At 39.3% G+C, this 72,089-nt stretch overlaps 1 protein-coding gene across 1 annotated transcript; it reads right to left on the reverse strand.

Annotated features, from left to right (window-relative positions):
* Positions 1 to 35,532: 35,532 nt before the first annotated feature.
* Positions 35,533 to 39,266, reverse strand: LOC148017249 (uncharacterized). Its single transcript, XM_087663125.1, has 2 exons — positions 38,189 to 39,266; positions 35,533 to 38,116 (listed from the first exon to the last, which is right to left on the reverse strand). Exons 1-2 carry the CDS (start codon positions 39,164 to 39,166, stop codon positions 35,717 to 35,719), a joined length of 3,378 nt encoding a protein of 1,125 aa, XP_087519251.1. The 5' UTR covers positions 39,167 to 39,266; the 3' UTR covers positions 35,533 to 35,716.
* Between the last annotated feature and the right edge of the window lie 32,823 nt (positions 39,267 to 72,089).

Here is a 72,089-nt window from a genome sequence, read left to right on the forward strand (position 1 = left end):
TTGTCTTTAATGAAAGGGATCTTTTGAATGATCATGTTCATTGGTTAGTGGGCGAGCAAGTTCCTTTGTGTATAGTCCAAGATGAATATTTTGAGGTCTTTCTCATTGGCCATGAGACCACAGATTTGGCACTCAATGTGGCATGATTGTGTTGAGTTCTTGGCACTTATTAGTTCACTCTCTAACACAAACCTTGTTTGTTGCAGTAATGTGTTAAAGAAAAAATGTTTAGTTTGGTGGCCTCCTCGATGAAAATTAGTGAATCGTACCAGTCTAGTATGCTACTCCACGATATTGCCATATGCATCGCGAAGAGTGGGTTTGAGATCAAATGCAATGGTGGTTTTGGTGATGTTGTAGTTTTTGTGGTAGTGATAGAATCTTACATGCTCTAAGCTCAATGTCCAAGCACAATAAAGGTCTACAAGGTGCATGATGATACACCCTATCCTTGTGAGCATCTACTGTTGTATTTGTGTAGGGGAACTATCAATATACTCGACAAACTTGCTACGTGTGACTATTAGGATTTTCATGCAATTTAACGTCATTTCAGGCTTGCACAATATTATGATGGAAATTACTTTTTGCATGTTTGAGTCCAATCCTTATAGTCCCAGTCTCTTGGAATATTCTGTCTAGATGTTTAAATTTTTGATCGGCTCCGCCTTCATTACATACTTGAGCACATAGTGAGAGATGGAAGAGTTTATTACTTGTTGAATGTTCATGTGTGCTCCCTAGAGGAGCAGTAGCATTGGGTGATATGGCACAACATTTTGGTGCTCATCTCCAGGATGGTAGTAGATATATCTTTGAGTTTTAGGATCTATTGCTAATTCTGGATTATCACGTGAGGAGGAATACAAAAATATGTACTTGCATTTACCGTGGCCCTCGTTACTTTGCTTATGTAGTAGGCACAATGACACCTACTATGAATTTTCTTTACCATGACAAGGACTCTTAGTTTTCTTATCAGATTGCACCGATCATCATTAGATGGAATGCACATGCATATCTCGTTTGTAGTATTTGCAACGTCTGCCCTCATGTAACCATAGGATCACATGTGCATGCAAGAAGCCCCTATGCTAGATCTCATACCTAATGATATGGTGTTGGACATGCCCAATGCAAGTAGCTCTGCCAAGAATGTACTAGTTGAAGAAAAGGTGATACTTGGTGTGGAAGAGGATGGCACACTCGATAGAGCATTTTTGCCATGAGAATTCAAGATTGAACTCCTTTGCAATGCATTCCAACTTGTTGATCTCGGCCCACCTTGTACTGGTGACCTCATTTTCAATGAATGTAAGAAAGAAATGAGACATGCTCCATATGTCAACCATTGTAATAAGGTCCTTCAAGTTATGCAGATGCCAAGATTGGGATCCCGGTATTGAAGCAAAAATACTATAGCAGAGGATGTGCATGATGACCTCCTCATTGAAACTATTCTTGTTTATGCACCTGTAGTTGTCGATGTCCCTTTGTAGGCAAGTTGTGCTTGTGTTGTTCGTGATCAAGACATCCTATTTTAGCTGGTATAGAATCATGATGTAAGGCTTGTGTAAGGTGTACACAGAGAATAGGATTGATGCCCACATCTTGATGTATTCACTGAGATAGATGTTGCTACCATAGGCATCATAGTCAAGTGGGAATAGAAATAGAAACACTACATTTTCCAAGGTGATATCTAGGCAGGGCAAGCTTCTTATAGGCAAGCTATCTATCCTAAACATTGTTGTTCTTTCTACGATATGGTTATTATTCCGTAATATGATGCATGCACATTCGAGTTGATCAGCTCTTTGGAATGCCTGTCTTGTCATCTTGGCTTGACTATAATGTCGAGAAAACTATAACATCTTTCATTCTCATGTTCTACTCGGAGATTGGGTCAAATGGAGAGCTTTCATGATGGAGCTCTAGAATCCTTTTGATGGATTGCTTGGCTAAGGATGTAAAGCCCTGTCCTTGGATGTGGATGTTCTTCTATAGCCATGTACTTCTGGATCAGTGGATTATGTAGCATGTTGAAAGCAAACACATCAACAATATCAGATGTGGTTAAGTCAATTCTAGTAGATGGCTATGAAAGCGATACATCATTTCAAGAGACTTGAGGGTTATCAAGATTTGATTGACGGTCCAAGGTTCTGTTCTCAATCGTTGTTGTCATTTTGGATATTGAGATGGATGTATCAATGATACTCAAGAGTTGAAGCTGTATAATGGCTTTGCATTGAAAATTCGTTGTATAGTTTGGTACTAGTGAGACCACATATTTGTTTCTCTCTTTGTTTGCAAGACATGGTTTGCATTTCATTATCATTATGTTGACTCTGTATTGTTGGCATACAAGGGTGAGAATAGTGCTTTTTGACAAAGCCATTGTTACTTGTATTTTTAATGTAGATGCATTGTTCTTTTGTGAGAAGACAACATGATGTTGCATTGTGACTATACCATAGGATGCACACATTGTTAGTGTTCCAATGATGGTTTCACATTTTATTACCCAAGGTGATTTGAATTTATCTATGTCAAACCAAGTTGCAGCAAATGGTTTTAATGATGTTTTTCTACAAGCCATAGTTTTCTTTTTCCTAAAAGTCTTAAAGGATATCCTAAGACTTTGTTTTTGTGTAGTGTCCATTGATGATGATGAAAACAATATATTTTTATCATTCAACTACACTACACTTGTTCATGAAAACAACATGCTATACTTCATAATTACATATTAAGAAAAAAAACCTAGTTTATCTCTTTCACGTGCGAGAATGATGATTTTTAAATTTTTCACTTAATAGTGATTCAAATAAATAAATAAAATCAATAAACATTAAAATGAATAAATATTAACAATACTTCAAAAACTAAATGAAATGAAAAAACATGCTATATAGCATGTTGAATACATGACATAGGTCTCTTCATATTTAAATAATTATGGGAAAGGGTGCCATTCCCCTATCCATTCAAAATATATTGTTTGTTCAAAAGAAATACAATTTCATTTTTTTCATTATGTTTGAAAGATCATTACGCTTTTGCTTTTTCCATATGTTCAAAAGATCGTTTTCTTTTCCTTTCGTTTCACTATTAATTAGCTATTAAGTATTGCAAATACTACTAATACTACATAAGTCTAACTAATTAACTACTACTAATAATACTAATAAGTTTAACTACTAATACTGCAACTAATAATTAACTATTAACTACTATAAATACTACTAATACTACATCTAATAATTAACTATTAACTACTACAAATACTACACAAGTCTAACTAATTAACTAATAACACTACAACTACTAATAAGTCTAACTGATTAACTAATAATAGTACAAGTACTAATACTACTAATAGACTGATAATTCTAACTAATTAACTAATAATACTACAACTACTAATACTATTAATAAACTAATAAGTCTAACTAATTAGTTAATACTACTAATTAACAAAATTAACTAATATAAAACTATGACACGTAAAACTAACAAATGTATCTCTCTCTCTCTCTCTCTCTCTCTCTCTCTCTCTCTCTCTCTCTCTCTCTCTCTCTCTCTCTCTCTCTCTCTCTCTCTCTCTCTTATAGTAACTAAATACGCTTAAATAAATACATTAACTTATGTTAGCTAGCTGCGTTAATACGTGCATTAATATGACCTACTTGCCGATGGTTGGCTGCTACTACGTGCCACATATTCTGCTGCCCCACATGACTCTTAGTTGTGGCCTAATTGCCACAATAAGCATGCTTGTGTGATGCTACTCCAACTAGACTCGCTATTGTCGTCGTCAACGATCTTGATCTTGTCTATTGTAATGCTTCCAAACAAGATGGTGCCAATCGAGTGTGAGGCTTATAGCATGTAAGACAAGTGTAAGGCTTATAACACGAGCGCCCTAGAAGGTTTGTCAATCGCTCGTCGCGACGGAAAGCAAAGAGCGTAGCGGTTGAGCAATTTTAGCGATGAAAATTAGAGTAATGATAGTGTTTGACTGGTTTTTGTATTTTCAAGGAGAAAAAACGTTACAAAGTTGAACGTGTAATAATTTACTTAATTATAAATAATTAATTAATATATTTAATAATTAATCATTAATAAAAATAATTAATAATCAATAAGTGTAAAATATTAATCTAATTAATTATAACTATAACTATAATCATTATAAAAAATAAGCATAAAAATAACTAATTATAGCTAATTAATAAACATAATTAGTAATCAATAAACTATCGTAATAAGTAGCAATCAATAAGGATTTAAAAAATCTAAGTATAACTAATGAATAAACAGAATGTAGCCTAAGGTGGAGGTAAAGGTGGGTAATCTAATTAATTATAGCTAATTAATAAACATAATCTAGTCTAAGGTAGAGGCAAAGGTGGGGTGGGAAATGGAGTCTCTCTCTCTCTCTCTCTCTCTCTCTCTCTCTCTCTCTCTCTCTCTCTCTCTCTCTCTCTCTCTCTCTCTCTCTCTCTCTCTCTCTCTCTCTCTCTCTCTCTCTCTCTCTCTCTCTCTCTCGGAATCTCTAATTTAAAAACACTTCCAATGATTGTCTTGGTTGATGACGTGTTTTTGTCTTACTCATTTGAGATAGAGAGATCTACTTGGATAGAGATGTTTGAGGTTGTATGCTTGAGGAGGGTTTGAAATATGTTTGAGAGCACTTGGATGAGGCTTTGAGTTATCATTGGATAAATATCTACTTTTCATTGAGAGACCTTAGAATAAAGAGCAAAACCATAAGATTTTGATTGTTGAGTTAAGAGGTAGACTTGAGTTGCTCCTTTGTGATCCAATGAAGAGAGTGTTGTCCCCTTGAGACTTTTGTTCTTGTTTTTGGTCTTGTTTAGTTAAAGCTTAAATCTATCAAACCCTAGACAATAGGTAACTAAACCACCCTACTAACACTCCTTAGTATCCTTGACTGTGCATGTGTGGGATTTTTCTAGCAGCTGAGCATGTGTCATCATGTTGCTCCCGTTGAGCAATGCTATGAGTGATTTTAGTGTTAAAAAAACATATCAAACTTGATTGGATAAAATGGAAAACTTATTACCTAAGTTTCACCAAAAGAAGTGTGAGGATCCTCATAGGCTACTAGACAAGCTAGAATTAGGTTGTATCATCCACATACTTATTGAACTTAGAATCAAGCATAAAATTTTGAAGTGCTAGCTTTTAAGTGAGGGTAGAAATTGGATAGAGACCTATGAGAGACAATTGAACCTAAGAAACTCTCTAGTCTAGGTGGAGTATAAAGCAACAAAAAAAGATTTTTTAGACCCATTGTGAGAGACTCAGACCCCACAAGACCTTTAGAAAAATATTGAGTGGTGCCAAAGGAAAGAAGACTAATCCATTGAGTCATTTTCCCTAGACTTTGAAGGATTGTGGGACCATTGGAATAGTTCATTGGGGAGATGGAATGAGAGCACCAACAATGTTGAAAGCAAAACATTTTATGTATGAAATTCAAGGAGAGTAAGAATAAAACTAGAAGTTAAGGAATTGAAAACTTTTGAAGAGGCTATAAGGATAGAAATTGACAAAGAAAGGAAAATAGAAAAGCTAGAAAAGAGAGATTGGTTTGAAAGACCTAGACATGAGAGACCTAGAATTGATACTGAGGAGCCTTCCCTAGAAGTTAATGGATAGAACTATCAAGTATTGACAATACATGGAGATCATCTAGCACCTAAGATTGAGGACTAGTTGGCTGGATAAATGCAAAATATGAGGCTTATAAATTTGAGGGACAGGCAATAGGGTAGAGGAGATGAAGGGATTGTTAGTTAAGGAGTATAAGGATAACAACCTAGAGGAAATGATAGAGGTTTTTCGAAAGGACCTCTAGGTTGTTTCAATTGCGATGAGGTTGGTCACATAAGTCCAAACTGTCCACAATCTAGAAGGATAGGATGTGATATATGTCCACTCCCAAAGAACCTTCCTAACAAGTAGAATGAGTACTTGATTGAGATCCATGATCCATCCACTTCAAGAGGTCCAACCACTGAGGAGAAAGGAAAGAGTGTATAGAATTGTAGTCTAGCTACTAACAAAAGGGTTGATGTACTACATATTATCAAGATAAGGAGAGAAGTAGAGAGAAATGAACCATAGACAAGTAAGGCTAGTGAGAGATGGAGAGAAAAGGGAAAGGAAGATGCTATGGTCTAGATAGGGAAGACCAAGGAGGTTGCAAAGTAAGGAGAGGTTAAGGCTAGAGCTCCTAGAAGGCATTACCATGCAATTGACATACCTCTAGGGCAAGGAGAAGATGATTATGAAATGTAAAAGGATCTACTCAAAAGGAAAGCTTATATCTTCTTTACTCAGCTCATGGATCTTTGTCCAAAGATGAGAAGAGAGTGGAAGAGGCTAGTGAATCCTAAAGAAAAGGAAAATAAGAAAGGGATATTGAGGATACTCAATGCAAAATAATCACTTGACATCTACCCAACTATTAATGTCCAAGGACAAAGATATTGGAGATGCTTATATTGATGGAGGAGCACACATATGTTTGATTACACAAGTGCGTATTAAGAAGTTTCGAATCCAAATTATTCAATGAAGCCAACTGAGGATGATGAGAGTTTACAATCTGCAAAGCTTATGTAGAAAGTTTGATATGAAAATAAGAAAGCCAATTTGGGATGATGATAGCGAGGAAGATGAGAATGAGCAAGAGAACACAAAGTTTTGAAAATGAGGAAGAGGAAAAGGAAGAATGTAAGATGGAATCAGATTCTACCCAAGAAGTTTCCCAACTTACAATGGGAATAGGAGGAGATAAAGAGAGAGTTCAAGAAGTATTAGGTAGCCTACTTGGTAAGGATAATGTTGGAGAGTCATTGTGAAATTTCTTGTGAATCAAGGACTATGAGATGATCACTAACTCATAAATCATTGTGGGTTGATTGGTAAAGTTGACTCTCATGTTTTTAAGGTGAAAACCTCAAAGGATGAGCATGAAATTTCTATAGCTAAAGAGAAAACCCTAGAAAAGAGAAGGATTCAAAATGAGAAAGACCATGTTGAATGTGATTTTGGTTTTTACGAGATTAGGTGCCAATGTAATTTGGATGCTTTTCAAGTAACTATATAAAATGTGTCAGAAACCAAGAGAGTCTCTTTTGGAGATGTATTTGAGGTGTTACACAAGGGGTGGGCTTAGAGCATAGATTCCTAAAAAAAGAGCTAAGTGAGATGTATGAACATTGTGATCAGGAAGTTGGGTGTTTTTCCAATGGAACCCTAGGGAATTTGGATGAAAAGAAGTTTGAAAAAGTGGAGATACACTCTAAGGTACTGTCTTTTGAGAAGAATACTGATGAAGATGTGTATGGGAGGGAGTCTCTTAGTGTAGGATGGAGAGTAGAGTATGCAAATGCAAAAGGTATTTACTCTTATGATGAAGAATTGGGGGTTTCCATGTAAGTATTGATGTTGAGAAGATTGAGTTGAGTAAAGTTGAGAATCTTGAGTGTGACTCCAGAGGATGTTGTTGATTATGATGTGTCAAAGTTTGAGTTGGAAGAGAGTAAACCTTGCTCAACACACTTAGACCATTGTATGATTAGTTGTGAGAAAGTTGGTAGCAATAGTAGAGTGAAGTCCTTTTTACATGACCTTGATGGTTCATTGGGAGCACCTAAATATGAAAAGATAAGAGAAGGAGAAGACTTTGATGATGATCTTATGGATTTTTTGGATGAACTTGTAGAAGAATTTAATAAGAAGAGTTAGATAGTTGAGATCAATAAGGATGACATTCAGAATATGTGGCGTGAAGTTTCTTTTGTGAGACTGCATAGGGAAGTAATTTTGGAATTTATCTCAAGTGATCAAAGGTTGGACCACCTTACCAATAATAGAAACCTTGAGGTCTTCAAACAAGGAGTGGAACACAAATCACAACATCCTATGGATGAAGTTTCTAGGGACTTGGAACTTGAGAAGTTGAAAATGATGTTGGAAATCCTAGTTTGTTATCTAGTGAAGTTGGTTGTAATGAAAGCAAGTTGGAGGAGAGCTTCTAGATCTAGACATAGGTTGTGAGAGTGTTGAGGAAAGTGTTGCCCACTCATCGAATGTTATTGATGGTAGTGACTCATTGGAGTCTTATTTTGGTAATAAGTTGTTGAAAACTAGTTTGAATTTCAAGGGGAGTCTAGGAGAGACCCAAGGTGTTGAGATTGATTTTGATGGTGTTGGGAGCCTGGAGAGACTCGAGGCAAAGATTGTGATGTTGAAATGAGTTGGGATTGCTCAACACATATGAATTGATGAGTTTGATCTAAATGTAGACAACAAAAGCAAGGTGGAAACATCTTTTAATGACTTTGAGAACTCATTAGAAATCCTTAGACATGATCTAAGAATAACTTCTTTGCAATAAGTTTTTTTGACTGAGGAGGACTAGGATTGGAGTTTAGAAGAACCTAATATTGAAATGAAGGAGACCAAGAGAGAGAATGTGCAAAAGGCTTTGGAGAGAATTAACTATCTTATATAAGAAAAGTCAATAGACAAGGAAACAATATAAGAAACCCAACTAGATAAGGAAAGTACCTTGAGAAGAAAGTTAAAGAAGAAAGAAATCACCTATCTTTGGAAGATATTGATGAAGAATAAGGTAGCCAATATTCTTTGGAAGATATAGAGTAAACACATGGAAAAATATTGAACAATATGGAATTGATAGGATATTTGGTTCTTTTGGGTGGAAGTATGCCCTATGAGAAAATAGAAAATGCGACAAAAAAACCCATAAGAGAAACCATGTCTGTTGAGACCCAAACGTTTGAAAAATTAAAGAGAAACGACGGCTAAGTTCTTATGGGAGCAAGTAATCTCACGATTCGGTTGCCCCATCGAACTGGTCAGTGACCAAGGCACGCACTTCATCAATGAAGTGATCGGACACCTCTTGTCCACCTTCCTCATCATCCATCGCAAATCCTCACCATACAACCCTCAAGCAAACGGCCAGGCCGAATCAACAAATAAGATTCTCGTCAACGTCCTAACCAAGGTCGTCTCTGCTTCACACAGCGACTGGGACAACAAGTTGATGGCAGCTCTGTGGGCTTACTGAACCGCTTATAAAACAGATGTCGATCAAACCCCCTTTAGGCTGACGTATGGGATAGAAGTGATTCTACGAGTAGAGTTCTTCGCCCCTAGCCTGAGAATAGTGCTTCAAGAGCGATGGGAAGGGAAGGAGGCATGGATGCAGTGACTAGTTGAGCTCGAACGTCTCTCAAAGACTCGTATTCTTGCCACCCATGCACTGATCTGAGAAAAAGCCCGACGCAAGAGCTGGTTTGCACTACTCGGCAAGTGCAAGGTAGCTATTTCTATTGAGTCTGAGACTGTTCCAATGCTTTTCTACATGCTGCCAAATGCTAAAAATGCAGGCATAGAGTCACTGCTGGGGCGCACCTTCAAAAACCAAACCCACTGCAATGTCAACTACGCGTCGCAGCGCATCCACCTAGCAATAGGCAACATTCGTATTGTTACAGCTTTCAGCAAGGGCTACGCGACCTCATCCCAGGCCACCCAGCCCCCACTGATAGAAACACGTGTAGGCAATTCTAAGGGGGAGGTAGGATGTAGCCGCCACTCCCCGAGTCTCATCACCCGCAACCCATACCTGCCAAAGCTAAGGCCCCACAATCTCGCCTCCAATGGGTGCCTAAACAACCACAATAGCCACTTAGGAGTCGACGCTCCTACCCTCAGAAGACCAGAAACTCTAAACCTAGAAGGCCCAAATGTAGCCGCAGGAATAGATGTGTAATTAGTCAGAGATGGGTCCCCAAGGCTCTCTTGCGCGCACAAGGCTACTATGAGGGCAATGCTTGGCTATGGATACCTAAGGCCCACGTGGCCAGAGGCACCACTCGTACGCCAACCTCAAGCTCGATCATCCCAAAAACCATAGGACCTCGAAACCACGAGCCGCAAAGCTTCCTCGACCCACAACCATCGAGTCCATCCACGCGCGAATCTACGCGAATCACCCAAGCCTGTCAGACTAATCAACAACCGCCAGCTCGAGCATCATCACAAGCAGGAAACGATCCAGGTTTCCAACTCCATCCTAAAAGCAATAGGCCATCACTCAAGGCCGTTGCTAACCTAGCCTCCATCATAGCGACCCAATCGCAAGCTCCTGAAGTCCTACCACAACAGCTCTCCGCCGTCAAAGGCTCAAGTCCTACCAAACCCCAACCACCCACAAGCCTTAGGCCCTCTTACGAGAGGAAATCCTTTCTCTCACTGGCAGCTGATTTAGCTGAAGAAACAAGGGATGACGTGGTGGATTGTATTAAGCGACTGGACGCTACTTTTGTGTCGATAGCTCTGAGCTACAATCGCCTCGACTTAGGCCTATTGGATGAATCCTTCGCATCCAAAGTTCAAACAATGCCTTGTTCTTGGGAAACGCTTGAATTTGCATTTGCAAAAGCCCCTATCTCTGCTGCTAAGTTGCTCAACGGTGAGATCTCAAAAGAGCAGGCAATCAAACAACGCCTCATCATATCGTATGATCAGCGAACCACCTCTGCCAACCATCACTGACCAAGAAGTGGCAGAGTTGTCAAAACTTGCTGAGACGAAATCCCAGTTCTTAAGGCATTGGTACGATCTTAGACTGCAATGGAAAGTTGAAGGATGCTGAGTAATGACTAACGCCGAGTAGTGACGCGCTATCAAAATGGCAGAGTACGATCTCACATACATCACACCGATATCATATCGAGTGTTAACCACGCTGCGGGGCCGTCCTATAGAAGACCACATCAAGGGACACCCCTACCTTGACCGCCTGTTGACCAAAGAGGAGTTACACATTGCTAGCCGAGTCAACTCGGCAACTTCCTGACTGATGTTCTCACATACATCACCCAAGTGGAGATTAAACCCTCCGACTTGGACCGCGAAGCCCATTTGGGATACAACCCCAATTTCTATACTTGGCTCCTTCACAAGTAGCCATCCATGCTGAAAGACCTACACCTTCTAACCCTCATCCTAGGAAGGATTCTTCTCAAGCTAAAAGGGGAGGGGGTAAGCTGTAAGGTGAATCAGATCAGAAGTAATAAAGCAAATCAAAGTTAGTGAAGTACGTAGACATACATTGTGAAAAACGGATGGGGTAGAAAAGAGGGCACAAAAACTTTGAATTAAAAGGAAAAAAGTCAAAGTTTGAAAAGCGAGCTGCATTAGAATTTAATGAGTTCATTCAAAAGCATAAAGTTTTTTCTATTTTAGCGATTACCATGTCGTAAGCACCAATGAAAATTATGGTATTGACAAGAACAAAAAATGTCGCAGTAGGACCGAGCCCACCAACTCCCCTTCACAGAGAAAGAGAGAACGCGGTACAACATCAACCTAGAGAACCGCACCTATAATCAGCTGAAATTCCAAACTATCCACAATTTGAAAGAATTAGTGGCCAAGGAAGAGGCGGCCAGGAGCATCATGGAAAGCTACAACCTTAAAAAGTACCTGAAAAGTTTCGCACAAGAACCTGACCATACGAGCTGTGTGGAATTTCTCAGGACCTACAAACCCGACGGAGAGTGCGGCACTATCACAGTGGGGAGAGGACAAAATGCTAAGCAGGTGCTGGTCCATCTAATCCCGGCCTTGGTGGAGAAGGCATTGGGGGAGAGGACAAAATGCTAAGCAGGTGCTGGTCCATCTAACCCTAGCCTTGGTGGAGAAGGCACTGGGGCTGGAACCGAAGGTGGAAAAGAAGCAAAAGAGGGATGTGTATGCCATGCTGGGGATGAGGAAGGAGGATGTACTGACGAACGATGGCATCAGTATCCAGGACATCCCTAGTGCAGAGACCATGCTACAGGCAAAGCTCGTACATGCGCTCTTCTCCGGACAGCACTATAACGTGTTGATGCATCGACTCAGCGTACCAATCCTAGAAAATGTAGTGGCCCAGACCCTACACGAAGTTGACTGGAATGGCTACGTGCGCAAGACTATCAACCAGGCAGCCCAAGCGCTAGCCTTAGGAAGCCTGCCAGCAGGAGAAGAATCACCAATGTCGAAGGCCGTAGAAAGAAAAAGGGCTTCCTCGAAAGCCTCATTCATCGCATAGGGGGGCATTTTAACGGCGCTTATCCAGGAGGCCATAAAGGAAGCAGAAGAGGGGGAGGGAGAAACACCCGACCGATCACCGTGCCCCATCAACACCAAGACAGGTCTAACGATAGGACGGAGACAGAGGAAGTAGGGGAAGAGCAGGAGAGCAAAAAGCAGGTTAAGGAGACTAAGAAAAAAGCAGTGTAGAAGAAGAAGAAATAGGATGAAGACTGTCGAAAGGGGAGGGAGGACTTGGAGAAAGCAAAATGCCAATCCCTCAAGAAGACAGAGGAGAGAAAAAGCAAGAGGAAGCAGGAAGAAGAAGAGACAACGGAACAAGTCAGGCATGCTAAAAAGGCATCCAAGTGAGAGGCTGAAAGGAGAAGAAAAGAAGAGCAGGAGGAAAAAGAAAAACTAGAGGAAGAAGGAAAAAAGGCCGAGGAGGAAAGGAAAAGAAGAGTCAGGAAGGAGGACGAGGAGTTAAGAAGAAAGGAGGACGAGGACCTGGCCGAAGCTACACGCCGGTCCGTCGAGCAACAGTGCAGGGCAGATGATCCAGAAGCTTGGAATCAGCCCAGGGAAGATAGACATGCAGGCCCTAGAACTTGCGCCCCCTGCAGTTCCAGAAGGAAAAGGCAAATCACTCCTACATCCCATCCCCACCCTCATGGCACCCCCCGCTGAACCCACTACGCCCACCCCTAGCATCCCCACCAGCTTGGAAGTGTCCAACCTGGTGGTCTGGATGCAATACTTCATCAGCAAGGAAATGGCCCAAGGGAAAAGCATGGAAACTATGACCACGGGACCAAAAAGGCTAGCTGCAGATGTTGAATCAAGGCAGGATCAAAAGCGCCCATGCATGGAAGCCTCAACCACCCCCACCCACACAACAATGACACCACCAGCCGGTTACGATGAATACGTCGCTCAGCTGCTCTCCCAACTGGAGAGAGCGAAGGAGGAGAAAAGGATGGCTATGGCTGAGTTGATGGCAGAAAAAGAGTCAGTGGCGGCTTTCCAATTGGAAAAAACCCGCATCATCGCCATGCAGCATCGCCAAATCTTCGAACTCTTGAAAGCCAAAGAGAATAAGGAAGAAAGTTACAAGCAGCGGGAGGATGAGAATCAGGAACTCGTGCAGATGCAACGGGAGTACAAGCTTCTCCTGATACAATATAAGGAATTGGAGTCAACGTATAAGGAACTGGAGTCAAAGTATAAGGAACTCGAGTCAAAAACCGCCACCATTAAGCAGATGATGGAGGAGCTGAATGCCAAGGAAGAGGAGAGAAGCCAAGAGAGGGAGCAACAATGAAAGAAGATCGAGTCTATCTCCGATCAGCTATGTCTTGAGAAGACAAAACAAGACAACATGAGCAAATAGCTCAGGGCCCAGGAGCAGAAGCTCGTAACCCTAACTCAAAAGCAGGGGGAGAGCATGGAAGGAATGAGCAAAAGGGCCGAGGAATGGGCTATGGAGAACAAGGCGCGGGTGAAGGCTCTGGCGCGGCGCTTGGCCTTGGCGGAGAAGGAAAAAATCTTGGCAGAAAGCAAAGCGGGCACCATCCAGACAGCCTTCACTGCCCAACAACAAGTCTTCCTCAATACGCTACTGGATACAACTCAACCAGAGGGAACAGAGCCGTTGGAGGTGGTAAAGAAGAAATTAAGCATTGCACACAGAGCTTTGCACACGGGCCTGCAGATGCCACCCCAACCTGTAGAGGTAAGATTGGGCCTAGAGGAGTAGCGGAAGTATCTACTACTGGCTAACCTAACCCCCCAAGAGGTAGATGCTCTCGGCTTTGAAGAAAGAGCATTACAAGGAAACCGGCAGGGGGAGGAAGTCGAATTGGAAATTGACATCATGAACAGATTTAGAGAAGATGTAATCCCGCAACCCCCCTCGCCACACAAAAAAGATCAGTAACAACCCGACCCACCCCTAGACGTATAGGCCATCCTTAAAGAGCGAGGGAAAAAGCTGGTGGAAGAGGTCAGAAAATGGTTGCAGGCCAAGCCATTCGTGCAGCCATCCGCTCCCCTCCCACCATGCCCTGAAGACCTACCTATGCAATTCCACGCAGAACTGGTGGTCTGGGAACGGCAAGAACTGGAAAATGACCCTTTCTCCTTCAGTTTCCTTATGCCTGATAGCCTGAGAAGGGTCCTGTCGATCAAGGCGATGGAGGAGGTGATCACGGCTAGCAATCGACTAGGCCTAAGATGGCTGGAGGACAGGGCAAGGACCCCCACCTTGTGGGGCAGGTAAGAGGCCGAATTCTGGCAAGATAAGATATACAAGGTGCCACACACGGTAAGGGGCTACGACTGCCAACCCCTCTGGAGAAGGCAAATATGTAATACCAATATGCTCTCCTGGATGGCTTTTTGTAACACCCTACCCTACGAGCGAAACGACCCTACGTTTATGGCGTATCCCGATAGGGTAGGTGTGGATTTTGTCGCCACCCTCCATGGGAGGCACGACTTCCCCGTCATCTACAATGCCAATGCCACTTCCTTTGAGAACGCTCTACTTTTTGATCTAGGAAGCCTGCCCGCCTCCATGACGCGTTTTCTTGCTGAGTTCTCCTCCTGCCTAGATCCTGCATTCATAACCACCTGTAATTACCTTAGGCTCCTTAAACTCCTACTTAAGAAAGATCCAGTACCGCAAGAAAGTGGCTTGCCTCCCCTCTTTTTTGATCCTAATGCTATCGATAGTTGCGCTATGACCTGCTTAATGATGCGGGCTAGCCTTCTACCTTCATTTTGCCTAGTGCTCCTAGAGGATATGAGCGATAGCCAATTCACTAGGTGCAATCACCCCTTCCTATCCACCACCTCTCTCCATGTCTGCATGAACCCGAAAGGGTATATGCAGAGCCATCAATGTTTACGCAAATCCATCCGCCCACCATCCCCCCCTCATTCTGACGACGAGAGCTAGCCTTGGCTCTCCTACTCCTCATGTAATCCTCTCCCGAAATGTATAAAAAAAAAACAAACAAACAAACGATCACTGCACCTAGGGGTCCTTAAGTTAGGCATGTCCAGTGACCTTGGTCGACTGGCTCCACTCCTAACCCCCTAGCCCTTTTTAATCCCCCACGTCACACTTACGGCACATCAACGGCAGGACACACCTAGGGAGGTAACACTCACCTATGGTTCGACCTGTCACCCTAAGCCATTGACACCACCCCTTGGCACAAATGGGGTCCTCAAGTGTGGGACATCACCCCGGTTTGCCTGCGGTTAGTTAGACCCACTTCCCCATTTCACTAGCACGAGCACATTGCACCAACACACTGAGGACAACACCCCCCTAGATAGCGCACCACACCTTCTTCTTTAGGTACACCACAAACGCCTAACCACCAACTTCGAAGGCCCTCGTCCACTCATGAAATCCACTGAGCTGCTCCGACGACCATCGTTCTTGAGCTTCCCCAAACACTTGAGTCTACATGTGGCCCGTACCCTTACACCCATGCCAAAAGTGCCATGGGAGTGGCACCCATCTAGGAGGGGGGTAATGTTAATCCCAAGTCAAGATGGCGAAGTCAAGATGGCGAAAGATGGATAAAAAGCAAAGGATGATGAAAAAAGAGCAAGACACGCAAGCGGCCCCTAAAGATGGACCGGGGCAAAAGGCGCAACCTTAAAAGAAAAGGCGCCTCAAAAAACTCGAAAAATCCTTGTAAAAGAGCGCCAAGCTCTCTCCTGTGCCTATTGTAAAATATTATAGGGGTGTATGCTAGAGGCACGAGGCTAAAATAGGAAAATGGAAAAAGGACCTTGCCACAATGACCAGTCATGTAAAAAAGGGATGGGTTCCCATGGGATTTTAGGGTTTGTATATATAAAGTTCAAAAAGTGAATAAGAGATCATTCTTTGGTGTGTGGCAAAAGGAGTCTTCTTCTTCTTCTCTCCTTCTCACCTTCTTGCTTGTGTATGCTCTTGAGAGAGGGAGTGTGAGAGTGTGAGGGAGTGAGTGTGTGTGAGAGTGAGGGATCAAGAGGGTGAAGCTCTTCACCATCTCCTCTTCTTCTTCTTCTCTTCCCTTCTCTCTTCTTGCGCGTGCGGCTATGGAGGATGGAGCTTGGAGGTGGAGGAGGCTTGAGGATGCTTGAGCTAGCATCTAGGATCGTGGAGCTACCGATGTGTGGAAGAGAGGAGGCAACTCATATCGGCACTAAGGTAAGCTCACTACACCCGTAGGATTGACGGCGCGTTGGTGCGATGACTGACCCTGAAAAGATAAATATTATAGTCACTATGAGCCTGCCACGCACTCCAAAAAAGGTACACAACTTTCTATATCTGTGGGATATTATCAGAGATTTATCAATGTGTTGGCAAAAAGAATGGTGCCATTGACAAACCTCCTATCTTTCAACTATCTGTTTAATTGGAGCAAAGCTTATGAAGTATCTTTTGAGAATGCGAAGTAGGAATTAGCAAAAGCACCAATCCTAAAAGCACCCAAAAGAGGTGAGGTCTTTTATATATTTTCAGCAGTAACAATGCATAGTATTAACTATTATTTAGTCCAAATTTGGAAAGAGATATCCCCAATTTACAACTTCAAATAGTATTATAGCAGGTATGTTGTATCGAAAAGGTGTGGACAAGATTTATCACCAATACATAGTACCTAATGAGGTACCATTTATTCTTGAGGAATGCCATGATTTAGCTTGTAGAGACATGGATGGCTTTACCGCCCAGAAAGCTCTCTGTGTTGGATATTAGTAGTCATCGATTTTCAAAGATACATTTAGTTATGTTAAGCACTATGATATCCATCAAAGACATGATGTTAGGGAGAATCGTAAGCAGCCACTAAACCCTATTTTAGTTACATTACCCTTCAAAAAATGGGGTATCAATTTTGTTGGACCAATATACGCTTCATCGACTACGCAGAAGCATTATATTATTGTAGCAACAACAAACTATTTTACAAAGTGGTCTAAAGCTCGAGCAATGATGAAGGATAATGCTAAGGAGACTATCAGATTTATTATGGAGCATATTGTTTTCGATTTTGGTCCACCTAAGGAGATAGTGTCTGATTGAGGGATACACTTCTTGAATAAGGTTATAATAGCCTTGACAGAAGCTTCGAAGATTAAACACAATAAAACTACCCCATATAATCCACAAGAAAATGGTCAAGTTGAGAGTACAAATACATTGTAAAATCTTATCCAAAAATAATAATGGCTAAAAGTAAGCGAGATTGGGATAGGAAATTGTATGCGGCAGTTTAAGCTTACAATACTACATTTAAGAAAGCTACAAGCCATAGCCCGTTTAAGCTGGTATATAGGGAAGAGTGCATTTTACCATTAGAGATAGAGCTACCCACTTTGCGATTTCTTGTTCGGTAAGGCAGAAGCATTGCAAGAAAGATTTATTTCCCTTGCCCATCTTAATGAAGTTTGTTTGCAAGCTCTATTACATCAAGAGGTAGGGAAGAAGAGAATGAAAGCACTTCATGACCTTCGGGCTAAGAAATATAAATTTGTAAAAGGCTAGTTGGTGTTGTACTATGATGCTCATCATGAGCTATTTCTTGGTAAACTAGAACCCAAATGGGATGGGCCATATAAAATTATCCATATAGGGAATAATGGCTCTACATCCCTTTTATCAGACTTGTAGGAGGTAGAGTTTAAAAATAAAGTTAACTTTGATACGTTGAAGCCTTATTATGTGTAAGGGTTGACATTGGACTTGGTGCATGTGATGTTGCAAGTCCTTCCTAATTCAGCTTTAACTTACAATAGGTACCAAGACGATCGGATGGGAAGAATCATTCCCTATCTCGACCATCTCTATTTAGAGCAATGTTACTATCAAAGTTGAGTGATCTAGTGGAGTAAAGGTTATTAAGTTATTGAGTGGCAAGATGGATCTTTCACGTGGGACATTAAGGTCTATCGCCACCATTGTCAAAGGATTCTTATGAGTGTTCCTATTGAGTTCAGCAAGGAAGGAGGGATTGTACATGTTATACATTCTCTCTCTCAGTGGCTCCACTTTGATTGCCATAAGTATGAGTGAGCTAATTAGTTTGCCATGGCTTATCACTGAAGACTCAGTCTATACATTGTATTATGATGGAGCTTCTAGAGGGTCCACTAAACATGTGAGTGTTGGTGTGGTCATTAAAGATCCCTGTTGTAGGGTTGTTATGAAAATGGGAGTATATTTAGGACACTCTTTTACTAATAATATGGCAAAATACAAGGCCTTGATGATGGGTCTGAATGTAGCCTAATATGGTGGTATCCTCTAGTTATTAGTGAAAGCTGACTCGCAGTTAGTGATCAACTAGTTGAATGGGACCTATATTGTGCGGGATTCCATCCTATGGATGTATCATCATGTAGCCTTGGATATGTTGCATATTTTTAAGACGGTGACTTGCTAGCTAGTTCCTTGATAGTGAAATCACTTTGTGGATTGCGTGGCCAATTATGCTTTTGTTGAAGATGTTTTTTTCAATTGTGGTCCAGGGGAGCTCTTACAATTACCTTCTAACATTAGCCCAGGACTACTTTGGGGTCTTCTTACTGACACATCCTATTTTGGATATCGATGGCTAGTTTGGGTTATGAGTCAGATAACAATCGAGCATCTTCATATTCTGTCATGAATGCATAGAATCATTTATCGTCATATTCGTCAAACACCCCTTGCTATTTATGCAAGGGGGTTAGCCAATAACTAGATACATTAAGTGAAGGGCCTGAGGAGCTCTTGGTCGGTCTTATGCTTCAGTAGAGTTATGTCAAGACCAACGGTTTGTTTCAGTAGTATGCTATTGAATGGTTTTAATGTGGATTATCTCATTAGAGCAAGATGACTAATTATCTTGTAGTGAAATGTCACATTTCATTAGGCCAATAGGGCCAAGTGTATGTTTTGTGCATGTACGGTTAATGGGTTTTGTTTTAGTGCTATGCTAAACAGATTTAGCGGAATTTGGAGGGAGCCGCTTGCTACATGGAAGCTTCTTGTGGCTGCCCACATGATATTCTTCCTTTATGAGTACTTTTCTTTTATGCCATATGTGTTTATGTACTTGGGAAGAATTATTCTTTTATTGGGGATTGGTAATCAAGGCATGAAGTCCTAGGGTTAGGTTAGGTATATCTAGGGGAGGTTCAAGTAGTTGTCTATCTCCTGTAAAGACATTGGCAGGCATTGAAATACCTTTTTTTAGAAGGCAGTCCTAGTGACCATGTCCTGCTAACCTACTAGGTAGATGTTCTCTAGGAGTCCCTGCTAGTGTGGAGGTAGTTAGAGAAGTTTGCAAAAATAAAAAGAAGAGAAAATTTTGAATATACTTGAAATATAATACTTAAGAAAAATTAGGATTTTGAATGTTCTCAAACTTTCTTTCCATGATTTTCTTTTACTAATGACTATACTAGGATGACGATGATAAGGTAATGTTTGCCATCGAACTACTTTATGTCACTATATCTCTTAATACTTAAAGCAAGATCGAAACCTATATGCAAAGTGTCACAAAGAAATCCCATTTTAAACCATATTCAGCACATAAATTCCCATTTCTCCCTATGATTTAGGGTTTTGCTTGTAATGGGTAAGTTAAGAGGTGTTTCCATATATGTTTCTTCATAATGAAAGCAATAAATACATAATAAAATATAAAAATGGGGATAAACTAAGACAAATAATCATGTTTTACCTCCATTATCCTTGCACAAATATATCCCTAAATTTGCATAATTTTTCATGTGTAAAACTATTTTTTCTCTATTTTCTTTGTCTTAAAAACGTATTTTTGATATTTTTTCTTATCTTTTATGTAAAATAATATATTTTTTATTTTTCATATTCAAAAAATTAATTAAAAATTTGATCCATCATCACATTTTATATCATCCCATACGAACATGATTTGATCACTCAAAATTTTAAAAAATATTTTTTCACTTAAAATATGCATTTCAAGGTTTTAAAAATTAATAACTCATGATTAGAGATACATGTTTTGCATTTTATAGTTCACAACCCTCAAATACATCACAACCAAGATTCAAACAAATTTTCATCACATATGAACATAATTTAAGGTATAAATGTAAAAAAGAATGCAAATTAGACTTACAATCACTTTTTGTGTTTCGAGTCTCAAGAACTGATTTTATAAATAACGAACGGACCTGCCAATTGGTCTCCAAATAGCTTTGGTCATCATCACTACTCAGTGTCGGTATGGTCCCATATCAATCCATTTCAAGGTCGAACAACCGATCTTCATCTTGATCTTTTCACAAGAATTTTCACATGAATAGGTTCCAAGAGGAGAGAGAGGAAGGAGAGAGAAAGACTGCTTTTGGATCTCCTTGATCAATCCATCATTTTTTAAGGCAAAGGTAGCAATTGGAAGCGAAAAAATGCAAGAGGAGGCTAATGCATTTGGTTGGTAGTATTCTATGGCTCTCTAGTTCCCTCTCCCCACCCCCCCCCCCCCCCCCCCTCCCCACCAAGTCTCTTTTACATTGGTCTTTTTTACCCTTCTTGCTCAGGCACACTGAGAGCGGAGTTTTGAGCCCACGATGTGCCTAAAATTTGCCAAAAATTTTGAAATTTAGGGGAAAAATATTCGACATCAAAGGCGGCGGTTGCAGCTAGGACGATTTTAAGCACCAAGTGAAAGACGGCTTTTAAAATGCATCCGAGCGACACTTGTGGATTTTTGATAAATTTTTCAACTGCCGTGTGGGATGTCAGGAGTTGCCAATCAATGCAGGATGCCAAGACGGATGCGCAGGATTTTTCAGAGGCCGAAATGGAGCCCGAACGTGGAAGAGGCCAAATATTGGCCAAGATTTGAAAGGGTGGACAAATTTAAGACCAAAGGGGGGGTGCCCTTTGGGACTTTAACCCCCCCTCTCTCAATTTGAAGAAAAAAAAACGTGAAGATGGTGTGAAGAACAGGCACCGAAAATTGTCCCCCCTCCCCCAAATCATGAATGTGGGCTGAAAAGAACCCATGGAACAGACATTGGCTGCCTACTTCTCCCTCTTTCCTGATTCTATCGCTGATCTTCACTCAAGATATGTCTGTCTGGATGAAGAGATCAGAATCTAGTCTTTCTCTCTCCTCTCTATGGGCTGTTCATGTGCACTATCTTGAAGGAGGAATCCGGAGGGAGATTGAAGAAAACGGTGATGGAGATGGATGGAGATGTTGAAGATTGAAGTGCATCATTGGATTGAGAGCAATGGAGGCTCCATCTGCTAGTCATGCAGTCATTTAATACGTCTCAGGTTATGTAAAAACATGGTATGACCATTTTTATGAAGAAAAATGAAGGTTTTTTTATAGTTTATGATAGTAATGATTTTTTTTAATTGGATGAAAATTTGTTTGAGTGCTGGTTGCACCATGATTAATTGCTATTTATCAAAAAATTTTGATTTTGCAATGATTTACATGCGCTATTTAATTCCTGTAAACTCGAAATGCGATTTTTTAAGCGGTAAAATGGTAGTTATTCCGTTTCGGGTGGGTGAGATGTGTTCCCATGGGGGAAAAATGGAAGATAAATTGAATGTTAGTATGCTGAAGTGATTGGACCAAGAAAAATCAGAAAATAGCATATTTTATTGTCAAATAAATCAAGAAAATAGAGAAAATAAGGGGAAAAATAGAAGAACGTCTCACAAAAATAGGAAAAAATATAATGATTGTTTGTGGATGTATGGTAGTGGCAAAGCATGAGGTTTGGCCTCAGTTTGCCCTATCTCCTTGTCAAAATTGGTGATTTATTGCTTTTCATACATCAAAACATGACAAAATGAACCTCTACACCTATGCAACGAAAGCAATACCTAAACGTAGGGGTTGGGATGTCTGAATGGTGTGATTTACGTGTTGATTGTTGCTGATTTTTTGATGCATATCATGACCTAGAGTTTGGTGTATTTTAATTAAGAGGATAGTAGCACGGGTGTTGTCTCAGTGCTATCCTTACATCGTCGCAATGGGTTAGTAAATGCATTGGAAAGCCTAGTTGTGCACCACATGTTTCTGATTGAAAATTATGTTTGAGCACTTTAGGATCATCCACTTTTGCATGTGCATGTTAACCATGGTATTAGAATAAAAAGGACTGGATGCACAGCACCTGTTTTCGATTATGATGACCCACGCTTGAGTGTGGAAAGGCAACCTAGGCCGTAGAGTAGACATTCGTTTCTTGAGGAATTATTTGGTAAGGACACATGGTATCTCCTGGAATACTCTCAAGAATGAAAGAGTGGAGTTTGTTCGTTTGTTTTATATGTTGAGCAGCGCATCAAGGGGCCAATCCCTGCGATGTAGGAGAGCTGCAGTGAGGCCGCGGTGATTCCACCGAGAGGTTGGCTCCCATGTATGTGATTATCGGGGCATTCATTGCCAATGTGTATGGGTTCTCCCTCTGTGGAGTTTATAGAAAGGGAAACGTTGGACTACAAAACTATAAACGCATAGATTAGGCATTAGGACAGTTCGTCCTTTAGTAGCAGATAAATGCTCCTGGCCCGCGAGGCTATGTGGGTGTGTTTGTCTATTATGAGCATGAGGTGCGGCTAGTGCCATAGCCAGTGCCGGCCCATTTGAGATCCCATCACACACACAACTCCAGTCTTTGGTATTCAAATCAAAGCCCAAAAATTTTTACAAGTCTGTTGCAGAGTCCCACACTACCTTGAACTTGTTTCACTCCATTTGGGCCCCTAGAAAATTCACTAAAAATGTGCAACCGTTGCAAGGGCCATCTTCAAAAGTGCTTTTAAATCTTGCCTTCTACGGGACTGCTTAAAATAAAAATTCCACTCTCATTGGTGACCACGAGATAAGGCGACTCATCCCATTGAATCCACGAACTGATTTGCACATTCAAAAACCATAAAGAGCATCAGGTTGCTGCAAAAGAAGAACACAAATGAAACATTACACATCTCTCAACCGACCCCTTGACAGAATCAAGGTATGAAGATTTAGGAGGGATATGCTAAGCATAATCTGATAGAGATCCAAAGCTAGTTGCTAGCCAACTGTTCCAACACAAACCGGCTAAAAAGAACTTTTAAAGGAGTTATCCTAAATGGTGGTTTGACTTGCCAACTTGACCTAGGACAATTCGACTAGGAACTTTTACTAGGTGAGGTCTCTTATAGCCCACTCTTTTATTTTCAAATAATTTTATTTATCACATTTTTTAATACTTTAAGACTTGATACTCGAGCGTGTAAAAAGGAGAGAGTTCAATGTATTGTGACCCAAGGAGAATAGGTCACCGGTCTCAAGTTTTGTCGTGGTACCCAAGAACCTACCAAGCTCTCGCAAGTCAACACTAAATCCTTTTCTTCCACTCACTTTTATTTTTTCTTCAACTATCTTTATTTTATTATTATTTTTGGTCAAATTCCACCCTTAGGAAGACAAGGCATCAGCCCCGCGTCTCCCCAAGAATCTACCAAGCCTTCGCAATGCAATGATCATTTGCTCTTGGAATTTCTCTTTACTTTCTTTTCTTTTTCCAAGGGTTAGAATCCCTTTTTACACATCTCCATACTATAGGTTTTCCATATATATTTATCATTTTCCATCTTTATTTTTGGCAAGCTTTCCTAGCTCCTCATAACTAATAGGGATTTCTAGAAATAGTTGCCCAACAGGGTAGTAGAACAGGGACACTAGGACTACCTCAAAACATATCTTTAAATGGCTGACGATGCCTTTACAGGAGGCGGACAACTACTCAAGGCTCCCCAGATACACCAAACCTAACCATGGGACTTCATGCCTTGATTGTTGGTCCCCCACAAAAGAAAAATTTTCCAAATACTCAATTAAGGGGTAAAAATCTTGGAAAGGAAGAATAACACCTAGACTTGGCCACAAGAAGCTTCTATACAGCAAGAAGCTCCCTCCATGTGCTTCTTTAGACCTGTCTAGTGCAATATTAAAATAGAAAACCATCAAATGTACCCACACCAAATAGACACATTGGGATTGCGTGGCCTAACGAAATAAAGTATTTCATGCCAAAAGAAATGGCTCTCTTGGCCTTGTGAAATATAACCATACAATATACCATTCAACATCCTATTACTGTTGAAAATGAATCCTTGGTCCCCACATAAATCATACTAAAGTACAAAACTAGAACAAGGGAATGGGTTGCTTAGACCCTACACTAAATGCATCAAATTGTTGGCTAGTCCCCTGCATAAATGGTAAGGGGTTTCTGACGAATATGTCGTTGAGCGGTCCTATGCATCCATGAAAGAATAGGAAGATGGTTAATCACATATTGGCTTATCACCCATACTAACCATCATTGACCATAACAAGACATTTCAGCAAACAATTTCCATAGTAGTCCTAGGCTAATAAGATCGAACAGTTTTAACAACCCCTCAATAGCACAATTGAGAAATACATATTCAACAAAGACATAATTCACCAACGAATTTGCAAAGTGGTTCCATTAACAAGGAACCAACTGACAAATCATTGTCTCAAAAATCTCAAGTATATCCAAGGTTGTATAGTGATACATCCCCAGAATGGGATCCCTCACACTATAGGTCCCATTCAATTGGTTGATCACTAAAATCTATTTTTTCTTTTTTTCTTATTTTTCTTATTTATTATTATTATTATTATTACTTTTCAAACATGTAGAGGTTATATGAACTAATATACATCATTATATTCCATACGCTCCCATATAAACACCATAAGAACTATGAAAACTCAAAAAATCCTTAATTTTTTCAAAATCCCACAATTTTTGTATTGTGGATTTTCTTGATTTTCATTTTTATTATGTGAACAACAAGAAAAAATTAAGAATTTTTATTTTTTAAGCAATGGAAATCATACTAAATCATCTAAATCATTTTCCATAATATGCACAAAAGATTCATCATAAAACAATAAAATCAAGCACTTACGCATTTAATTTCAGTGGGAGCAGTCTCCCAACATTAGATCTCCTGGAACTCCGTGTAATCACGACTCTACTCCTCTGCTCGTGTAATAGCCATATCAACGTCAACAAGAGCAACACTGCTCAACTGCACCTGGATGTTAAAGTCTAGCCCATGCAAAAAGTATTGTAGTTGAGCAGCAACTGGAATGGGAATATAGGTTTGCAACTTATCAGATACTTCCTTCAATTTCTTGGCATAACCTTGAACATTCTCGTGAGGTTCTTGATGTGTTGCATTGAGAACACATAGCCAATACTAACCTCCCCTTTTAGGGGAAAACTCTCTTCGAAAGGCTGAAAATAATAAATCAAGCACTTGTGTTTATTATTACTTGAAAGCAGTCTCCCAACATTAGATCTCTTGGAACTCCCTGTTATACCCAAAAACGCCCATCAAACACTAGCTTCTCCTCTACTCCTCAAACAGAAAAGCTGATGGTTATGTTGGCTCCAAAGGGGGGTAAAACCTTAGGACACTTGGTCAAAATTCTCATGAATCATTCCTTTTTCTTCTTCACTGTTTAGAGTGCTATTTGTTGCCTGAAAATTGCAATTGCGCACCATGTGAATTCAAGAGGCCTTTCATTTTTATGAGATTTTTCAAAAATTTCTTAAAAGAAACTTACTTTCTGCATGTCACCCTATTCTAGAATTTTTCTACACCTTTTTAGGATATTTATAAGAAAAAATATCCAAATTAACAAAAATAAGCTAAAATTTTCCAAAAATAGGCTAAAATTATTAAAAATCTCGTATTTTGGAACCATCCGTACTATGGACACTAACCCTAGTGACTTATATGACATTGACTCTCTGGATTAGTAAGAAAGCCAAATGAGGATGCACTTTAGGAATTTTCACATTGTGTCCGCATAGCGGCACGACAGCCTGCCAAGTAAATCAAGTCTTCATTCAACACTGATTAAGATGTTGAACATGTTCTGAAAACATTGGGAATCTTCATGCTCTCTAGTGGAAGTGGTCTGGAATGTTGCAGTCATTGCCTTTGCTACTAGTAGTGACGCTATTGTCGTTTCTAACTTTTTGTCTTCATTGCTCCCTCCTTTTGTGTTTAATATGGATGCATTCTCCCTCAAAAACCATGACTACAATAGTGCTAGATAGATAGTCATTCTTATCCTCCTATTCTCCTTTCCTTCCTCCTTTACATATCTCATGCCATCCCTTGTTTTTTCTAGTTGCATGAAAGGATAAAGTTTTCCTTTGTTGCCTTTTCCAAAGACTAAGTTTAGCCTTCTTTCCCTCAATTAAGTAAAAACTCTCCTCCTTCCCATTCATCCACATGACTAACCAAAAAGTGAGACCATTCAGATCTCTTCCTTTTTAACCTTAACCCTAAGGTCCATTTTGCTAGCTTAGATACCATGCAAGCAATCAACAAGCCCTTTTCCTAATGCTTTTCAATGCCTCAAGAGCACATATCAACTCCTCATACACATTAATCTTATTCTTCTCCCTTACTCTCTCACAACAATAGCCTTCATAGCTTTCATAAACCTTAGCTTACCAAATCAAAGTTTTATATGCATATGCTACCTAATATAACTAAAAGTTTTATTGTGATCCTCTCTTTTGATGGCATTGTTGCATTGTTCTCAACATCTTGAATTTGACCTACACATGAAGCATATGGAGGTTTCACACGGAGGATGATAAGTTGCATGACATTTGCCACCTTTGAATCTATAGATCCTCTAGATATGCCACCTATGTAGCCACCTAGGTCAAACAACCAAATAATCAGCTCCTCTCCAATCATGTACAAAAGCAGTTGTCCACCCAAATCATAGATCAAAATGTTAACTATATATCAAGCCCAAGCACCCGCTCTTCGATGATAAGGCCTCAGGTGTGTCTCATACATTTGAGGCTTTTGAACCTCCATATACATGCTTGCAATGTTCCCATGAACAAACACATATATAAACATCTATGCTCTCTTTTAATCCATTGCACTAGAAGTTGTTCTTGTTGATATTTTCTCTCCACTTCCAAGACAATCTGAGCATCACTTACATCCAACACAATCTATACATCATTGAAAGCATCTTGAAGCACCTCTAGATTCCCTTTCAAAGCATAAGAAGAAACCATAATCTCATCTATCAAAGCATGCAAAACATTCTCAAATTGTATAGCCTCACATCCAACATCCTTTATATGTATGTCCTTGAGCTCATGGGTCTCCTCAAAATTAGCAATTGTGGCCTTTAGAGCATGTGCATGCATCAATTCTTCAATCTCTATTTGATTCATTGCATCAAGTAATACATGAGCATCATAGGACTCCTCATAAGCACTCTCAAAGTCTACACATGCAATGTCCATCTCATCAACTGCAAGCTCTTTCCTGGCATCCTCTATATGGCTACTCAAAACCTCAATAGTCTCAACATAGGCATCGTTTGTATGGAAACTCAAAGCCTTAGTAGTAAGTACTGTATTGCAAGAAAAATTATGTGCCTCCACTATCCTTTTAGCATCCTCTTTTTGCATTCTTCTTGCATCCTCTTCTTATTTTACATGTTGTTGCTTGTAAACTTCAACTAGCCTTATCCACGTGACCAAAAGGTTCTTGGAAAACTCCATATCTCCATACCCAAGCTCAAGTATTTGCAAGTTGTAATAAAATACCTAATGCACCTCTTGGAAAGAAAGCATATGTGCATTCTTCAAACCTACCATATTTGAACCTTCACCCGAGCTCCTTCATGCAAGGTCCACCAAAATGTCGAAAGGAGTTTGCGCACGATGGCGGGAAAGATGTGGGGTCTTGTGAAGAAGGTGCATCAAGGTAGGAACTAGTGCGTGTATACTTCAAGAAGGAAATCTAACAAAAATTTGGAGTATAAACCCTTTTAGACCATGTGAACAAATAAATCAAACTCATATGAAATACTCTAGGCAATTAGCCTTTATATCAATTCCTCTCCAAGCAATCAGCCCTCAAGGATAATTTGACTTTGGTCAATCAAACCTCAACTCAGCTAGCATAGATCAGATCCTATTAGGGAAATACAATCCATTGTTATGCACAACTTCCTTAGTGTTCTTTAACTCCGGTTGCATGAAGATTGACTTTGAACCAAGAGAAACTTGAAATTCTATGAGTAATTAAGCTCCACTAAAGTGTTAGTGGTTCATTGGACTTCCAACATCTCAAGTCATCAATAGGAAAAGCATGAGCATGAATGGAAAGATGTTAAAGAAACTTTTTTAGGATGCCTTAGTACAAACGAATATGGAAAAGATAAAGAGGACTACATGGACACAAGAGTTAGATGTAGATCACACATGCAATACGTCAAGTCTATGAGTTTTACTATCAACATCATTGAGTCAAGGCGAACATTATGAATAAGCAAAGGTCCTTTGCAATTTCCATCTCTTGTGTGCTCATGGCTTCAAAGTGCCTGCTTTTCATACATTAGTATGAGCTCTCCCAAATCCCATGTTTGATGACCTAGCCAAAGTTGATTTATTTGATCGATACGATAGCATGATAAGCATCAAGCTCTTGTGCACTTTGAATCCAAGTCTGATCCTCCCTTAATTGGTCATTGTTATATATCAAGGCATCTTAACCATTATGCCTCTGTTCATCCACATCTTACAATTGTTGCTCCTTCTCTCATAGTTGCTCTCCAATGCCAAGGACCTTTGTCCACTGCTCCAGTTGGCCAACTTATTGTTGATGGTGATGACCTCTTCTTTGATAGATGCTAGTGTGCTCTTGAGCACCAAGCTGATGACATGCCACCCTCACCAATTTAGAGTGCACTTCTAGTGAAGCATGCCATGCAAATTAGGTCTTAATTTGGACAAGTCTAATCAAATTGTTCTTCTCTTTGGAAGCATGCCAAGTAAATCAACTCTTGATTCAACATTGATTAAAGATGTCGACCATGCTCCAAAAACGTTGGAAATCTTCATGCTCTCCATTGGGAAGTGGTTTGGAATGTTGCACTCATTGCCTTTGCTACCAATAATGAGGCTATTTTTGTTTCAAGCTTTTTTTCTCTCTTGATTCCTCCTTTTGTGTTTAATACAGCTGCATTCTCCCTCAAACACAATGACTACAATAGTGCTAGATAGACAACCATTCATATCCTCCTATAGTAGTAGGAATTATTTTCCCATTCACATCCTAGCTAAGCCTCTTTTGTTCATGCTAAGTTAGTTGTCTTCTTCAAACCCCCGATGACACAACCATTCTCTATCAATGGTAAAGCCTCTCTTTTTTCTCACATATGTTTCTTCCCCCTATACTCCTCTCCTCTATCCTTTACATATCTCATGCAATCCCCTTTTTTTTTGGTTGCATGAAGACATACAACTTTCCCTTCATTGCCTTTTCCAAAGGCTAAGTTTAGCCTTATTTCCTTCAATTTAGTAAAGCACTCCTCCTTCTCATGCATCCACATGACTAACCAAAAAGTGGGGCCACTCGGATCTCTTCCTTTTTAAACTTAACCCTAAGTCCCATTTTGTTAGCTTAGATACCATGCAAGCAACCAAAGAGCCCTTTGCCTAATTCTTTTCAATGCATCAAGAGAATTTATCAACTCATCATACTCATACACATTAATTTTGTTCTTCTTCCTTACTCTCTCACAGCAATGGACTTCACAACTTGCATAAACCTTAGCTTACCAAATCAAAGCTTCAAATGCATATGGTACTCAATGTAACTTTTTCTTTTGTGATCTTCTCTTCTAATGACATTGTTGCACTATTCTCATTGTCTTGAAGTTGACCCAACACATGAAGCATCCAGAGTTTTCACATGGTGGACGATAATCCACAGGACATTGCTACATTAATTCACCTTCGTGGAGGCATGAAGAAAGGAATTGAAAGGTTAGATGATGAAGAAATGGGGTCTTCTTGTCACACACTTTCTTTGTTTTGATTTGGCTTGCACTTCACCCTAGTTCACTCTTGTTCTCTTACATGATCTCTTTTTCTTTTTTCATTGTTCTTCTCTATCTCAACTCTCTCTTTCTCTCTGTCACTCTCTCTCAATTGTGAAAGCCTTGCATCTCTAGGATTTCCTATTTTCACTTCATCTCATGGGGAAATTTATAGAATGAGACAGGGAAAGAGGTCATGCTATTTTTGAACTATCTTTTCTTTAGGGGGCGGGGAGGGGGGGGTGTCCATCACTAGAGGTGATTGGAGGGGGATTTGTGTATCTTCAAGATTGGGGGGAGGAGAGGGGCAACCAAAAATAGTCGCCCCCCTTTCCCATTTCTACCCCTTTTAATCATTAGTCATATATTCCCTTTTTCTCATTAAAACATGTGGTTTAAATGTAGTTTCCACATGTAGAATGTCATGCTCCTTAGACAAGTCTTCCACATAAATATTTTCACTACTCAAATATATTTCATAGTTCAAGCATATTCTGTTGAAGTTCTTGTGAGTTTTTTGCGATTTTCCTTTGGGTCATAGAATATAAAGATTTATATAAAGAAAGATATCTATTAAGGAATCATTTATGTAGATAATAACTTGGTATTTTTTAGAGTCTTAGTATGCGAAAATAGCTCACCTATCCCCATGCACTAGTTGAGGACATCATAGTAGTAGGGAAAGTGGAGTTGGTGGAGGATCCTTAGGGATCGCAGGAAGATAGGATATCTCTTAGAGCCAATAGAAACCTCTAGGAAGATGTCTCATATACTATGAGACACAAATGCATAGGTTGGTATCAAGTGGACACACATGGAAAGGAGGTACTTAATTACCTTTGTTTTATAAGGCACACCACATCTCCACCACATACACATATTATTTCTTGTAATTTAGAAATAAAAACCTAGCTTGCTAATAGAAGCCATAAAAGCTACACATAAGAGATTCCCAAATCCTAAGGATAAAAAGTTTACAAATAGATAAACAAGAACAAGGATGCTAATCATCATAGGGAATAAGAGGCCATTATTGATGCAACATGCATATACCCATACGAAAGGATGGAGCAAGGGAATTCTCCACTAGTTAAACCTATTATTGCTCATAGGGGGAAGTGGAAGGAAGCGAATGGACATGTAGTAGAAGGGATTAGCAAATGAGCAACACAAAGAGGTGTGGGGTATCTAGATGGAACATCATCGGTCTTCACAATTTGGATTAGGAGGATGAGCATCATGGGGGGATGAGTTTGTAAGTATAACCACTTAGGTTCGTTAAGCTTATGTACTTCTACTATTATAGTCGTATTCTAATATAGGTATACATTATTTTATAGATGGATATTGTGGATCAACTTCTAACTAAGTTTAAGAAAACATATCATTGTGGACATAATAGATGAGATACATGGGATCACGTATTTAGAGAGGGAACAATCAATGAGAAGTAACATCATCACATCACAAGAACATTGATATAGATATAGCAAGATGCATTTACAATTTTTTCTATCATTTATTATGTTAAGCATTGTTATCTTTTCTTCCATGATGAAATATAAGACATCTTCCATAACATCTCAAGATGATTTTCTATTTCATGCTTTGTGGACTTTAATATCCTCCTTTCAATACAAAGGCATAGAAAGACTAACTTCACCTAAGAAAAAGTAATTTTAGGGATAGAATCTATTATATCAAGGTTATACTATTTCAATGGATGGATTATGGTCTTAGTTCATATTTTGAGGACTTGAAACATAAATAAATTAGAGATTTTTTTCTCTAGGTTGTAAATTTAAGAAGGTCCAATGATAGAGATTGTTATTAATCAAATAATAAATCTATTTGTAATTTACTTTTTAGCCTAATTTTGTATTATCCTTCTTGAGTTACTAGAGATTATAACTCTAGTAGGTTGGGGTGTCACAAATGTGAACCTTGCGTAGGTTTATTACATACTTTGTTGGGGCTAGAGGTAATGGACGATAAATCATTTTGCCATTGTCAAGGGTCTAAGTTTTTCCTCCACACAGTTTTGTGGAGCCATTGAGCTCATGGGCTTCATCAATTCAACCTCTTATTATCTAATGTTCTTTGTGTTTGCTTGGGACTAGAGATTCTCCTTGCTATTAAAATGTGCCAAAAAATTAGTATACAAACTCATAGTTTTATAAATTGAGCTATAATAAAGATGAGCCTTAGGAGGGAGAAAAAGCTAAGAACTAATCCCCTTTGTTGTTTGAAGGATGTCAATTAGAAGGCTTTATGGCAAGCCTTTACAATGCTTAACTTTTTTTTGAAAGCGTTGTTGATTGAAATCCTTTATTCAATGAAACATGGCCATTGGGTCTCATCATTAAGGAGGAACATCATGAAAAGGTCATAGATGAAACCTTAGAAAGGCTAAACTAAGAAATAGCCCTCTCTTTTTATTAGCAACCCACTTTCAAGGAATTATTCTAAGCCTTAATAAAATAGTTATTTCTTCTTAAGGCCTTAATATAAGGATTACAACAATAATAAATAATCACCCACATAAGAGCACATAAAAATATTGCATTGCCCCATGCATAAGCACACTAATGAATAACAATCCATGCACTATAAGCGCCTAAAACAATAATCCACACACAAAAGGTGATCCATTGGTAAATTAAAAAATCATTTCATTTACATACCTTTAACTACTAATAATCTCATCACTAGAAATACAAAGCACATTGATTCCTTGCCTATCTACATTCACCTAGCACAATGCGACCAGTGATACACACAGATACATGCAAGAAGTCACCATTATGTGGTGAATGGAAAATAATAATGAAATCCACAAAATGAATGAACAACATCTCATATTCATGGTAATAAACTAAATATCATAACATTTTATGTGTTAGCATGGTGCACATTCAAGTAGTACCTATACTAGTAATACTAGTAGTAAACTAAATGTCATGACATTTTATGTGTTAGCATGGTGCATATCCAAGTAGTACCTACACTAGCTATATTAGTAATGTGGCATTGGCATGGAGGCAAATTAGACCAACATTTTGGTACACCATGAAGGGAAAATGAAAAAAACTAATGGTTGTTCAATATCACATATCTTTAGAGGAGCTCCTTCACTATTCAAGGCACATGTGCTTAAGATATTATCTAGTTCACATTAGTATATGACATGCACTATTGCGATATAGTGCACAATGACCTACATGCCAATACATCTTGATAAGAAAGCTAAGAATAAATGGTGTTACATGTGAGGTATCAACCTTAGTTCATTATTGTTGTCACCATTACTGAATATAAACGATTCAACATCCATTCACTTAAATGCTACACATTACAAACTCTACCTTGAGCATTGCCTTGTAAATGTGAATTTTGAATTGAATTTTAATTATCTTATAACTTAATTAATGTTAGTTTATATCGATAGCTAAATCTCTTATGTGCCTTTGTAGGACAATAGATCAAAATGAAAACAAGTTGTGAGTGTAAGAACTTGCAATGTCACTTACTAAACATCATGTCTTGCAAGTTAATAAAGTGAACTTAAATGATCAAGATGACAAAATGATAATGCACTAACAATATATTCCATGTCACAACCATTTTGATGTTACCCAAATCGTGGCTACTTGGCAAAAAGAGGTAGCAATAGAGGAAGACCCCCTTCCATAAGGTGCAAAGATGGTGCTTGCTTAGTACCTCAAGCATACACTTTTCAAAAATTGTGGCAAGGTAGAGAAGGTAAGAGGCATTAAGGCATTTTAGATGTGACATGTGTGGCTGACTCACATTTGATTAATATGCTCATGGAGCTTAATAAGAGCCTCCCCAACAATAATGAATGTACAATGTACTTTTTCCAAATGTGATTTATCGAAAATATTCATTAGGTAACATTTGGACTTAACCATAGGCCCTTTAAGGAGTTGCCTCTTTGTCTCTCCTTAAAAATTGGACCTCAATAAAAATCTTGTAAACAAATACGTGTGTGTGTGTGTGTGTGTGTGTGTGTGTGTGTGTGTGTGGAGAGAGAGAGAGTCAAACTTATTAAAAGGACCATTTTTTAGTCCAATATTGGATAGGCACATGGATTGGATGACACATCCAAAGTTCCCACTGGGTTTTTCAGTGAAACCTAAGCAAAGAAACAACATAAGCTTTTACTGGAGGACATTATGATAACCAAATGCATGAGTGACACAAGAATAGCACAAAATTGTATACTATACTATGCACAAATATGTAATGTTATGCTAGGAGAAATTATTGAACAAATCAGCAAAATGTGCCAAGAAGTTATGGATTGAATTGTAGAACTTGTTCAAAGAGAACCACAACTAAATCAAGATAAAGTTAGGATTTTGGAATGAGAGCATATGGTAGAGAATGATGTAGTTGGTATTCAGGACATTTTATAGGACAATAGCTCAAATGCTTTCTTCTTGGACTTTGGCCAATCATTCCAAAACACACAAGATCCACCCATGATAATTCTACATATCCATAACCCACCTACTTTGTAGACACTTAATATGGATTACAATATGTCAAATGTATTGTGGAAGGCCAATATTGTGAGGTATATGTGTGTAAAGTATCTTATTGCAAAGGTCCCTTCAAGTCATTATTTAGAGAAATGTTACAGCTCAATGCCAATCATGTGGTTATTAAAAGTGATCATATTGAGTATTATATATTAAGACATATGTTACTAAAGGTAAATCAATATTTTACCAAGCCATGGTGCATGACATTGCATTATCTATCTCGTCAAATGTTTTGATCTAGCAAGCTCTAAAATGGAGAGTCTTTAGTCACATTTGGAGCTTTTTCTATACTTGGATTATAATTGTAGAGCTTGTGAGATGACTTTTTTGGGGCCATGTTCCACAATCCAATTGTTAGATTGTTGCTAATATGCACAACTTGTCCACCGATTCAATACACCTCAGTTGTTTGTCATTTAGAATATCTTCACATCATTATGACTTTATAAATGTCGCAATATCCTTGTTAAGATAAGAATCTATTTCCATTATAGTAAAACAAGAAACTTCATGGTTTTGCATTTATAGTTATTGCTCAAAAATTTACTTAATGTTCAAGTGTATGACTCTAAAATGATTTGAAACTACTGCTTGATTGAGAATATTTTATATGCTCCCTCGTGAACTTTTGAATTGTTTTTCTACAAGTTTTCCCTTGTAGAAAATATGTACCATAAGAAAGGATTGCTACAATAACCAAGCCATACAAACTTAATAATGCTATGTTTTTCAATGTTAGGTGTGCCATAATTGCGATGATAATGTTGGAGCTGTAAGGTTAGCTTTTAAGCTAAGTGATATTGTTATTGCTTCATAAGATGCGATTTATAAGAAGTAGATCCATATTTTATTATCGTATAAGTACAAAGAGAAAAGATGAAAGAGTAGAATCTCATCATGTTACTTGAGGTATATCGAGGCTTTGAATTATACAAGCATGGATAGCTACATCAATCTTCTTAGTTGTGGCATTGGAATCCAAAAGACTTGTGAGTGGATGAGACAAGGTTACAAATGCAATCCAAGAGCTTTAAAAATATATAGAAACCCCGGGAAACCAATAACAAAACCTAAGCATAATCCGGGGATGGAAATCCACTCATCAAACCAGCTAAGTGTGGTGTTCTGAGGTTCTGCAAGGTTAGGAATATTATCGCATGCTTGGAGAACGGGCTGCCCACACAAGCCTGCGTCTCCAAGGTAGCTCATATGATTCTCAAATTGTGGGGAGTTTTGCGGGATGGGACCTACCAACCCTTCATTATAGGAGACATTGAAAACTGCCAACTTGGACAAATTCCGAAAGCTGGATGGAATAGGCCCACATAGCTTATTGAAGGACAAATCCATGGATTCCAACTGGCTCCCAAGATTTCCTAGATCAGAAGGAAGAGGCCCCGAGAAGTTATTCGAAGATAGATTCAAGTACACAAGCCCAGATAGTTTACCGAGGCCTATATTAGATATTTCCCCAGAAAGCTTATTATGGGAAAGATCAAGTAATGTCAAAGCCGCAATTACATACTTGAAAGCTTGTTGAGTGTCCTTTACAGTGATGCTGATCTCTTCGTATAGGGACCCTTTGCTGATATCAAGGCCTTGGAGCTGATTCTGAATGCGGAACTGCGGAAGCAACTCGAGGACATGCGAAGGGATTGACCCTGTGAAATTGTTATTGGAGAGGTCTATGAGTTGGAGAGAAGGAGCAATATCCCCCAAAGAAGTTGGTATGGTACCAGTGAATCGATTGTAGCCTAGATCAAGAACACGCAAGTGAGCATATTGTGCAGATGAAGCATCCTTGAATAGAGCAGAACTCTCGAGAACGCCCTCGAGCCTGTTATGGCTGAGATCTAAGAGAAGGAGTCGTTTGAGGCTATTGAAGGAAGCGGGTATTTCCCCGCTCAAGTTGTTGTTGCTGAGAGATAATATTTGTAAGTTAGATTCACCTTGGGTAGGGTTGAATAACTCGTTGGGAATAACGGACTCCAGATGGTTGTGATTGAGTCTGAGTTTCACAGCTTCAACGGATAGACACTGACCGAGGAAAGGAGGGATGGCACCAGTGAGGTGATTGTGAGATAGATCCAAAGCATATATAAAACAAGAACTTATATTGCCAATGATATTTGAGAGCATGGATTGCAGATCCCCACCTAGATCGTTGTTGGAGAGAGACAAATCTAAAAATTGAAGTCGACTCCCCATATTATAAAGAGGAGCAAATCCGGTGAAGCGGTTGTATGAGAGATCCAATATCCGAAGATACCACATGTTTCCCAAGCCTTGTGGTATCTGGCCTTCCAGTTGGTTATGGGATAAGTATAGCCCGGAAAAAGAGGGCGCGAGGCGATCAAAGAAGAGACTTGTGAGGCGTCCTACCAACATGCATGAGCTCAAATCCAATGCACCATCAGGTATTTGCAATGGAAGAAGCTTCACCGCATTTGGATCACTTAGGTTTAGTCTGAGAGGATTCCCAGACAAGTTTAAAGAGGTCTGGGTTAGGTTCTTAATAGAGAGGCAAGCGAGGGGATCAAAGCCGGTGATGGGATCCATGGTGATGTCGTTGTGGGAGAGATCCAAGCCTTGCGGACCTACTCCATTGTCATTGGAGCAAAATCGAAGATCTTTACCTTCGAGTTGCATGGAGCTTAAAGATAGACTGCTGATGTTGAAAATCCACTTCGGCAGCTTGGGTTCATGAGGGTGATTGTTATCAGGTGGGATGACCGAGTTGCCAGAGAGGGCCAGAGCTCCAAGAGATGTGAGGTTTCGCCAGCTGTTGGGAAGGCTCCCACTGAAATGGTTATCCTCCAGATTTAGTGATTCCAGGCTTTGCTGCGATCCTAACCAGTCGGGAAAAGGACCCGTAAAGTTATTGTGGGAGATTTGCAGTTCTAGAAGTTGAGTGAGGTTGCACTGCGGCATATGGAACTTCCCTGAGAATGAGTTGCCAGAGAGGTCCAATCGAGAGAGCTGTGAAAGCTTACATATGGAGTTCGGCGGTGCTCCTGTGAAAGAATTGGAACCCAAGAAAAGCTCAGAAAGATCAGAGAAATGAGAAGGATGGAAGTCCTGGATCGTTCCCGATAAGTAATTCCCATCGAGATATAAATATTGTAACGATGTGAGATTGGAATACTGGAAGAGGGGAGACAAGCTCCCATGGAGGCGGTTGCCTGAGAGGTCTAGATATTGCAAAGCAGGGGCGTTGAAGGTAGGAAGTGGGCCGGAGAAAGCATTGTAATAGAGGTCAAGGGAGGTGAGATTAGGGAAGCTGAAGGCAGTTGGGAGGGGACCAGAAAGAAAATAATTTGAAGAAAGAAGCAGTGATTCGAGGTGAGGAAAGACAGAAGAATTGGCGAGAAAGGTCGGGAAGGTGCCCGAGAGGCTATTGCCCGAGAGGTCCAAGTATTGGAGAGATTGGAGGAGAGAGAGGCTGTGGGGGATGGGGCCTGTTAATGGATTGAACGAGAGGTCCAAGTGTCGGAGGGAGGGGGGGAGGAAGTGTGCAGGGATGGGGCCTGTTAATCCATTGTCAGAGAGGTCCAAGTATTGGAGAGATTGGAGGAGAGAGAGGCTGTGGGGGATGGGGCCTGTTAATCCATTGTAGGAGAGGTCCATGTGTCGGAGGGAGGGGGGGAGGAAGTGTGCAGGGATGGGGCCTGTTAATCCATTGACAGAGAGGTCCAAGTGTCGGAGGGAGGGGGGGAGGAAGTGTGCAGGGATGGGGCCTGTTAATCCATTGTGGGAGAGGTCCAAGTGTCGGAGAGAAAGGAGGAGAGAGAGACTGTGGGGGATGGGGCCTGTTAATCCAAAATTGTACGAGAGGTCCAAGTATCGGAGGGAGGGGGGGAGGAAGTGTGCAGGGATGGGGCCTGTTAATTGATTGAACGAGAGGTCCAAGTGTCGGAGGGAGGGGGGGAGGAAGTGTGCAGGGATGGGGCCTGTTAATCCAATATTGTACGAGAGGTTCAAGTGTCGGAGAGATGGTGGAAAGGGATGGAGAGGAGAGGTTAAGGGGCCTGTGAGGTTATTGTAGGAGAGGTCGAGGTGCAGAAGCTTGGTAAGGTTGTGGCCGGTGCTGCTGCAGAGCGGGAGGGATCCGGACACAAGAGGCAGAGGTCCTCCACTTATGACAAGCGAGGTGAGAGCCGGAAGGCCAGTGCAGAGTGCGGAAGGGAAGGGAGTAGTACTGCTAATCGGGAAGAAAGGAAGGACAACCTCCAGGCCCGTGACGCGCCCGCCACTGCACGTCACAGTCGTCCAGTAGCTCCATGGCCCGCAGCAGAATAAGCTTGTGTTGTCGTGATTGAAGAGAGGCGCAGGAAAGGCGGCCGCGATGGAGCGCAGGGCGGCAAGGTCAGAAGGATGGCACGATGTCGAAGTATCAGGGCCTGCTGCTGCTGCTGGCAGTAGCGTGATGAAGCAGAAGAAGAAGATGGAGGAGGACATGACGTTTTGCTTGACAACCCTCTCAGACTCTAAAGCCTCTGCTCTCTCTGTAGCGTGATGAAAGAGGGCAATGTTGGAGGCTTTTAAGGACGTGAAGCAATGTTTGTTGAGAGAGACATGTTGAATTTAGTGTGTTCCTTTTGAGAAGATTTGGAAGGCTTTCCTGACTACAGTCCATAGAAATTAATCAAGTCTTTACTATCAAAATTTAGGGTTGTTTGTAGAAGGCTCATAACAATGTTATTAAAATTACTCAAGATTAGATATTTGCTCTCTCTTTCATAGCTTACACACACAAATATGTAACAACAATGGGTGCCATGGTGCTCGGGGTGATTGTTTTGCTCTAATTTGCCTTTGTGCTTCTCTTAATCATAAGCCTTAAGAGGGTGTAACTAGGCCTATGGTGTTAGAATAAAACTTTGCATGCCATGAGGGGAAAATTCATGACTTGTTCAATCAATAGTAAGGTGTGTATATATATAGATAGATATCTTAGAGATGAATTTGTTTTTTAATTAGACATCTAAAATGATATGATATTTTAATGTTAAACATATGCATCCAATATGTATAATACTCTAAAAACATCCACAAATACACATACACTACAAAAAAGAGAGTTGATTTTGTAAAAATTGAATATATGGGATGATATAATAATTTTAATGTTTGAACATATTCATGCAATGTATACATAGTCTAAAACCATGCACAAATGTAGACAGACTATAAAAACACATGAAAAATACATGCATACACACATGAGTATGCATGTACACATATATGCAAACACATATACACATGTATGCATACATGCTCATACACACATAAACATATATGAGTGTGAGAAAAAACAGAGAGAGCGAGAGACAATGGATACACTTATTAAACACACACTTATAAACATGTGTGCGTTCGCACACGCACACATACATACACACATATATACATGTATATGTATGTATGTATGTACACATGCTATGCATAGGTATATACACATATAAACACATGTGATGAAGACACATTAGAGACATGAGAAGAAACCAGAAACAAAATAAAAATGATGAGAGAGAGAGAGAGAGAGAGAGAGCACATTTATAAGATCACACACACACACCCACACACACAAATATAGAGCATTGAAAAAAAAAAGGTAAAAAAGAAAAAATACATGTCTATATGTGCGCATCAATCACTTATACATGTGTGTGTGTGTGGATACATATTTACGAGACTACACAAATCGATGCACATGTATTAAACATGCATATATATATACATATACACACATAAATGTATGTATATTACACACACACACACACACACACACACATGTATATGTGTGCATATACACACATGTATATTATTGATATACACACACATATGTATATGTGTGCATACATACACATGTTCAAAACATAAGCCAAATCTAGTATAAAACTATAGATCAATGATTGGAGCTTTTGTTTGTCATTAATTGAAAACTATTCTTTTAGGGAACCAATCTTGTCTAGAGTTGAAAGAAAGTCAAGTCTTTACAGTGAAAACAAGTCAACTATTTATCCTTAAGACCTACATAATGATCCCAAAAAAACAAAAAAGGGTTTTCGTATTGGTTTTTTAAAAAAAGCTCATCATAAACATTGCTCATGCAAGCGAGGAACACTTTCTTCACTGAAGTCAAGCACAAGTCAAGTCACATGACTACCCTCAAAATATGATAGAGGTGTTGAGAGAGACATGTTGAATTTAGTGTATTCCCTTTCGCTCAGAATTTTTGGAAGGCTTTCTTGACTACAGTCCATAGAATTTAATCAAGTCCTTACTGTCAAAATCTAGTAGGGCCAAGTTGAAATTAGGGTTGTTTGTAGCATCACGGAGCTTCGAGAAGGCTCATAACAATGTTATTAAAATTGCTCAAGATTAGATATTTGATCTCTCTTTCATAGCTTACACACACAAATATGTAACAACAATGGGTGCCATGGTGCTCAAGGTGATTGCTTTGCTCTAATTTGCCTTTGTGCTTCTCCTGATCCTAAGCCTTAAGAGAGTGTAACTAGGCCTATGCTGTTAGAATAAAACTGTGCGTGCCATGAGGGGAAACTTCATGACTTGTTCAATCAATAGTAAGGTATATATATATATATATCACACACACACACACACACACGAATTATTTTTTTAATTAGATATCTAAAATGATATAATATTTTAATGTTAAACATATGCATCCAATATGTATAATACTCTAAAAACATCCACAAATACACATACATTATAAAAAAAGAGTTGATTTTGTAAAAATTGAATATATGGGATGATATAATAATTGTAATGTTTGAACATATTCATGCAATGTATACATAGTCTAAAACCATGCACAAATGTAGATAGACGATAAAAACACATGAATAATACATGCATAACACAAAAGTATGCAGGTACACATATGTGCAAACATATATGAGTGTGAGAAAAAACAAAGAGAGCGAGAGAGAATGGATACATGTATTAAACTCGCACGTGTATGTATGTATGTACACATGCAATGCACACACACACACACACACACAAACACACGGTGAAGACACATTAGTGACGTGTGAAAAAATGAGAAATAAAATAAAAATGATGAGAAAGAGAGAGAGAGAGAGAGAGAGGCATTCATAAGATCACACAAATAGATATACACATATATATGCCTACACACATACACATATATGTAACACATATATGCACGTGCACACACACACATATATAGAGCATTGAAAAAACAAGAAGAGGTATATATATATATACATGTTAAAACATACGCATACACGCACACATAAATGTATATATATTACACACACACACACACACACATGTGGTCAAGACACATTAGTGATGTGAGAAAAAATGCGAAAGAAAATAAAAATGATGAGAAAGAGAGAGAGAGAGAGAGAGAGAGAGAGACATTTATAAGATCACACAAATAGATATACACATATATATACCTACACACATACACATATATGTACACACATATATGCACGTGCACACACACACATATATAGAGCATTGAAAAAACAAGAAGAGGTACACACACACACACACACACACACACACACATGTAAAAACATACACATACATGCACACATAAATGTATGTATATTATTCACACACACACACATGTATATGTGTGTATATACACACATGTACACACACACACACACATGCATATGTGTGCATATATACACATGTCCAAAAAATAAGTAAAATCTAGTATAAAACTATAGATCAACTCGGTCGAAGCTTTTGTTTGCCATTAATTGAAAACTATTATTTTCAAACACTAATTGAGTCCCTTTTAGGAAACCAATCTTCTCTAGAGTGAGAGAGAGAGAGAGAGAGAGAGAGAGAGAGAGAGAGAGGACACATATTTATGATACCACATAAATAAATATACACATATTAAGCACACACATATATATGTATGCACACACATGTGCACACATACACATACATAGCATAGGAAAAAATAAAAAAATATGTGTTTGTGTGTGTGTGTGTCACTTATACATATATATGTGCATGTGTGGATACATATTTACAAGACTTCGCAAATAGACACATACGTATTAAACACACATATACATGCGTATACATATACATACATGTAAAAACACATGTGTACGTGTGCACATGCATGCATGCGTGCACACACACACAAACACATATGTGGTGAAGACACATTCGTGACATGAGAAAAAATGAGAGAAAATAAAAATGATGAGAAAGAGAGAGAGAGAGGCACTTATAAGATCACACAAATAGATACACACACATATATATCTATACACATACACATATATGTACACACATATATGCACGTGCATACACACACATATATAGAGCATTGAAAAAACAAGAGGTAATATATATATATATACATATATATACATACACACACACACACACTTACACACATACATACATGTAAAAGCATACACATACACGCACACATAAATGTATGTATATTATTCACACACACACAAGCGTATTGCTTCATTGCTAAGGCAACACCACTCGAACAACATGTGCTACTGTCCTTTTAAGACTTAAATAAAATGAATTGTATATGCTAGAATATGCATAAAATCAAAATTCAGATGATACTTAACTCCCACCATCCCATTCCCCCTCTACTGTTTAAGATTTTGCATTTGATGGGTACGTTAAAAGGGTATTTCATGAAAATTCTCTTTATGTAAAAGCAATAAACACACACTAAAACATACAAACGGGGGTAAATCGAGCCCAATCCTCATGCTTGACTCTTGTTATAGGTGCACAAACATAATTCTAATTTTTTGAACACAATTTTTTTTTCTTATTTTCTTTTTTCAAAATCATATTTTTAAGTATTTTTCCTTATTTTATTTATGTAAAACACTATATTTTCTAATTCTTCAAAGTAAAAAATTTAATTTACACTCTAATCCATCATTATATTTGATATTATTCCATATGAACATACTTTGATCACCCAAAACCAAGAAAAATATCATTTTTCGTTTAAAACATGTATTTTGGGATTTCCAAAATTAATAACTCACATGCACGGATATAGATTCTTGTATTTTATGATTTACAACCCTCAAACACATCACAACCAAGCTTCAAATAAATATTCATCACATATGAACAAGATTTGCACCATGAAATATAAAAAAGAATCCAAATTTCTATTAAAATAGAGGCTTACTACCATTTTTTGGGTTTCGGGTCTCAAGAATTGAATTTATGGACAGCCATCAAACGTGCCATTAGTCTTTAAAATAGTGCTAGTGATGGGACCTAAAATGGGCCGGCACTGGCTATGGCACTAGCCGGACCTCATGCACCCAACAAACAACCCCACCACACAGCCTCATGGGCCAAGAGCATCTGAGCCTCACTCTACACTAATCGATTCTATGTTTGTATTGAGTCATAATTTAATGTTCACTATCTCTTCTCCTCAAAGGGAGATCCCATAACATATAGTCATAGTGCCTCGTAACACAAACATAAGGAAGCACCCCTCAACTAATTGTCGCGGCTCCACTGCGACTCTCCTACACCTTGGGGATTGGCCCCAAGATGCATCGCACCAACATACAGTACACAAGATACAAGCTCCACTCTTTCATTTTGAACATATTCCAAGAGATACCATGTGTCCTTACCAAATAATTCCCAAAGACCGATCAACTAGCCTATAGATTAGGTTGTCTCACACTCCCAAGCGTAGGTCATCATAAAAGAAAACAGGTGCTATACATCCAATTCTTTATATTCTGATACCATGGTTGATATGCACACGCAAAAGTGGATGATCCTGTAAGAAGCTGGGAATACTTAGAATACTAATAATATGCCATGTCACATTGACACTGGTATATAAGGAGAGAAGTTGTAATTTTTCACATCTTTTGACATATCAATACATTTACAATCTTTCTCTCCCTTCTTGCTTCAAGCTTCCATGGCTTCTACATCTTTCCTGTCTTTCTCTCTCCAATTCTAGTCTTTCTCTCTCCTTTGCAGTCTTTCTCTCTCTTCTTTCTCTCTCCCTAGTTCTCTCTCTGACAAGTGGTATCAGAGCTTCAGTCTTTGATCCATTATTTTCTTCCATTTTCACTCTCATTTTCCTATTTCAAAACCAATTTCAGACAAAAATGGTGCAAGACAGTGACTAGTGGAGTGCTGCAGGACAACTACAGTTAGCAATGACTACATCTGGAGATATCCAAGGTCAGATATGGCGGGTAAAGGCTTAAATGGCTGGACGTCATCAAATTTTATGCAAAAATGGAGGAAACTATGGTAAAGGATGGTTAACCGGGCTTAGTTTGAGAACAAACTGTGGTTACTTTGAAAAGAGGGGTTTCTCTTTCCCCTTTCTTGGAAATTCCTGCAGGTTTCATGGAGGTTCAGCCCCAAGATCTACTCATATCTCTCTTACCTCAGATCTTCTTGACCAAAATCTACCTGGAATAGATCCCTGACTTCAAGAGCTTCAGATTGAGCATAAGATTGCTCAAGATTGGGCAGCATACAGGCCAGAAACACCCCCGAAAATTGCGGCGCAATTTTCGGGCTGATTCCAGCCCTGCCCTGCTCCAAGCTTGCTTCCTCTCAGCCTTGGCACTCTTCCTCATCCATTCCAGGCATAAATCTTCAGCCACATTGAGATTCTCAGCAACATTTGAAGATTCCTCAGCTCCCTTGAACCCTAGGTGAACAGTCCATGGGCAGCCATGAAAGCTTCAGCCCAAGCTTCCATTTCTTGACAATTTCTTGAAGATTCTTCATCCTTTTGGCCCGTGGAATCATTTCAGCAAGGATTCTTCAACAAATTGCAAGGATTAAGCACGGGATGGCTTAAGATTGAAGATCAAGAGCTTCTATGGAGCAAAAATTTGGGGGAAATGGGTTTAATGCTTCAATTTCAAGCATTTGAAGCTTCAAGATTGGTCTCTACCATCAGATAAGCAAGCTTCATGGATTATTTTGTTAACATTGGACAATCGGGAGCCCTATCAAGCATTTGGCAAGTTATTTTCAGCCATGTCAAGGTATTTCTCTTTAATTTTTAATCTCTCTCATTAATCCAATTGTTGAGCTTAAGCCATTTGACTGAGAGATTAAAGAATTGAACATTTTCATCAAATTCTCAGCCAACCTTTGCTTGAATTCATCTATTCATGAATGCAATGCTTGCCTAATGCATATTAGCTTCAATCAGTGAATGAAGGGCCTTAATCTGAGATTTCAGCATAACATTTGAATCCTATGGACTGAATACATTCATTGATTCCTTTGCTTACTCTAATCCAATTGATTGGTTGATTCTCTTTTGTCTAAATTGGAAAATTATAAAGGGTAAGTACTAGCAATCAGTGAGTCACTGAATTGCATAGGTAAAACCCTTCTCCCGTCTCAAGTTCTTTTATCTCAATCAATTGCATCTCATGAAAGGCTGAATGGTTATTTTTCAATTGCATATCATGCTGATTGCTTAGCACACTAGCCTCTGCCATGTTGATATTCCCACCGAGGAAAAAGGTGGATGCCAGGGGAGATAGTGGGACAAAAGAGAGGTGACCCTCCCTCACTATCGAAGATCCCGAAGGGGTGCAACCAACCGACCCGGGGGGAACTTTGCCCACCTCCCGGTGATTCGGAGCCCGTGTAGGGAGCCCGTCCTGCCGTTTTATCCCTCACACAGGTACAACGAGTGGAGAATTGAAGATTGAAGACTTTCCAACGACTCAAGTACCTACTGGAGCAAAACAAGGTAAAACAGGGCATTTTCAGGTTACCCACAGGATATTTACAAGTGGATACAGGTACACCCTTTGATACTGAAGTACAGGTGCAAGTACTACAGGGTACCCACAGGTCCTATATACCCCTTTGTAGGGTTTGGTAGCCATTGGAGGTTACTTTCTTGCATTACAGGGTCAAAACAGGGCACTTACAGGTCTAAACAGGGTGCAGGACTGGACAGTTCAGACTCTGAAATTCAGTTACAGAATTTTCTGTCCTAAACCTGTTATAGCGTGCTATAGCTCATCTCGAAGAGGGCATTGTAAGCTTCGATTCGCACAAAAAAGTTTTGCAATCGGAGTTTTCTAGCCAAAGTTATAGCCGTTTTACTGACAGGGGATACTCCAGGACTGCACTAGTATGGCAGGGCATAAAGGCAAAAATAAGGTCCAAGAGGACTATGCACAGCAAATCAGGGATTCTATGATGGAAAGCACATTTCAAGAGAACCCTGAAGAGCCTCAACAAGGAGAAATTAGTATTCTCAATGATGCTTTATGTGCCCATGAACTAAGACATAAGGAACGTCATGAAGCTATTTTGTCAGTAATGGAGCATATGATTTTATCATTTGGTCAAACAAAGTCTACAATGGAACAAATGGTTTTATCTCATGGACAAACGAAGTCTACGCTTGATAAGTTGATGGAATCAACTACCCAAACCAAGGCTTCCATTGATAAATTAGTAGATTCCAATGCTCAGCTTATGGCAAAATTTTCTCAATTGATGCCATCGCAAACAGGATCAAAAGAAGCTAATGAGAAGGCTTGTTCAAACAATGACCCTTCAGTCCCACTTCAGCCATCCAACCAAAATGGTTATGGAGATGGAATCATTGGAAGAAGAGGTATTCCCAATAGTCAGTATGAAGTAGGAGAAGCTTCACAAAGGCATGATGACTATTTGGGTAGTTTGAACGGCGCCAATACTCAAGCTTTTGGACTGCATACTCAGCATTCTAGGGGTGCTTTACCAACATGAAGATTACAGGGTAATTCTCAGCCACCTGTTGGAAGATTTCAATCTCATTTTGGGGGTTGTGTACTTAGAAATTCCGATCAGCCAGTTTTGGGACAGCAACCTTTCCATGATAGAGAATTCAAGGATAAAATTGTTTTATCCAAATTCAATGGCCAGTCATCTTCACCATCAGAATTAGAGGAATGGACTTCTAAGATGGAGTCTTATTTCGACATATTTCCTAAAACTGATGACATGAAGATACATTTTGCCTCCCTCCACTTAGAAAGATTTGCTCACACTTGGTGGAGGTATATCAAGAAAGAGAATGTACTTATTGAGAATTGGGAAGCTTTCAAGGCACTTATGGTTGAAGTCTTTGTTTCACCTCTTGAAAAAGAGAAGTTAGAACGAAGATGGTATAACTTGGAACAAAGGAGCCTAAGTGTAAGAGAATATACAAACCAATTCCTCAACTTGACCATGTATGTTGAAAACATCAGTGATGAGGCCAAGTTACACAAGTTCATGTATGGTTTAGAACCATCCTTGTCAGCTGATGTTATGGCACAGAATCCTACTTCACTTTTCAAAGCTATTGAGCTTGCAGAGCGCTTTGGAAGGAAGTATAGGAAAGAGTCTTCATTTCAGCCAAGTTATGGACAGCCAAGGACTGTTTTAAAGCAAGGGCAAGTTGGTAACAATTATGGCAGCAATCATATGCCTAGTGGGAGCTTACGGATACCAACTTATCCCCCATTTAATGCTTCTAGGTTTCAAGGCAATTTCAGGACAGCAAACAGTCCAAAGGTTGAATTTAAGCAAGGTGACAATAAGCCTAAGTCTACTTCAGCCAATACAAATTCCAGAAATATTCCCATGGATCTTTACAAGGAAAGAAAGGACAAAGGCTTATGCTTCAAATGTGGAGAAAAGTATACTCCTGACCATGCTTCAAAGTGTGTATACAAAAAAGCCAAGCCAAAAATTCAGAGTATGCTAGTTCTTGAGGATCTTGAAAATGACATAGATGAAGTTAATGCAGTCCCAATCAATGCTGAAAATGAAGATTTCGAGGATGATGGTGGACAGGAGTACTTCTATGATCCATCTGACTCTTTTCCTTTTGATCCAGGCGGTGATATTCCATTTGATCCTGGTAGATTTTGTAATGAGTTGCCTGCTGCCACTAATTGTTCTATCTCTATGGATGCTTGGACGGGATCTAAGAACCCTAATACACTTCGTATGAAGGGAAGCATATGTGGAAAGCCAGTGTTCATCCTGATAGATAGTGGCAGTACCCACAGTTTTGTCAATAAATCCATTTTGTACAAGTTGAATTGTGTTCCCATCGACTTACAGCAGCCCATTAGAGTACAAGTGGCTAATGGTGAAGAGGAAATCAGCACAGAGATTTGTCCACAGGTTTCTTTGTAGATGGCTGAAAATTTTGAAGTCAAAGTAAACCTGATCACTTTGGAAATGGGGCCCATAGATATTGTACTTGGTTGTGATTGGTTGATGACCTTAGGCAGGATTACTATGGATTTCTCACAGTTATATATGGAGTTTTTCTCCAATGGACAGCTCATCCGTTTACAGGGGATCCCTAGTAAATCTGATTTTCAGCTTATCACCATTCAACAACTCAAGAAAGAGTACAAGAAGCGCTCACAGATATTTGTATTGCATTTGAACAAAGAAACACAGGATCAGCCCAATAATTCAGCAAACCATCCAGCCTTGACAGCTCTTCTTGAGGAGTATAGAGATTTATTTGAAGTACCTACTTCATTGCCTCCTAAGAGAGCGGTGGATCACCCCATTGATTTGGAACCCAACTCAAAGACGATCAATAAGCCACCTTACAGACTATCAAAATGTGAACGAGAGGAAGTAGCCAAGCAAATCAAAGAGTTTCTTGAAATGGGACTCATTGAACCAAGTTCTTCACCGTATGCATCCCCAGTCCTGTTAGTCAAAAAGAAAGATGGATCTTTCAGAATGTGCATTGACTACATGGATCTTAACAAGATAACAGTGAAGAACAGGTATCCTATACCCAGGATAGATGATTTGCTTGATGAGCTTAAGGGGGCTCGATTCTTCACGAAGATTGATTTGAGATCAGGGTATCATCAGATTCGCATGAGAGAGGGTGATGAGGTCAAGACTGCTTTTAGGACTGATCGTGGGCTCTATCATTTCTTAGTGATGCCATTCGGCCTTACAAACGCTCTAGCTACCTTTCAAAGCCTGATGAATAAGATTCTACAACCTTTCCTCTTTCAGTTTGTTTTGGTGTTCTTCGACGACATTTTGATCTACAGCAAGACTTTTCAGGATCATTTGTCGCATATGAGGAAGGTTTTTGATGTGTTGAGATATCATAGGCTTTTTGCTAAGGAGAAGAAGTGTTCTTTCATGCAGACTGAAGTGGAATACTTGGGACATATAGTCAGTGAAAAAGGAATACAGGCTGATCCCAAGAAGGTGCAATGCATAAAAGATTGGCCAACGCCTACTACTACTACCTCTCTTAGAGGATTTCTTGGTCTATCTTCATTCTATCGCAGATTTATAAAGCATTATGCGGCAATTGCAGCCCCTTTAACTGATAGGTTGAAGAAAGAGGCTTTCTTTTGGGATTCTCTTGCAGATAGCAGCTTCAACAAGTTAAAGGAATTACTTACCTCCGCTCCTATTCTTGTATGCCCGGATTTCTCTAAAGAGTTTACTATACAATGTGATGCTAGTGGCCGTGGCATTGGGGCTGTTTTGCTTTAGGAGCATGGAGTAATTGCATTTGAAAGCCGTAAGCTTACTGATAAGGAGATGGCCATGAATGTTTATGATCAGGAAATGTTGGCTATTTTGTATGCAATCAAGAAATGGCACCATTACTTATATGGTAGCCGATTCAGAGTACATAGTGATCATCGCGTACTCAAGTATTTCCTTACTCAGTCAAATCTTACTCCAAAGCAACGACGATGGGTAGCAACATTACAAAATTATGACTTTGACATCACTCATACAAGGGGCAAAGATAACATAGTGGCTGATTCTCTCTCTCGTATGTGGGCCTGCAAAGTATCAGCCATGACGGAATTACATAGTGATTGGATTGAAGAGCTACAAGAGGTATATCTCTTAGATGAGGAATTCAGCCAAATCTTTCAGAAATTACAGCAAGGTCTTATGGAAGAAAACTCGCACTACCAGCTTAAAAATGGTCTTATTTGGTGGAAGGGCAAGATTGTTATTCCCTCTACTTCTTCTTTCAAGCGAAAAATTATGGAGGAGATGCATTCTTCACCTTTAGCTGGACACTTGGGAGTTTTCAAAACTTATGACAGGATCAACAAGAGCTTTTATTGGAAAGGACTGTGGAAAGATGTCAAGGACTTCGTTATGAAGTGTATGCCTTGTCAGCAAAATAAGGATAGCACCCATAAGCCAGGGGATTTATTGCAGCCATTGCCTATTCCTACGGGTAAATGGACTCATATTACTATGGACTTTATCACTGGCTTACCTACTACCAAGAAGGGGTGGAATAGTATTTATGTGGTGGTTGACAGACTCACCAAAGCAGTTCATTTTATCCCAACAAAAATTCTATTTACTGCTTCTCAGGTGGCCAACCAGTTTATGGAGCATATTTTCAGATTGCATGGATTACCGCAGGTGATTGTCCATGATAGGGACTCAAAGTTTATGAGTAACTTTTGGCAAGCGGTATTTACATCTATGGGTACCAAGTTGGCTCCATCTACAGCTTATCATCCCCAAACTGATGGACAGACAGAGAGAGTTAACAAATGGTTGGAGACTTATCTTCGCCATTTTTATTATGATGTCCAAACCTCATGGGATTCTTGGTTACACCTGGCTGAGTTTGCTTATAATAATTCCACTCATGCGAGCATAGGAGTTTCACCCTTTGAGGCTTTGTATGGTTACAAGGTGCCCCTACCCACAGTCATTTTTAACGAAAAGATCAACCCTCATGGGAAGGAAGAGTTGGATAGAATGCAGACCCTTCTTCAGCAATGCAAGGTGAATCTAAGGAAGGCTCAAGATCAGATGAAGATGTATGCTGATGAGAAGAGGAGGCCTTTAGAGTTCCAGGAAGGAGAGCTGGTTTTGTTGAAGGTGCCCAAATCCAAGTATTCTACATTGAAAGATAGATCCAGCAATAAGCTTGCCCACAGATTCTATGGCCCTTACAGGATCCTTAAGCGGATTGGAGATTTGGCATACAGACTAGAGCTTCCCTCTTCTACAAAAATTCATAACATCTTCCATGTTAGTCAGCTCAAGCCCTATTATGGTGATCCAGTGGATTTAGTTGATGAGCTGTCACCTATTGATGAAGATGGTATCGTTCAGTACATCCCAGAGGCTGTTATAGGTCAGCGTGAAAAGAAGCTTCGATCACTTTCTATTGTGGAATATTTGATTAAATGGAGAGGTTTACCCTCTGAAGAGGCTTCTTGGAGACCTGATTCAATATTGGATGAGTATCCATACTTGAAGGATACATTGGTGGCTGAAGCCTATTGCTTATGGAGCTAGTATTGGTGCAGACTGGTTCAGGACAGCACGTTGTTTTAGAACAGTTTTTGTCGTACTTCATTTTCAGAATTGAGCTATCTACATGAGCTTAAAGTACTCTTCAAGAGCTTCATTTTGATATGTGGTACACTTCATTTGGACACTTCTATCAAAAGTTATGGCTGATTTGGTCCAGCAGGGACTGTTATTTCAGCAAGCTGTCTACTTTCTTCTGGAACTATTTGTTGAAGATTCTATGGCTCCAATGGCTTCTAAAGTTCTTCAAATCATGTATATAGCAGGGTCCACTTTCCGTACTTCAAATTCAGCCCTTGTAATGATAAATTCTTCACTCATTCCCTATTTGTAAAGCTGTAAAACAGAGTAATACTCTGTTCTATCCATCTTTTCTTTAGCTCTTTCTAGTTTTGTTTTTGGGGACAAAAACTTTTGGGAAGGGATGGATTGTAAGAAGCTGGGAATACTTAGAATACTAATAATATGCCATGTCACATTGACACTGGTATATAAGGAGAGAAGTTGTAATTGTTCACATCTTTTGACATATCAATACATTTACAATCTTTCTCTCCCTTCTTGCTTCAAGCTTCCATGGCTTCTACATCTTTCCTATCTTTCTCTCTCCAATTCTAGTCTTTCTCTCTCCTCTGCAGTCTCTCTCTCTTCTTTCTCTCTCCCTAGTTCTCTCTCTGACAGATCCTAATGTACTCAAACATAATTTTTAATCAAAAATGTATTGTGCACAATCACGCTTTCCAAGGCTCATTCACTAACTCATTGCGGCGATATAAGGATAGCGCCGAGACAACGCTCATGCTACTATCCTCTTAATTAAAATACACCGAACCCTATATCATGTTATGCATCATCAAAATCAACAATAAACAACACTCAAGTCACATCATCCAAACATCCCACCCCCTATGTTTAGGTATTGCTTCCATTGCATAGGTGTAGGGGTTCATTTTGTCATGTTTTGATGTAGGAAAAGCGATAAATCACAAACTTTGATAAAGAGATAGGGCAAACTAAGGCTAAACCTCATGCTCCACCACTATCATATATTCACAGACACTCATTATATTTTTTCTCATTTTTATGAAGCGTATTTTTATGTTTCCTTATTTTCTAGCATTTATTTGTCAATAATCACTATTATTATTTTTATTTTCCTTATACCAATCATTTTAACATACTCAAATTAAATTTTATTTTCCATTTTTTCCCATAGAAATACATTTCACCCACCCGAAACAACAAAACCATCATTTTACCCCCTTAAAAATTGCATTTCGAGTTTGCAGGATTTAAATAGCACATCTAAATCATTATGAAATCAAAATTTTCTAATAAACAACAATTAAAAATAATGCAACCAGTAGTCAAATCAATTTTCATCACATAAGAACATCATTTCCATCATAAAATATTTTAAAAACTTCATTTTCTTCATAAAAAATAGTCATACCATGTTTCTACGAAATGCGAGACTCGTTAAATGACTACGTGACCAGACGAAGCCTCCATTGCTCTCAGTTCTATGTTGCACATCATTCTTCAGCATCTCCATTAATCTCCATCATCGTTTGCTTCAATCTCCTTCCCGATTCATCCTTCAAGATAGTGGGCATGAACAGCCCATAGAGGGGAGAGAGAGGGAGGAGAGAGAAAGACTAGATCTAGTTCTTCTCACCCAAGAAGCCATTGCTCATGCGAGAGTAATTGGTGGAGGGGCTATTCTCAGCCACCATAGCCCCCGCCCTCTCTCCAAGATCGTCACTAGGAGGATGTCACCATGTTTTTTTTTCACAAAAAATGGCGTCCCCCCCCCTCCCCCCACGAAATTAGTTTTCTAAGGGGTCCCCAAGGGTCACACCCTTTTGTCTAAAGTCCTTTTCTGCTTGCTCCTTTTTTGAGCTTTGGACCCCGAGCACCCCCATTCTCACGTTTGGGCATTAGATTTGACTTCTGAAAATTTTTGTGCATCCGTTTGGAGGTCCCGCACTACCTGGAATCTATCGGGATCTAATCCGACATCATGAGAATTTTCCAATCGTCACTCGGTGGGTCTTTAAAGCAGTTTTGGAGCTCGTCGACTACTTGGTGCTTAAAATCTTACTGACTGCGCTGCCGCCTTCGACGAAGTCTATTTTTCCCTTGAAATTTAGTTTTTTTAGGTAATTTTAAGCACTTCACGGAGTCAAAAAGCTGCTCTCATTTGGCGACCATGGGATAGGGCGACTCAGCCCATCAAATCCCACAAAGAGATCTGCACATAAACACAATCACGAAGAGCATAAAGCTGATACAAGATATACTCAACAAAACACATCACAGCTCTCACCCTACCCCTTGTCAAAACCATGGCATGAAATCCACGAGGAGGCCTAGCATAATCTATCAGAAAGCTGAGAGCTAGCCACTAACCAACTGTTCCAACATAGCCAAATAAACAAGAACTATCAAAGAGTTCATCCTAAGTGGTGGTTTGAACTACCTACTAAGGAAAACTCAACTAGGAGCTCCTCCTAGGCGAGGACTCCTACAGCCTGATCAAGAACTGATCAAGAAGTATTATGTTTTTTCCCACACGCTCCTTTGAGGCTTTTATTTTCCATACTCCGACGTGTAAAAAGAAGGGAGCTGAGTGTAGTGACCCAAGGAGAACAAGGCATCGGCCTCAAGTCATGTCTTGGTATCCAAGAACCTACCAAGCCCTCGCAAGGCGACATTTAATCCTTTTCTAATGCTCATTTTTATTTTTGCTCCAACCTTTGCTTAGTTTTATTTTCGGCTAGATGCCACCCCCAGGAAGACAAGGCATCGGCTCTGAGTCTTGTCTCGTCCCCAGGAACCTACCAAGCCTTCGCAAGGCAATGAACAACTGCCCAAGGATTTTGCATCTTTCATTTTCTATTTGTATAGGGGTTGGAACCCCTTTTTACAAACCTCCATATATTCATATATTTGCTACTACTCAGGATTTTGCTTCTTTGCATCATCATTTTGTCTGGTAGGCTTTTTCAACTACCTCGCACTAACAGGAACTCCTAGAACAACCACCTAGTAGGTCAACAAAACAGGGCCACTAGAATGCCCTTCAAAAACAGGTCTTTCAGTGCTTGACAATGCCTTTGATAGGAGGCAATGACTACTCAGACCTCCCCAGACATACAGAACCTAAACTTAGGACTTCATGCCTTGATTGTCGATCCCCAACAACCAAAAGAAAGTAACCCTTACATACACATATATCATTATTTGCTTAAGAGAAAAGACACAAAACCACCTTGAATGTCCTCAAGAAGCTCCTCCACAGCAAAGGCTCCCTCTAGTGACTTTGTCATCTTGTATTATGCAATCACTAAAAAAAAATCCATTAAACATACCTGCACCAAACAGACATACGGCCCTCTTGACCTAAAGAAATAGCACATTGTACGGCAAACTAATTGGCCCTCTTGGCCTAAGGAAATCAAGGAAACTAGTGCATGTATATCCCTCCTTGGAAGAAAGTAGATATATAAAAATACACTCCATTCCAAGGGGAAAAATAGGGCTCTCTGCCCTAAACTAAATGCATCAAGTTGTGACCCATCCCTCCTGCATATATAGCAAGAGGGGTATGCATAACATGTCGTCTGATCAAACTGTGGATCCAAGATAGTAATGGTAGATGGATCTTGGCCACTCTTTGTATTACCCATATCAACCATCACCTATCATATAACGTGTGGTCTAATAAAATGCCCCACAAACAACCAAGTCCTGTCTCATTATCAATAACAACATCCGGACTAGGACCATAGTTGAAGAAGAGGTCCTCTTCACATAAGAAAAATCTGATAGGGAATCTGCCAACTGATTCCAAGAATGTGAAATCAGTTGAAGAGATACTCCCTCAAATTCATCAAGAAAGGTCATAGCAGTTCGATGATACATGCAAAGGATGGGATTTTGGACTGTATATGTCCCAGTTAGTTGATTTAAGATCAGCTGGGAATCCCCTTTTACTAACAACCATCGAATACCACCTTTCGTGGCAATGTTCAGTCCCATAATCAAGGCTTCATACTTTGCCATGTTGTTAGTGAATCCTACCCTGAGATAAGCAGCTAATGTCATTGTAACTCTACGTCGGAGATCTCGGATAACTACTCCAACACTCCCTTTTTTATTAGCCCCCCTGGACGCTCCATCAAAGTATAACGTGTACGTCCACAATGGGTTTACACAACCAACCATCAAGAACTCCTCTATTCATAATTATGATAGTCGAAATTCAACATGCTTAGAGGATGAACTAACGGCTCCATCCCACCCTCTTCATTAAACTCAATAGGGATGCTTGTCAAAATTTATAAGCAATGATGTTGGCAGAAAACTTTGATCTCCCACACAAAGGTACCGTCTTCTTGCTCAATCACTTTGTATCCTTTGCTCCACCAGATAATCTTCCCCTAATGATACCTTTGCTCTAGATATGGGTGCTCCAAATAAGGGATTAGCCACCCCATCAACCGATTTAAGCTCTTCAGTAGGTCTCAAATCAACCCTAGCATGGACCTGCAATGCATTTACTGCGTTACCATACTAAAAAATAATAAGGTTTAATCTTATTAAGATTAAACTTATTTTTAAATTCCACTCCCTGTAGATCAGCTAGTATATCTATGGACTTATTTTTTCCTATCCTAACTACCTTGTAAGGGCCATCCCATCTAGGTTCCAGCTTCCCTAGAAATAGCTCCCTATGTGCATTGTAGTATAGAACTAACTGTCCTTTCTTAAAGGTACATCTCTTTGCTTTTAGATCATGCAGCCGCTTCATCCAACGCTCACTCACTTCCTGGTACAACAAACTTTGCAATTTGAGCTCATCCAAGTGGGCTATTGTCATGTAACGCTCAAATAGGGCATCTTCGTCACCCAAAGAATGATTAATTGCGAATCTTATGGTCGGAAACTCAATTTCTAAGAGCAAGTCACACTCCTCCCCATAAACTAATTTAAACGAGGTGTGGCATGTGGCTCGTTTAAACGTTATGTTATACGCCCTGACCGCCACATACAATTTTATATCCCAGTCCTGTTTCTTTTCCAAGACTATCTTGGATAGGATATCCACAAGTTGCTTATTAGTACTTTCAACTTGCCCATTTGCCTGCGGATTATAGGGGGTCATCTTGTTATGCTTAATTCTCCATGCTTCAGTCAAGCTTTTAATCACCTTATTCAAAAAATGGGTTTCACGGTCCGATACTATTTCCTTTGGCGGACTGAAATGGAAAATGATCTGCTCAAGTAGGAAACTAGTAGTCTCTTTTGCATTTTCCTGCCTCATCTCTCGTGCTTCTGACCACTTTGTAAAGTAATCAATGGCTATTATAATGTATCTCTTCTGAGTAGTAGATGACGTGGTAATACGACCCATAAGTCGATACTCCACTTCTCAAATGGAAGGGTAGCCATAATAGGCGTAAGTGGGCACTTCTTATTTTCTCTAGGGTCATGTCCTTGACAAGTATCGCATCTCTTAACATACTCAAATGAATCTTGGAAGATGGATGGCTACCAGTATCCAGCTCTTAAAGCCTTTTGTGTTGTTAATCGTCCAGCAAAGTGCCCCCCACAAGCAGAGTCATGGCACTCCTCCAAAATAAATGGAACCTTGTTAGGCATCACACCTCGATATAGATATCATCAACACCCTGCCAATTATAGTGTTCCTGCGATGCTTGCTATTTAATTTTCCTCTTCTCAGATTTGGATAGAGTAGCTCTAGTCTCTCCTGTAGATAGATAATGTGTTATAGCAGCATACCAAAAGGGAATAGACGTCGTATCAATCTTAAACAATGTTTCCATATCACTTCCTTTAGTCAAGACCTCTTTTGGCTCTCCAAAATCCACAAGACACTCTACAATGCCCTATAGCTTTGGTGGATTGCTCTTAATCTCGTAATCACTCCTGCAAAGTATTACTTTGCTAAACGATCAGGCGGCTACAACTTGTTCAATGACAATCGAAGCCCTTTCACCTTCGTATAAAAAACCACCTTCTCATAAAGAATGTAATGCTTGAACTTTGTGGTCGCAAATACTATCGCAAGGCACAACCTCTCCATGTAGGTATAGTTAGTTTGTGATATGCCCAACTTGTGACTAGCAAAGGCTATCGGATGGTACCACTTTTCCTCCCAAATTTGGGCCAAACAATAGCTAATACTATACATTGTGGCTTCTAAAAATATATATAACATTTCACCCCTTTTAGGTGCTTCTAAAATAGGTGCTTTGGCAAGCTCCTACTCACATCGTCAAAAGATACTTTGCAAGTATCACTCCATGCAAACTAATAATTGAAGGACAATAGGTTCGTCATCAGTGGCAACGCTCTTTCTGCCAAGTCATTGGTAAACCTCTGATAATACCCTATCGATGACAGAAAGCTATGCACCTCCTTTGGAGTACATGGCGGACTCATAGCTACTATGACCTTGATCATTTCAAGGTCAATCACAATCCCTACTGAACTAACCACATAACCTAGCAATAGCCCATGGGCACTCCAAAGATGCACTTATGTGGGTTGAGAGATATGCAAAATTGTCTGCAACGCTCAAAACACTTTTGCAAAATAATCAATTGCCTTTCTCTTATCGTGGCTACCCCTAGGTCATCAATAAATAATTTCAACTCCTCTGGGGAAATGTTACCAAAGGTCTTGTCAGCTGTTCTTTGCCACGAACCTGGTGCATTACATAAACCAAGTGCCATCATGTGGTATGCAAGGGTACCAAAGACAGTAATAAATGTCGTTTTTAGCTTATCTTGCTCAGCAATCACCATTTGGTTATACCCCGCAAACTAGTCCATGAACGAATATACTTTCCTACCCTCTAATTGATCCAAAATTTGGTCAATAAAGGGCAACGGGTAGTAGTCTTTAATAGTCTGTTTATTCAACTCTCTAAAGTCTACACAAAGCCGGATTTGATTATTTTTCTTCTTTCAGATCACAACTGGTAAGCACCATTCCATATGCTGAACAGGGAAGATCAAATTCACTTTCCGCAACTTGGGAAGACTTTGCAGAGTTTGAAGAGTTGGCATATCCTATTGTTCAATTGGATTCCAAGGATTATGTTCACCAAGAAATGTGGTTATCATTCTCTTGATAGATTTTATGCATCTGAGTTATGCTCTTTACACCCAAAAAAATGTAGGCTTATGCTTAAGTTCGCTACATTTATTGTATTTGCTCTTGTGAAGTACACCATCAAATCTGATGAAAAGCTTAAGAAAACCTCAAAATTGTCCTATTGTTGTCTTCTTAAAGAGTTAGCAGATGATGCGGATGTTGAGGAGCAAGTAGACCCACAGATGGAAGAATCAATTGCAAAAGACCTAGATGTTGCTCAAATTAAAGCATAGATAGTAATTGAAGGGAGCAATGCAAAGGTTGATGAAGTATCCGATCGCCCTTCCAATCTCATTGTTCCATCCTTGCCAACTTTTCCAATTAAAGACAAAGAATACATATTATTGTATGATCTACAAATCCTTTTTAATTTGAGGAAGGATTATTGCTTGGCAGTTATTCCAAAGGCATCTGTAGATGTAGAAGGCATCGTGAATGTTGAGAATGAATCCAAGGAGGACTTACTAGAATTAGATATTGAAGTATTAGATGATAAGTTTATAGATGCATTAGATGCATTTTCCCTATGTTTAATCAAGGTAAGAGATGTTGAGAGAGAATTATAGACTACTAACAATGAGTTTGATCAATTTTAAAAGAATCTTAGAATCTCCAATTTTGGAAGGGAGCAGTCAAAAAAAGTTAAGGAACTCAGGGATATCAAGGACACATCAATTAGTTTATGGAATCCAAGTAAACTTTAGAGTGATGAAAATCAAACGGTGATGCTTTCTTCTATTTTTGTGAAACCACATACATATTTTCATTTTTTTCATCTTGACTTCTAGTTTTATAGTTGGAGATTGCAGATGAGGATAATTTCTTTGGAAAAGGCAAAGGATCAAGAATTGGTGGTAGTTTCCTAAAGGATGTTGCACTTGGACATTACATATCAAGGATTGATCCCAATGTTCTATTGGTTTTGCATAGCACTTTCTCAGAGGAGGCCTCATGGCCGATTGTTTGTGTCAACACACTTACAAGGCTCCTTGGGTACTCACGTTTGCAGTACAATGCATACAAAGTCATGTTCCTAGAAAAGAAGGCAGCCATCCGAATATTTGGTTATGGTCCTGGCTTCTCTACGTCCAGGGCTGGATACTTCCTAGCATTCTCATCTTAGGCTTTAGTAGCAAATAAAGCAAATATCAAGTCCATATCTAGATACAAGAGAATTGTTTTTTTCCATTATAGAGGAAAAATGTCTAAGGAGGATGAGGATGAAAAGGCTCTTGAAAGCTAGCCATATAAAATATTTTGAAAATAGTATGGGTATTCTAGATTCCATTGACAAATTTTGTGTTTTTCAGTCTTTGAAGTTGTCTTCGAAAAAACCAATTGAGTAACTCCTCAAGGGAATTGGTTTTAAATACTCCTCCTCTGCGTCTAGTTCTTCGAAAGAAACACGTACGTGCTTGGTAGTGAGATTTCTCCATACCTTGGCTACTATAAGTTGCTAGGGGCCCTTGCTCTCCCACAAAATAAGACCCATGAACAAGAAGAATATATTGTGACAACCCATAAAAGCAAAAATCAGTTTGAATCATTAAATCTTGTTTTCAAAGCACAAAGACTCAAATTTATGTCTATCTTACCAGGTAGAAAGTAATATCATTTTCTTTCCAAGCTTCCTTGATTGCCTGAACAAGATTTACAATTGAACATTGGTACTCTTCCGAATCATTGGATGTTATCTTTTATTCCCTAAGTACTTTTGAAAATATATCAAGATGTCTCCAAACCTCCATATGTAGGAATGCCACTCATGGTGTACTAGCCACATTTGTTGTGATTGCACACAACTCTCTCCAGTACTCCCACAATGCACTCATTTGTTTACTTGTATGATTTCCTAGAAATCGTCTAGTTTTTGCACCTCCATAGAGACATATGCTAAGACATTTCTTATTTTCCCAGAGGCTATTGGATCCTTTCTTAGGTGAACTTGACCTCCATGAAAACCCATTTTTGAGAGCAAAGCCTCACATTCATCAATGCCGTCATCTAACAAAGATACTGGTTTTATTGAATATGCATAGTCAAGATGCAACCTAAGCAACTTATCAATTATTCTAATCTCTACGTGCAATGTACAAATATGGACGTTTCTTAAAGAGATTGTAAGAATAGGATCCCATAAGCCATACACATTTTTGAACTCGTTCAAATATATGGTTCCTAGTCATGACTCTTCTTGCTGGCCACAAAGTACTCCATTCTTTGGATCCCAAACTCTCCATGCAATAAAAACAAGGATATTTTGCATTGATCCCATTACTTACTCCAAGTATACATTTGACAGTTTTCAAGTCAGCACTCGTATGCCATTCAACATTAAAACTACCAACACCATCGACTATTAACATTTTCCCTTCACTTTGAGACTTTATAATATCAGGAATACATGTATAAGAAAACGACCATTTCAAGATTTTATAACTTTCAGTTGGTACTTGGGCTGCACCAATACACCAAAGTTCCATCTAGGATTGTATCTTAAATTTTTATTATTGTCCCCTACTATTACTATAATCCAATTCTTTGTTCATGATACAAATAATGACTCTTTCTATCTTTTGTCCCTTTTTTTGAATCTGTGCATCATCCAATTTTAGTGCAAACTGCAAAATAGCATCACATTCTTGAACAATAAATTTATACATATGGACCATTGAAATTTTGACTCTTTTAAGATTAATCCAGATATTATTAAATGTGTTGTATTTTAAAAAAACCTTTATTTTATGGTTTTCATAGGACATAGATCATTCTATATGAATATACTCCCCAAAGACATTTGGAATCCTATGATTCAGGGCTATCCTAACAATTGAAGCTACAAAAGGTCGAGGCAAACCAAATGCACTTATTTTATGACATCTAAGGTTTGTAAATCACAATTTTGAGAGAGTGCGATAACCTTTACGGCTGGTACCCATAGTATCACACGTTGTCAAGTGTTTTTTTGAAAACTGAAAATCTCTAGTTAAACTGTAGTTATGTTTGATTTCTGCTAGCTTAGTTGTTTGTGTGATAGTTTGTTTTGTTATTTCGTGATTGGATTTCTTGTGCTTGTCTAGCTTAGGATTTGTTCTTGACATTTTGTTCGGTTGTTGAGTGTAAAACTTGATAGCCTTTGTCGAGCTTGGTAGTTTTTTGGACAGGTTGAAGTTGGATTTTGCTAGTAGTTGCCGAACATTGTGGAACAAGGTATGTTTTTTTGCTGAGACACTTGCACATCATAGGGACTATGGGTTCATGAGCGCTTCACGTTGCACTTGTTTGATGCACTACACTTGGGGGTCATCTCCTATATTTCTTTTCAAATACTTCCATGCACCATGGGTTGGGATTATGCAAGTTTTGCACCATCGTTGAGCACTTGCACATCATGAGGCTCGTTGCAGCTTTATGCAGTAAATCCTAGTTGCATGCGCACTTGAGAGAGCACTTGTCATTTAGCACATACATTTCTTGCATGCATGATATTTGGGATATTCATCACCAAGTTAGGAACCTCTGGTGGAGTGTGTAAGGTGGTTGGGTGAGTTTGAGGGTCGTGAAGGATGGCACCAATTGTAAGATGGGTTGTTCATATCTGGTCAACATCTTGAGGACCATAATTTCCAGAGCAATTGTGAGATTCTGGATAGGTGGAGCGGAGTTTGATATTTATTCTGTTGAGCATTAAGAGGAGAGGATAAGTATCTTTAATTAAAAAGGAACTTTGGTTGCATTATGCATGACGCACGAGCACATGTAGATAGGCTAGGCACAATTTCTTCAAGGGCATCCATATTTTTCGTGTGAGCATTGTTTGAATGGGAGCATATCATGGATTCGATCAATTGCATGCTTTCTCAAATCAAGAGTGGATGAGCATGAAGTTCTACTTCGAAGCATATTATGTGTCTAGGGAACATTGCATGAAAATACAGGTTCATAATGGAGATTTTTGGAAACCCTGAATTGGTAGCTCGAAGGCTTCTGTTTGTGCTTCTCTTACGATCAAAGATTCGAGTCCACTAATAAGAACGAGATATATGATAAGAAGTACCTAAGGAGGATCAATCACAAGTATTTTTCAGGAGTCATTTAGTCAAATGGCTTCAAGACAATGAATCTACAATGGGATTTCACCAAGAAAGGTGGCCCATGATTTTGGGGCCTAGTCGACAACAGCAAGAATCGAGAGGGCCATGTACTGCAGCCATGGTTTACTACATGATTAGAGAATATTGATCGTCATTTTGGAGCTGGATTTCCACGTGTGTCTGAGGAAGATGCTTCACCAACAGATTATGTAAATGTGAAACGGAAGAAGATGTTTCTGTTTGGATGGCTGCGTAGCGATTGCAGATTCTGGCATCTCTTTGATAGCTGGTCCTTCGTAGATAATGAAGTGAAGATTTTGATGTTTATCAGAGGTTGATGGAAAAATGCCGATGCTAATAGCGCGACTGTTGAATGTAGGCAAGTAATGACTTTGATGACACTGCTGTTGATGATGGACAAGCAGTTGAAGACCCACAAAAATGGGATTAACACAGGCAATAATGGCATATTCCAAGGGCGGCTTGATCAAAGGCCAGGGTGGTAGTCATCGCAATGATTCGCAAGAGGTGATTACAACAGCTAACGAGATGGTAGGCATCGCACGCAGTTCACTTCGCAGATGGCGGAAGGAAATCAAGACAATATGGCGGTCTGTAGACAATATGGCATTTGACAATTGCAGTACGATATGGATGTGGACAAAGCAAGTAGGTGTCAATGGCAGCGGCTTGAAGTGCAGATCGTAGGAAATCTGTTGATCAACAGAGCGAGCGGGATGATGCTCCGCGTATATCATGATCAAGCCTTGCAATTGCTAAAACATGATTATATTCCTGTGTCAGAGAAGAACGGCATCAATTTGAGCGTCTAATCTTTGTATTGATAAGGGTTGCAATCGGCGAAGGGCAGGATGGCCACGAAAGGATAAAAGAAAGCTAAAAGCTTTCAAATCATAAAGTTGAGAAAACGTAAAAGCTTCACAGCTTTGCATTTCATTTAAACGTTAAAAAGCCTCTTATGCTTTTAGAAAAGCAAGAACAACGTGTGAGTGGGTGAAAAACTATAAAAGGAGAGGAGAAGGATGAGTTAAGGACCTTCCCCCTCAATTCCAATTATATCTTGTGTGAGTGAGGAGGGTTGCATGCGCGAGTGTAAACTCTTGTCGTGCTAGTTGTGAAGTCAGAGATTTTGGATGTCAAAGCGCTCAGTGATGGCCCAAAGTTATCAATGTATGAGAATACAATTCACTTGGTTTTGTCTTCAAATTGTTGGTATTTTCGAAATTTGTGTTGGAGTGATACTCTAGTTGAATATGGGTTTTAGTTGTTTGAGCTACAAGAGGGATTGTGTATTGTTTGGTTTCATGTGTGGTTTGTGTGATGTTTGTCGAAATATTTGAATTTTTTGTGTTGTCTTGTGCATCCGACAAAATCAATTTCCCCAACGGGCACTCCTTAACATCTCGTTATCGGGTTGTGAGTGAGACTTGTTCTTGATCACCGCTCGCGCAACAATGTCTCCACTATTTCATTTGGTTTGACTATTCCTTTTAAATCTTCCACTAACTCTTTTAGAGTTTGGCTTCTCAAGTCTACATTTTCAGGTGATTTTAGAATCCTAAAAATGTCATTTGTCATGCTTTCTGTAATAAGTTTAATTCTCATCGTTTTCTCAAATATTAATGCTTGAAATATTAGAGACATATCTCTTTGCAAGATTTAGTCTCCTTTTTTTCACCCAACTATACAAGTATATTATATTTTTTAGCGGTCTCTTTCTCTCTCTAAATCTTATTGGAGATTTCTTCAAGCGTAGTAATTTACTTCTCTTGCAATGACTTGTTAGAATTTTCTAGAACATCATTCTTGTTTGCGAGCTCAAAAAAAGTTTTTTGTGCCTATTCTCTAAATGCATAAGATGCAGAATATAACCTCATACAATAGCCAAGCATCCCATCACAACCATCTCCAATATACCTTATGAAGTCGTGAATATTATAAAAAGGAGGGTGTTTACCTATAGAAGGGGGTCCAATGGAAACATATTTCCATCCACTCGTAATTCTACATGCTTCTTTCCTTGTAAGTATAACCTGTTAGTTTCGTCCTCGTCCAATAATGCTTGATGGTGTATACTCCTCCAAGATGAATAAACATGATCTAGTTGAATAGTAAGTTTGTACTTGCCTGGTGGGGCTGCGCTTGTGTTGCAAGAAGAGGTATTGGTAAACATTTTGATGGAGAATCCTTAATGGGGTAATAATGTTCAGACAAGGAAAAAGAACAGAGGTGTAAAAAATGAATATCCAGGAACAAATGCGTGTCTTTTGGTGGGAAAATTAAAAAATACTAAATTTTGCAAGTTCTAAGAGAATAAGACTAAAAAGGTGACCCTTAACATCCATTAATGAATGAAGATATTTAATGGCTGACCTCTTCAATGAATCATATATTATCTCATTAATCACATCTAGTTGCCAAATTTGGAGGGTTTTTTCTTTCAAAATCTCCTCTAATTAGCAACTTAACCATTTTCTTACAAGTGCCTTTTTGAAACATTTTTGACCCTAATGGCTAAGTGTCTATCCTACCAAGCTTATCCCCTCGAGAATGGGATGATATAAGTTTGTATGCTCAAGCTCTATCACGGCACACCAAAACCTCATATCAAGAAGAAAGGTTGATACAAGCTTGGGCACATGCTCTCATGCTCTATCTCATTAGCGACTCAATATGAGAGGGGGGGGGGGGGGGGGGGGGGGGGGAATATCTCATAGGGAAAGGGAAAACTATTTTGACAAGATCCTCCCCCTTAAAGAGAGGGTTGATACAAGCTTGAGCATGGTTGAAGCTTCCTAGTCAGGACTCTTCTTACTGGCCGCAAAGTATTCCATTCTTTGGATCCCAAACTCTCCATGCAATATTTAAAATAAAAATATTTTGCATTAGCCCTATTACTTACTCCAAGCATACATTTGATAGTTTTCAAGTCAGCACTCATATGCTACTCAATATTAAAACTATCAACACCATCGACTATTAACATTTTTCCTTCACTTTGAGACTTTATAATATTAGGAATACCTTTATGAGAGAACAACCATTAAGGATTTCATGACTTTCAATTCGTACTTGGGCCCCACCAATCTATCCAAGTTCCATATGGGATTGTATCTTAAATATTTGTTCTTGTCTCCTACCATTACTATAATCCAATGCCTTGTTCATGATACAAATGATGACTCTTTCTATCTTTTGTCCCTTTTGAATCTATGCTTCATCCAATTTAGTGTAAACTTCAAAATACCATCACATTGCTAAACACTAAATGTATACATACATACCATTGCAATTTGGACTCTTTTAATATCAATCCAAATATCATTAAATGTGTTGTATTAAAAAAAAGCCTTTGTTTTATGCTTTTCATAGGGCTTAGATTCTTCTATATGGATATGCTCCCCAAAGACATTTGGAATCCTATGATTCATGACTGTCCTAGTAATTAAAACTACAAAAGGTCGAGGCAAACCAAACACAGTTGTTCTATGACATCTTACATTTGTAAGCCACAAGTTTGAGAGTGCGCGATAACCTTTATGGAGCTGATACCCATACTATCACACATTTTCACTATTTCATTTGGTTTGACTATTCTTTTTAATCATTCACTAACTCTCTTAGAGTTTGGCTTCTCAAGTCTACATTTTCAGGTGATTTTAGAATCCTTAAAATGTCATTCTTTAACATGCTTTCTTTAATAAGCTTAATTCTCTCATCGTTCTCTTGAATATTAATGCTTGAAATATTAGAGTAACATCTCTTCACAAGATTTAGTCTCTTTTTTTTCACCCAACTACACATGTCCATTATGTTTTTTAGCAGTCTTTTTCTCTCTATAAATCCTATTGGAGTTTCGTTCAAGCATAGTATTCTTTCTCACAATGACTTATTAGAATTTTCTAGAACATCATTCTTGTTCGTGAGCTCAAAAATAGTTTTTTGTGCCTATTCTCTAAATGCATAAGTTGCAGAATATATCCTCATACAATAGCCAAGCATCCCATCACAACCATCTCTAATGTACCTTATGAAGTCCTAAATATTGTAAAAAGAAGGATGTTTACCTATAGAAGGGTGCAGTGGACAAATATTTCCATCCACCCATAAGTCTACATGCTTCATTCCTTGTAATCGTAACCTATTAGTTTCATCCTTATCCAACAATGCTTGATGGTGTATACTCCTCCAAGATGAATAAATAGGATCTAGTTGAATAGTAAGTTTATGTTTGCGTAGTGGGGCTGCACTTGTGTTGCTAGAAGAGTACTAGTAAACATTTTGATAGAGAACCCTTACCGAGGCAACAATGTCATAGAGAAGGAAAAATAACAAAGGTGAAAAATGAACATCGAGGAACAAACGAGTGTCTTTTGGTGCGAAAATTCAATAATACAAAATTTTGTAAGTTTCAAGAGAATAAGACTAAAAATATGACCGTTAGCATCCATTAAAGAATGAGGATATTTAATGTCTGACTTCTTCAATGAATCATTTATTCTCTCATTAATCACATCCAAGTAGCCAAATTTGGAGAGTTTTTTTTCAAAACCTCCTCTAATTAGCAAGTTAACCATTTTTTTACAAGTGTCTTTTTGAAACATTTTTGGCCCTAATGGCCAAGTGTCTATCCTACCAAGATTATCCCCCCAAGAATGGGATGATATAAGTTTATCTGCTCAAGCTCTATCTCAAGGCACACCAAAAATTCATATCAAGAAGAGAGGTTGATAATGCTCTCATGCTCTATCTCATTAGCAAATCAATCTAAGAGGAGGGAGAATATCTCATAAGGAAAGGGAAAACTATCTTGATAAGATCCTCCCCCTTAAAGAGAGGGTTGATACAAGCTTGAGCATGGTTGAAGTTTCCTAGTCGAGACTCTTCTTGCTGGCCCCAAAGTACTCCATTCTTTGGATCCCAAACTCTCCATGGAATAAAAACATGGATATTTTGCATTGGGCCCATTACTTACTCCAAGGGTATATTTGATAGTTTTCAAGTCAACACTCACATGCCACTCAACATTAAAACTACCAACACCATGGACTATTAACATGTTCCCTTCACTTTGAGGCTTTATAATATCAGGAATACATGTATGAGAGAACAACCATTTCACGATTTCATGACTTTCAGTTGGTACTTGGGCCGCACCAATCCACCAAAGTTGTATATGGGATTGTATCTTGAATTTTTTTTCTTGTCCTGTACCATTACTATAATCCAATGCAGTGTTCATGATACAAATGATGACTCTTTCTATCTTTTGTCCCTTTTGAATCTGTGCTTCATCCAATTTTAGTGCAAACTTCAAAATACCATAACATTCTTGAATAGTAAATTTATAAATATGGAGCATTGCAATTTGGACTATTTTAAGATCAATCCAAATATTATTAAATCTGTTGTATTAAAAAAAAACCTTTGTTTTATGCTTTTCATAGGACATAGATCCTTCTATATGAATATACTCCCCAAAGACATTTGGAATCCTATGATTCATGGTTGTCCTAACAATTGAAATTGAAAAAGGTCGAGGCAAACCAAATGCATTTATTCTATAACATCTTAGGTTTGTAAACCACAATTTTGCAAGAGCGTGATAACCTTTACGACTGATAGCCTCCAATTTTATCATAAAAAAGGCTAAAAGATTTGGGGTTCTACATCAACAAATTATTCACTTTATCAAAAATGTTTGTGCTATTGCATCTAAGTTGTACTTCATTGATATATATTTTTATCATTTGTAAATGCTTGGCTTGAAGCTATAAAAGCCATTGCATATATTTTCTATGTTTAAAAACCTTAGGAATCTTGCCTAGAATGTATGCAACACATATGGCCTTCAACCTTTACTTTTGTATAGTAAAAAATATTTGATTTAATAAAGGTTCAAAAGGGTGCAATTAGAGGTTCTTCGAAAAAAGTGGTTGAGGAGGTTGGAGCACTGCAGATTGTGGTGTCTTTTTAACTTCTTTCTTCCCTCTTTTTCCAAACTCTCTTTGTCCATTCTTCTTCTTCTCTTCCTTTGTGCAGAAAACTATGGATTCTTGGTGTGTGAGTTGCAAAGAGGAGCCTCATGATCTTGTTTCTTGATCAATATGAGGGTGTGTCTTGGGTCTTTTGTGTGTGTGTATATTCATAGAAAGAGAGGTATATTTGCAGGTTTCATGGTGAGGAGCAAAGCTCCAAGCATATACTTTGCTACTCGGTACCTTGGTTTGTGCTTATTAGTATCTTGGGTGAGAGCCAGTCATTTTTTATTCCATTGTAGGGACCGGGCTAGCCATGGATTCTGCAAAGTGAAGTGCGGGTGTTGAACATCTTGGAAGCCGGACTTGTAGATTGGGCCAAGATGGAGCCTTCTTCATCATGGATTGAAAGATCGTGCATTGAAAGAAGAAGAAGATGATGATGATGATGGGGGGAAGATGGGCGTGTCTGGCACGAGTGTTTGGTGACTCACTAAGATATGATGAATCTATGAAATTTTCCATCGAAGAAGGTGAGTTCAGTCCAATTGATCTATGTTGGCCATCTCCTGCTGTTGCTGACTTTCTATCTCCTAAGTCTACAAAAGGAATGGCTAGTCGGGTGAGCACGTTGTCGTGCTGCTGCGCATCCGAGCCGTAAACACCTCCATTTTTGTTGTGCATCTGTGTTATCTTTTCGCGTGTGTTTCATTGTGTGTGATTGATGCATTATCTTTCCGCCCTTTTCAGTACCCGCATCCAATGTACATACTCCACTTGTGTGTTTGTGTGTGTTTTAGTTTGTATGCATGTTGTGTGTGTGTCAGAAAAATATGAAAAACGATGCCAAAAATTAATATTATGTTGTCAATTTCAATGATGAATTCCAAGAAAAGTGCAGGATATCGTGGAATCAAAGGAAGCTTTGTAGAAGCTGACATTTTAGCTATGAAGATCAAGGTTGCACGTGAACAAGGCCAACGTAATATGCGGGATAAAGTATTTTTGAAGAAGATACATTAGCACTATCTCCCATGGAGGAGAAGGGTTCATATGCCTTTGCCGTAGACTTTTTTATGGGAGGAGTCTCTGCGGCTATCTCAAAGATTGCTTCTTCCCTCCTTCTTGTGTATTCCCTTGATTATGCTAGAATTCGCCTTGCTAATGAAGTCGAGACTGCAAAGAAAGGAGGGGAACGTCAATTCAATGGACTCTTGGATGTTTACAAGAAGACTCTTAGAAAGTTTCTATAAATTTGAGGTTGTGATGGTAATGTCACCCACAGAGGATCTTCAGATTATCGACTTAAAGGTGCCCGTCTGGATGGATCTAGGAGAAAAGCCTAAAGAGCCTACTGTTTTGAAAGAAGGCTTTTTGTTTCGAAAAACTGCCCAAAGGAACATAAAATTGTTCCAACATTGAGATCCAGGAGGCAGAGATCCAGGAGGCAATATAGCCTTTCGGATGTTATGTTGAGATTGGGGGCATTGCTATGGGAATTATGGACCAAGCTATGAAAAGCTTGTGGTCATGGTTGATGTCATCGATGAGAACAGGGGACGCCCCAGATATGATGCGTGGAGCCAGGAACTTTAGGCTTTTTTTTACTCACCGATTTAGAGATTGACATTCCTAGAAGGCAAAGGAGAGAAAAAAAACAGGGGACAGAGAGGACTGAGGATGCAAATGATCGATATGAGGATCTGAATGATCGGTGGATCGCCATCGCCTTTACTGGAGAGCTCTTTCTGAGGAGTTTCTTCCCATGATTGTATCCAACTCTCTGGCGGAGAGAGAGATGAGAAACGATGTTTCTCCCTAGGCAACATTGATTATCTAAAACTGAGGTGAAGATGGCAAGGAAGGAAGAACAGACGATGAAGGACGATGGATATGAAAATGTCGAAGACGAAGCTGACGATAAAAGAAAAGCCAATGAGTTGGTGATTAAGGACGGGAGTTAGCGAGACAACATTGCAGCAAAAGAATGAGATGCCAGGGAATAGAGGGAACGGAGTAATGAAACAGCAGACACCTCTCTGTCGACTGCAACCCCCCCCTTGATGTCGAGATCCCAATTCCTTTCAAGACCCAACAAAGCCAGAGATGGAGCTATCTGCACTGCGGCTTCCCCTTTTTAAGCTAGACGTCTCGATTGATGCAGCAAGGCAGGGAATCCTGAGTAACTAGGAGGAAGCCGATGTGATAAAGGAAAACGAGGAGAAGGTGGGAAAAAAATAGGTGACCCATAAACGGATGCAGCCCTCCACCAGCGCCATTATCATTGTCTACACCTCTGTCATCTAATACAGCTTGCGTTTCTCACATTCGAATCACTTAAGTGATAGGAACCATCAGCCATGACTCTTCAACAAGCCACTTTTGCTGCTGGTTGTTTTTGGAGTGTAAAACTTGTATATTAACGAGTTCCTGGTGTTGTGAAGGTGTAGACTTACTCTGATCACTGTTGGCTATACACAAGGAAATACAAAGAGCCCTACATATCAAGATGTTTGTTCTGGAAGAAGGAATCATGTGGAGGTTATGGGCAATGCTAGTAGTTTGATGCGAAGGTGGTTTCAAATTTATCAAGTGCTATCTGTCAGGCGTTTTGCAGCAGGCCAGCGTGTAGGCAGTTCACTGCAAGCTGAGAGCAAGCAATGAGACACCTTTTAACTGCCTTGTGACAGAAATTTCTGACCTTTTGGAACTTTTTTG

Source organism: Lygodium microphyllum, chromosome 22, assembly GCF_053477565.2.
Source record: "Lygodium microphyllum isolate KBCC chromosome 22, Lygodium_microphyllum_v1.1.10, whole genome shotgun sequence".
NCBI classification, from domain to species: domain Eukaryota; kingdom Viridiplantae; phylum Streptophyta; class Polypodiopsida; order Schizaeales; family Lygodiaceae; genus Lygodium; species Lygodium microphyllum.

What these genes read in the sequence shown, in the direction of transcription:
- LOC148017249 (XM_087663125.1), bottom strand. Translation starts at nt 39,166, where the DNA reads ATGTCCTCCTCCATCTTCTTCTTCTGCTTCATCACGCTACTGCCAGCA. An exon ending in CCTCCCTCCGACACTTGGAC is followed by an intron (nt 38,117 to 38,188) that starts CTCTCGTTCAAT and finishes CAATACTTGGAC; the next exon opens with CTCTCGGGCAATAGCCTCTC.